The sequence below is a fragment of the Saccopteryx leptura genome, chromosome 2 (genome assembly GCF_036850995.1).
Source record: "Saccopteryx leptura isolate mSacLep1 chromosome 2, mSacLep1_pri_phased_curated, whole genome shotgun sequence".
NCBI classification, from domain to species: Eukaryota; Metazoa; Chordata; class Mammalia; order Chiroptera; family Emballonuridae; genus Saccopteryx; species Saccopteryx leptura.
Window position 1 is genome coordinate 208,006,520 of NC_089504.1, and position 72,089 is coordinate 208,078,608.

Consider the following 72,089-nt stretch of genomic DNA (forward strand, 5'->3'; position numbering starts at 1 on the left):
GGTCCTTTACATTCTTTGTTATGTTTATTCCTAGGTATTTTATTTTTTTTGTTGCAATCGTGAAGGGGATTATTTTTTTGAGTTCGTTTTCTAATATTTCATTGTTGGCATATAGAAAGGCTATGGACTTCTGTATGTTAATTTTGTATCCTGCGACCTTACTGTATTGGTTTTATTGTTTCTAATAATCTTTTTGTGGAGTCCTTCGGGTTTTCGATGTATAGGATCATATCATCAGCAAAAAGTGATACCTTTACTTCTTCTTTTCCGATATGGATGCCTTTTATTTCTTTGTCTTGTCTGATTGCTCTGGCCAGAACTTCTAGCACCACGTTAAATAAGAGTGGAGAGAGTGGACAACCCTGTCTTGTTCCTGATTTAAGGTAGAAAGTCCTCAGTTTTATGCCGTTTAAAATGATGTTGGCTGATGGTTTATCATATATGGCCTTTATCATGTTGAGATATTTTCCTTCTATACCCATTTTGTTGAGAGTCTTAAACATAAAATTGTGTTGTATTTTATCAAAAGCCTTTTCTGCATCTATTGATAAGATCATGTGGTTTTTGTTCTTTGTTTTGTTGATATGGTGTATTACGTTAACCGTTTTGCGTATGTTGAACCATCCTTGAGATTCTGGGATGAATCCCACTTGATCATGATGTATTATTTTTTTAATATGTTGTTGTATTCGGTTTGCCAGTATTTTGTTTAGAATTTTAGCATCTGTATTTATTAGAGATATTGGTCTGTAGTTTTCTTTCTTTGTGCCATCCTTGCCAGGTTTTGGTATGAGGGTTATGTTGGCCTCATAAAATGTGTTTGGAAGTATTGCTTCTTCTTCAATTTTTTGGAAGACTTTGAGTAGAATAGGAACCAAGTCTTCTTTGAATGTTTGATAGAATTCACTAGTATAACCGTCTGGGCCTGGACTTTTATTTTTGGGGAGGTTTTTAATAGTTTTTTCTATTTCCTCCCTGCTGATTGGTCTGTTTAGGCTTTCTGCTTCTTCATGACTCAGTCTAGGAAGGTTGTATTGTTCTAAGAATTTATCCATTTCTTCTAGATTGTTGTATTTGGTGGCATATAATTTTTCATAGTATTCTACAATAATTCTTTGTATATCTATGATGTCTGTGGTGATCTCTCCTCTTTCATTTTGGATTTTATTTATTTGAGTCCTGTGCCTTTTTTCCTTGGTGAGTCTTGCTAAGGGTTTGTCAATTTTGTTGATCTTTTCAAAGTACCAGCTCCTTGTTTTATTGATTTTTTCTATAGTTTTTCTGTTCTCTATTTCATTTATTTCTGCTCTGATTTTTATTATCTCCTTTCTTCGGCTGGTTTTGGGTTGTCTTTGTTCTTCTTTTTCTAGTTCCTTAAGGTGGGAAGTTAAGTGGTTTACTTCGGCTCTCTCTTGTTTGTTCATATATGCCTGAAGTGATATGAACTTCTCTCTTATCACTGCTTTTGCTGCATCCCATAGATTCTGATATGTCGTATTTTCATTTTCATTTGTCTGTATATATCTTTTGATCTCTGCGCTTATTTCTTCTTTGACCCATTCATTTTTTAGAAGTATGTTGTTTAGTTTCCACATTTTTGTGGGTTTTTCCCCCTCTTTTTTGCAGTTGAATTCTAGTTTCAAGGCTTTATGATCAGAAAATATGCTTGGTACAATTTCAATTTTTCTAAATTTGCTGATATTGTCTTTGTGGCCCAACATATGGTCAATTCTTGAGAATGTTCCATGTACACTAGAGAAAAATGTATACTCTGTCGCTTTGGGATGAAGTGTCCTGTAGATGTCTATCATATCCAGGTGTTCTAGTATTTCGTTTAAGGCCACTATATCTTTATTGATTCTCTGTTTGGATGACCGATCTAGAGCCATCAGCGGAGTATTGAGGTCTCCAAGTATGATTGTATTTTTGTTAGTTTTTGTTTTAAGGTCAATAAGTAGCTGTCTTATATATTTTGGTGCTCCTTGGTTTGGTGCATATATATTAAGGATTGTTATGTCTTCTTGATTCAGTGTCCCCTTAATCATTATGAAGTGACCATTTTTGTCTCTGAGTACTTTTTCTGTCTTGTAGTCAGCATTATCAGATATGAGTATTGCTACACCTGCTTTTTTTTGGGTGTTGTTTGCTTGGAGTATTGTTTTCCAGCCTTTCACTTTGAATTTGTTTTTATCCTTGTTGCTTAGATGTGTTTCTTGTAGGCAGCATATAGTTGGATTTTCTTTTTTAATCCATTCTGCTACTCTGTGTCTTTTTATTGGTAAGTTTAATCCATTTACATTTAGTGTAATTATTGACACTTGTGGGTTCCCTACTGCCATTTTATAAATTGCTTTCTGTTAGTTTTGTATCTAGTTTGATTCTTCTCTTTTGTTTTTCTATCATTTGTTTCTGTTTGTTTGTGTTCCATACTTCTTTCCTCTGTTGCTACCTTTTTTAAGTCATGTGTTTTTGTGGTGGCTTTTTCTAGGGTGGTTACCATTAAGTAATGAAAAGGGTACCTACCATATTCATTGTAGTACCCTATCTTATAAGTATTTCTGCACTTCATCGTCCTTTGCTACTGTTAATCTCCATTCTCTCCCCCCCCCTTTTTTTTTTTTCCTTTGTTGTCACAGTTTAAGTTTGGTTTTATTGTGTTCTTGGTGGAGCTGTTACTTGTGGTGTTGTTTTCTTTTGTTCTTTGAATCTGGTTGGAAAACCCCCTTTAGTATTTCCTGGAGTGGGGGCTTTCTGTTGATAAATTCTCTCATCTTTTCTGTATTTGTGAATGTTTTTATATCTCCTTCATACTTGAAGGATAGCTTTGATGGGTATAGTATTCTTGGCTGAAAGTTCCTCTCTTTCAGCGCTTTAAATATTGGGGTCCACTCTCTTCTAGCTTGTAGAGTTTCTGCTGAGAAATCTGATGATAATCTAATAGGCCTTACTTTATATGTTGTACTCTTCTTTTCCCTGGCTGCCTTGAGAATTTTTTCTTTGTCATTGGTTTGTGTCATCTTTATTATGATGTGCCTTGGAGTGGGTTTGTTGGGGTTAAGAAAACTCGGTGTTCTGTTTGCTTCTTGAATTTGAGGCTTTAGTTCTTTCCACAGGCTTGGGAAGTTCTCGTCTATTATTTGTTTGAGTATATTCTCCATTCCATTTTCTTTCTCTTCTCCCTCTGATATACCTATTATTCTTATGTTATTCTTTCTGATGGAGTCAGATAATTCCTGTAGGGCTTTCTCGTTTTTTATTATTTTTGAGTCTCTTTCTTCTTCTCTCTGTTGTGCCTCAAGTTGTTTGTCTTCTATTTCACTAATCCTATCTTCAATCTGGGCTGTTCTGCTAGCTAAGCTTGTTACCTTGTTTTTCAGCTCGTGAATTGAGTTTTTCATTTCTGTTTGATTTGTTTTTATAGTTTCAATTTCCTTGGTAATATATTCTTTGTGTTCATTGAGTTGTTTTCTGATCTCCCTATATTGCCTTTCTGTGTTTTCTTGTATATCTCTGAGTATTTTTAAGATTTCTATTTTAAATTCTCTGTCATTTAGCTCCAAGGCTTCCAATATGTTAAGTTTTTTTCCATAGATTTTTCCACATCTATTTGTGTTACCTCTCTTTCTTTTGTATCCATAATATTCAATTTCCACTTTCTTATGGGCATCTGAGGGTGGTCTTGTTGATAGCACTAATTAGAATTAATAAAGAGTAAAAAGTAGAAAAAAAAAAAAGGTAAAACACCCCACAAAAAAAAAGCAGTAATAATTTATTATTTCCCTCTTTTTTTCTTTCTTCTCTTTCCCTCCTCTCCCCTCCTCAGGGAAATATCGTGCCTATAATGGAGGGTCTGATTTGCGGTGAAGAGTTCAAGGGGCAAAAAAAAAAGGGGAGTAGGTACCTACTAAATGCAAAAAAAAAAAAAAAGGAAGAAAATCTTAGACAAGCATAAGATGATTTGCTTGTGGGTGATGGTCAACTAAGAGATATAATGAGAGGGATAAGAGGGAACCAGAAAAAAGGACAAAAAAAGGAATAATAAAGAAGAAAAAAATAAAAATAATAAGTAAAAATCTGTTGTATTAAGTGGAGCAGAGACTAAATACAATGGAGACCTTGGGTTGGGAGGACCCAAAATGCCACAAAAATAAACAAACAAGAAAAAAACAAAAACAAAAGCGAAAAAGAAAAATAAAGCCAAAAAAAAGCCTTGAGACACAAATTAACTAATTTGTTCATAATTGAGGATTAAATGGGAGGAAAGTAAAACGAGAAAAAAAAAAGAAAAAACGAATAGAAAGGAAAAAATAAGAAAAAGAGAAAAATGAAGGAAGAAATAAAAAAGGAAGAGAAAAAAACAAAATAAATCAAAACAAACAAACAAAAAAAAACAAAAGAGGAGAAAGTGAGAGTTAAGTGTTTTGGAGTATAATCTTAAAGGAGGGTGAGGATGAAGAAGAGAAATAAAATGTAACACTTATGGGTAGTGTAGTTCAAGAAAAGGGAAGCATAAGATGGGCAGAGAATATAAGGACCGAGGTGGAGGAAATAAAGGCAATAAGATAGAAGAAACAAACAACAACAACAACAACAACAACAAAAAAAAATTAGTGGAACAAGTTGTAAAGTCTGTGGATTTTTCTTGATTTTGAGATGTTAACTTCTTCCTTTTTCTTTTCTCTCCCTCTTCCTGGTCGGTGACTCTGTACCCCAGGCTCTGCCCCTGTGTCACACTTAGGTAGGGATTTGCAGTTGATGGGATTCTATGGCAATGTCATATAATTGGCTTTAGTCTTGCTGGTAGTCAAGGCTTGTTGGCGTTTTCAGGGTCCAACGATGAGAGAGTTTGCTTTCCTGGATTCTCTCTCCTAGTCCCCCCTTCCTGAATTAGCAGCCTGGTGATCCAGCTATAAGGCTGCCACTGCTTCTGCCTGGGGAGTAAGAGGCTCAAAGAGCTGGGAAATCCCCACTCTATCCCCACTCAGTGCAAGGCTTTGGGAAAGGCTCTGGCAGTCAGGGCCTCCAGTGTAATCAGGCGGGGGTGGGAGTCAATTGTTGTCAAGGTGACTGTTCAGCGCCTAGCATTCCGTTGGACCTCTCAACCCAGGCTTTCCACACTTTGTAGCCTGTTTTGGCTGGGAAGAAGAGGCACTAGTCTCTGCTTGCGACTAGTGTAGTATAGATCTTATTATCTGCCAAGTCCTTCTTGTTAGCGTTTATCCCTGAATATGGAGGCTCTATCAATCAGAAGTTGCCCCCGCCCCTTTAGCGAGAGGCACTAAAAAATATCACGCCTCTTGTCTTGGGTCGGTGAACTGAGAGAGATCTTATCAATTAGAACCGAGGGTGCGCAGATTTCACGGGTTAAGTTAATTTCAGTAATTGGGTCGCAGCTGTGCTCCCGAAGGTATTTCAGGCTGCCTGCGTGCGCCCCTCCCCCAATGCTTGATTGTTAGCTTGAATGGCTGGGTGAGGTGCCCCGCCCGCGGAGAGAATCTCCCAAGTAGGGAATACCGCCCTGGGGCCTCTCCCGCTCCCCATGCGCGGGCCGCTGGGAACGTCAGCGGCGCTCGCTCCGCAACCGAACCGGGTGCAGCCCGCGGTGGCTCGCGGCGGCTGCTCGCGGCGGCGGTGCTCGCTCTGCAACCGAACCGGGCACTGCTCGCGGCGGCTCGCGGCGGCGGCTCGCGGCTCCCGAGTATGGGCTGACTCACCACCACCACAGGCGCACTTCCTCGTGGCTTGAATGAACGTCCCTGCGGTAGCTTCCTACACACCCTCGTCTCCCAGATCCAAGTGATAACAGTCCCTTTGCTTTCAGTTTGTGTGGAACTCCGGAATGCTCCGAAGATAAATTTTCCTGTTTCTAGTTGATAAATTTGTTGTGATTTTGGGGAGATCTGTCGGACGCGCTGCTCACGGCGCCATTTCCGTGACGTCACTAATTAAACATATTTGAGACGTGCATTTTCTCTTTTCTTTCTTTTCCATTTAACCAGACTGAGCCACAGCAACGCATGGCCGGGTACAGCTGGTTAATTTATAAAACTACAGGGATTGTCTTGTTTTGGTTCTATTCAAGAATTGCTTAATGTAGGTCTTTGCTTTGATTCTAATGGCTATTCTATAACTTTCCATCACATTCTTTTGCAGATGATAGCCTGACTTGTTTCTGTGGCTTGTAAACAAATAATTCAAAAAAGACATAGACACTTATTATTATTTGTCATTGATCTAAGGACTGCTAAAAGAGTTGTCATCATAGTTCTGTATAAGCAATTTGCTTGGGTAAATCAATGCACCACTTTGCCTCCAGCATAAAATCAGATTAAAATGAAAGCTGGTGAGAAAGTAAAAGATTTTTTTTATCCTTTCTAATATTATGAAGATAAGCGAACAATTTTTTGTCAAATTATTATACAGTACAGTTTCTATAAATCTATTATTTTTATTGCTATGAATTATCTTGCAGACTACAATAAACTACAACTACAATTTGTGAGCTCTTGAAAGTTAAAAATAAATATCCTACAACTTTTGTACCTAACACCTTTTGCTCTCTCCTCAAGACTCTTACATTTCTTCACCTATTTTCATTCTTAGCAAGCAATCTTTTTTTTATTTGATTATATGAATAATAGTGAACAGAAGGGTATTACTATAAGCTCTTAATAGTCCATTTGCCCACCTACTCATGTCTTTCTCTGTATATTCTACTTGTTCTTCTGCTACTTTGACATGGTTATATACATTCTTTTGATTATATGTAAGATCTCAGACCATCTCATATCATTAACATGACTGCTATATTGATTTTTTCTTTATAGCTGCCGCATTAATTTACCACTCTTGATTTCTTTCCCAGTTGTAAGCATGTTTATATTTCTGTTGTTTTAAAAAATTTATTTTGCCCTGGCCGGTTGGCTCAGCGGTAGAGCGTCAGCCTGGCATGCGGGGGACCCGGGTTCGATTCCCGGCCAGGGCACATAGGAGAAAAGCCCATTTGCTTCTCCACCCCCCACCCCCTCCTTCCTCTCTGTCTCTCTCTTCCCCTCCCGCAGCCGAGGCTCCATTGGAGCAAAGATGGCCCAGGCGCTGGGGATGGCTCCTTGGCCTCTGCCCCAGGCGCTGGAGTGGCTCTGGTCATGGCAAAGTGACGCCCCGGAGGGGCAGAGCATCGCCCCCTGGTGGGCAGAGCGTAGCCCCTGGTGGGCGTGCCGGGTGGATCCCGGTCGGGAGCATGCGGGAGTCTATCTGACTGTCTCTCCCCATTTCCAGCTTCAGAAAAAAGAAAAAGAAAAAAACAAAAAAAAAACCAAAAAAAAATTATTTTATTTCTTCCTTTAATCACTAATCTATTTCATTACATCCTATTACAGAAAACAGTTTCTTTACTTGCTGTTCACCATTGCTTTACATCAATTCTTTCCTGAACCAACTCTCTTTAGGCTTTTGACCACCCACGCCACTGACGTCAATGATGTCATTAATGTCAATATCACCAATGACTATCTGTTTCTAATATTTACTGGTCAATTCTCCATCCTCTTCGTTTTTTAACTATTAGAAGAATTTAGCACATATAATCAGTCTCTTCTCATCTATGCATCTTCTTCCCTCACCTCATGAGAACCACTTCCTTTTTCAGTAATAAGTCTATTTAGTCTCTTATTTTTAGTTTCAACATATTGCTTTGACCTCACACTATTAGAAGTCTCCAAGGCTGAGTCCTTGGATCCTTTATCTTTCCATAAATACTATTTTTGTGATATCAACAAGCTTCATAGTTTTTAAATATAATTTATACCTAGATGACTCTCAAAGACATACTTCTTGTGTAGAACTATGTAGAAATAAGATTGGCACGTGCAGTTGCTTCTTTTCTAGATTACCAGTATGTTTCCTTTTCTTTCTTTCTTTTTTTACAGAGACAGAGAGAGAGTCAGAGAGAGGGATAGATAGGGATAGACAGACAGGAACGAAGAGAGATGAGAAGCATCAATTATCAGTTTTTCGTTGTGACACCTTAGTTGTTCATTGATTGCTTTCTCATATGTGCCTTGACCGTGGGCCTTCAGCAGACTGAGTAACCCCTTGCTCGAGTCAGAGACCTTGGGCTTAAGCTGGTGAGCTTTGCTTAAACCAGATGAGCCCGCGCTCAAGCTGGCAACCTTGGGGTCTCGAACCTGGGTCCTATGCATCCCATTCCAACACTCTATCCACTGCTCCACCACCTGGTCAGGTATGCAGTTGCTTCTTGTGCTTTTGTACCTGCATGTTTAATAGATGTATCAATCTAACAGATGTATCAAACAACAAAGCTGCAATATAAACTTTCTTCTTAAACCTTATTGTGCAGTCTTTCTTATTTTATTTAATACTAACTCTTCATTTTATTCTTACTCCTCAAAATTTCAGAAACAAATTGATTTTTTATCTTCTTCTCACATCTCATATTTTAGGTTAATGTTAGAATTAATCTAAACTTGTCCATATTTTCTTATTTCATCTGCTATAAACCAGGGCCAGAAAAGCAAAAGCTTTATATTAATTCAATATTTTCCTAACCAATCTTCCCACTTTCATCCATGTTCTTCTTCTCTTCTCAACAAAGTGACCATAGTAAAACTGTTAAATCATATATTGTGTCACAGGTTGGTAATCTTAGTAAGCAGATTCTATGGGATTCAATGTGTAGTATGATTATTAAGGGGTACTTTTCACATTCACACTTTTCAGTGGGAGAGTATAGAAGTAGAATGGGTAAAGAGGTAGGGTCAGATGTGAGGAAGAGCTTTGAACCTAAAAAAAATGGCTAGAGGGCCATTCCTAAGTGTTGTATCCTGAAAGAACACAAACTTGGGCAAGGAAGCTTTCTACTGCTATAGAAAACTCTGATGTATTTGAAAGGCAAAAACTGTCTGCTACCAGTACCCCATTAGCTGAGGCAACAAAAATTAATCAAGTACAATATGGTCTGCATATTACAGTGTTCACCACATCTGAACATGTTATATCCTTGCTAAAAACCATCCAACGATTTTTCATTTCTTTCAGAATTAAAGCCATAAGACTTACCATGGCTTTAAATAGTTTACAAAATCTTAGACCTGCCTTGAACCCTTTGTTATGGTTCACCAGGTCATTCATGTCATGCCAACTTTTATTATCCTCTGTGCCTCTTTTCAGATATGCCCAACACACTGTCTCCTCATGGACTGTGCAATTCTTCTTCCCTCTTCTTTGATTGAATTGCTCTTTCATTTTTTCATATTTTTATGACTTTACTCATTAATTATTATATTTATTAATATATTAATTATAATAATTATTCATTATTATATTTATTATATTTATATTAAAGATTATGGCCATCCCTCTTTAACTTTCTTTTTACCATGTATTCTCTACACACACAAACACAAACGCATTATTTTGTAATTGTCTTCTCATTATACTAGAGTATAAACTCTAGGAGGCCACGTGTTTATGTTTTGTTTTTATTTCCAATAACTACAACAGTGATCAGCACAATGACATCATGCACTGAACATATGCTAACTAAAAATACAACAAAAAAAACTATTAAAAATGATGTCCCGAGTTCGATTCCCAGCCTGGACACATAGAAGAAGCACCCATCTGCTTCTCCACTCTTCCCCCTCTCCTTCCTCTCTACCTCTCTCTTCCCCTCCCACAGCCAAGGCTGCATTGGAGCAAAGTTGGCCCAGATGCTGAGGATGGCTCCATGGCCTCTGCCTCAGGCACTATAATGGCTCCAGTTGCAACAGAGCAATGCCCCAGATGGGCAGAGCATCATCCCCTAATGGGCTTGCCGGGTGAATACTGGTCAGGTGTATGAGGGAGTCTGTCTCTCTGCCTTACCACTTCTCACTTCAGAAAAATATACACACAAGGAAAACAAAAAAACAACTAGTCTAAAATATCATGAATAGAAAATAAATAGAAACATCAAATGATATTTTCAATCTCCCTTGCAGAAGCTCATCCTTTCCACCAGTTCATTTATATGAATTAGTATGTTTGATATATTAATACTTGATTGCTTTTGCAATTTTATTAGAAAATACCATCATAAAATTAATTCATTGAACAACATTTTTTTTGTATTTTTTTGAAGTGAGAAGCGAGGAGGCAGAGAGACAAACTCCCTCATGTGCCCAACCAGGATCCACCCAGCAAGCCCATTAGGGGAAATGCTCTGCCCATCTGGGCCATTGCTCTGTTGCAACTGGAGTCATTCTAGTGCCTGAGGCAGAGGCCATGGATTCATCCTCAGTACCCGGGCCAACTTTGCTCCAATGGATCCTTGGTTGCAGGAGGGGAAGAGAAAGATAGAGAGAAAGGAGAGGGGGAAGAGCAGAGAAGCAGATGATTGCTTCTCTTGTGTGGCCTGGCCAGGAATAAAACCCAGAACTTCCACACACTGAGATAACACTCTAGCACTCAGCCAGCTGGCCAGGGCTCATTGAACAATAGTTTTAAATTATTACTATGAGCAAATTACTTCATAAGACATTGGAATTAAGGGATATTATTACCTATCATGGTGTCTTTAGCATCAATAATAGTATTTGTAATAAGTGGCAGGAAATGATATCTCATGAGTTAATAATACTGAGAAGTTTATTAACAGAGGCCTTGGTTGACAGATACATGGATGCAGAGATAAATGAAGAAAGAGATGGATGAGTAAATAGATTGATAGATAATGATAGAAAGGAAATAGAAAAATATGTGTGGCTAAAAGATTTTTTATCTGAGTTTTCACAATAAATAATTATATTTTCATGCTTCTCCAAAGTGGATAGAATAGTAAACAGTTCATTCTTTGAAAATGAATGAATAATGGATAGACAATGAAGACATATTATAAAGATTCTTATAAAGCTATAAACTTCTAATTCTGTATTAAATACTGACCAAATGTATATTTAGATTATGCAATATGCATTTCTAACTATAAAATCTATAAAACTTTACAAAATAATCTTAAGTTTGCTGTAGCTAAGCTTTTTAAAACAGAGCAAAGCAAGAAACTTGCAGGATGTAAAAAACCTCTCTGTCTCTCTCCAACTAAAATCAGAGACCCTAGTGCTAAAACACTCAGGAAAACAATAATATAGCTATCATTCATATATGTGGCAGTTTCTTTTTGAAGTAACTAGAATATGTTGAGCTCACTTCTTATGACAAATTGCTATGTAATGGCTCTTGCATCTCTGGTTATTGGTAAAGAAAATTGTGTAGTTCTATTCTGAAAAGGTAAGTACTATATATGGTGATTTAAGAATGGCCTTGTAGGTGAACAAAGAGACCTGGATAACCATGCTCAAGGACAATCATCAAAATGACTCTAATTCCATAGGCTATATACTAAATTACTATTATTTATATGCATTTTAATTGACTTTGGAAAAGCCAAGATAACCAAAATCTCCATTAGAAATAAAATAATTTTTTTTTATTGTTTTCTTTGCCTTATGGCTAAAAGTTGCCGAGGAATAAGGCAGAAGCACACAGCTACAGAAAAGATTTAAGTTGTAGTGATTAAGAACAATGGATCTAGAGAAAGATGTCCTGTTCTAAATCCTGGTTACATCCCTACCTGGTGTGAATTTTGAAAAATAAATTAGCATCTTTTTTATCTCATATTCCTCCCCTGTGATATATGCATAATAATTATATCTAACACTGTGAGATGTCAGGAAGATTAAAGATATTAATGAAAGTAAATTGCATCACAGTTTTAAGTAATTTATAAGTATTCATCATCAAATATTTATGCTCCAAATGTAAGATACCTTAGGGATAAAAAAGATTCTTCTCAGTGAAGTAGAGGTCTTCAAGGAAATGTGACAGATCCCATGGATGATCGTGTTCCAGTTCTAGAGACAAGGTGGCAATTTGAGAGGCATTCGTGCAGATAAGAGTTAGAGGACATAACAGAGAAAATGACTCACTCTTCGCTGGAACTGAAAGAGGAGGGGAAAACATGAGAATTTCAAGATGCTTCCAAACATTCTGCGTGATGGATATTAACAGAGATGACAACGAGCAAGGTAAATGTTGTGACATAAGGTTGGAGAAGTAAGCAGGAGGCCAGCCCAGAGCGTAGCAGTGCTGGATTTTGCTTCTTTTTCTCTCCACTAACAACTCATCTGTCTCAGAGCCAGTCACATGAGTCTTCTTTAGTAAAATTGACATTTCTGAGCTTATTTCTTGCCCTTAGGCATTAGTATTTGCTGTTTCCACTTCCTACAAGTCCTTTCCTCAAGTCCTGGAGTGTGTACTTCTGGTCAGTCAGGTCTCAGCTCCAACTCTGTCTCTAACTGTGGCTGTGTTTGACCTCATCACCTAATGCTGCCTTTGTCACTATCATCCTATCCTGCTGGATTTTATTCTTTGAAGTTGTCGCTATTTGAACTTTTAAAAAATAACTAGAAAAATGTATAACATAGGAAATTATTAGTTTATGTTAAGGGATTTATTCTTGCAGTACCACAGGATGCCTCATACCATGGTAAATTTGGAGCAGGCTGTGAAGTAAAGCAACAAGGCTCATGATATGTATGTATGTTTATGCATATATATATATATATATGAACAAATGTAGAGTTTTACTCTGTATGATAGGAATGTTACAAACTCTCTGAATGTATATGTTATATGGTTTGAAGAAATAGTGTATCATCTATATACTTGCCAAAATTTTGGATGCATTCCCAGAAGAAACCTTGATTCAAAACCACCTAGCTAAGTTCCACCCTAATTACTGCCCATAGATTTATTGTTATAAACCACTAAGTGTTTAGGTTATTTATTACACAGCTATAGAAAACTAATCCAGGTTGAAAAACAGATGGCCATTTCAATTCTTTCAGATGACTAAACAATGGTCTGATATATTAAATTATTTAATATCATAAAACTAATTTTTATAGAACTTGGATTTGAGCAGAGACACATTTCCTGAAATAAAAATCTTTACAAATATGCAATTAGAGAAAATGACCTTTGAAAAGACATTATGTTGCATTAATTACATCCTTCTTAGGTTCCCTATAGTCATGAAATATTAAGGGTTATCTAAAAAGATTCTCTATTTTCCCTAATTCTTCACTTTGGCATTTAAGAATTAACTAGCCCTAGATAGTTTTCTCCATAAAAACAGTTAATCACATAACTAATTCTAATATTTACATGCCCAGCAACTCCTTACTGATTATCATGAATCTGCATTCATGGTTTAGAAGAAGATAGATAAAGTACTACATCATCATTTTAAATGTAGCAGAGCATTGTGAAAGAAATAGGGTTTGAGGAGCCAAAATTGCAGAGAGGTGAGTACATTTCTGAAGTTCACTAATAATGTAAGATAATTATCTTCTTTGGGGTCATTACCATAAAAGTGATGAAAATGTACAAATTTATTGTACATTAAAATATTGTACATTAAAAATAAAGCAACATTTTTGCAAAAAAACTGAAGCCTAACTATTGTCCCATGGAGCTGGGACCCAGTTGAAAAGTAAAGCCTGTATAATGTAAATGCCTGATTCTCAGAGTGTAGAAGTAGAATATGGTAGTCAAAGATTAAGGAATACATCAAACAAACAAAAAATAAGACAGCTACATATATTCAGATATTAGATTTGGAGATGAGCACAGACATTTTATTTTTTTTCTCCCATTACTTTCATTTCTCTGTATATATCATTCCTTAATTTGATTTCTAGCCTGCCATGAAATTACAGGTAGGAAGGGATTTCAGGATGCTAATCTTCTCTTAGCCTAGTGCAAAGTTACAGATAAAAGGTTGCTAATGGAGCAGGAAAAGTAAGTTGTATACATTGCTTACTTCAATGCTGAGTAAAGTACCTTCAAAAAAACATGAGTTGAGTAAACATAAGCAGTGTATCTGACTATAGACTATGGACCCTCTCCTGGGTAGTTGTATTCTTACAAAAGTCCAGGGTTTATTTATTTATATTATTTTATTGTGACAGAGACAGAGAGAGGGACAGATAGGGACAAACAGACAGGAAAGGAGAGAGATGAGAAGCATCAATTCTTCATTGTGGTACCTTAGTTGTTCATTGATTGCTTTCTCATATGTGCCTTGACCGGGAGCTACAGCAGAGGAAGTAAACCCTTGCTCAAGCCAGCGACTTTGGGTTTCAAGCTAGTGACCTTTGGGTTCAAGCCAGCGACCATGAGGTCATGTCTATGATCCCACGCTCAAGCCAGCAACCTTGCACTTAAACCAGTGACCTCAGGGTCTCAAACCTAGGTCCTCTGCATCTCAGTCCGATGCTCTATCCACTGCGTCACTGCCTGGTCAGGCCCAGGGTTTATTTTTGATATATCATGTCAATTTGGTACAATATCAGTAAAGCAAATAAGGATTAACAGTTTTGGAAATCAATGATTTCTCTGAAAATATACTGCATTTACATATATTAAACATATTTGTGTATGTGAAAGTATATTACGCATATACATATTTTTGTATAAACACTATATAACTGAATATAGCCATCATATTTTCATTTATGGGTACACACCACCACATCATGTGTGTTCCCAATAACCATAAAAAACAAAGTTTGATTTCAATATAATGGTGATTATATTTAGCCATTTTTAACATTTTTATTGTTAAAGAGGATGTTTTTAATGACATTTTGTATGCACTATTATTTTAATTAGTCCTGAAATTAATTGATCCAAAAAATAAGTCTCTGCTTAAAATCAATTATTTTTCCCAGGAAAAGGAAATAAAAATAGTAACAATAATAGCTCAAAAATAATGTTATACTCAAAATCGAAAGAAGTTAAAAACAAGTCAAACATAAAACAGTTACTACAACAAAATTTAGCTGATTTGTTCTCCTCAATGAAACATAATCCCTGATATGCTTTAAATGTGTTTAGAATTGTCTCTTTTTATGTAAAATGTTAATATTAATTTATTCATGAGATTGAATACATCTTCCAAATATAGTATGAGCAGTGAACACTTACTTCATGTTTTACATATAGTGTGTGATATTAAAGGTTATTTAATATGCCCATGAACGGTATTTTTTCCTCTTCAAAACCTCTCCATCTACAACTTTCCTTTTCCAAACTTAGCTGACATTGTCACTGCCAACAGGAAAGGGAGGATACACCTGAAAGTTAAGTTTCTATTGTTTAGGTTTCAAGAGGTCCAGGACTTGACATACACAGTAGATTTGGGGAAAAAATGAAGAAGTTTAGTTTTTCTGCAACGAATATATTTTCAACACACACACACACACACACACACTCACACACTCACTCACAGTAGTCTGAGGTGAGTGAGGAGTTCTGAATGTAAGTCTAGATAGCTTTCAGGAGTTAGCCTGCAGATAGGCCAGGGCCCTTTCACACAGGCCTTCCAGTGCCCATTGGGGCAGTCCTAAACATCTAATGAAATGAGAAAATGCTTAAACATGTGACAGGCTAATTTGAGTTCCATTTTATTTGAGAAAGTTAAAAAAATTCTTTTTGTTTATGGAATATATGGTTCAGATACATATTGTCTTGATTTGCTGCATTTGTTTTAGGGTATGAGGGGTTTATTTTTTATGATAACTTCTTTGGAGGTTTGAGATTGTAATAGTCCTAATTTTTATTTATTTCATTATTTATGTGTTTAATCTTAGTAGTACAGTCATTTTTAATGTTTTCTATCAGTTACCTTAAAGAAAACTGTTTTCCATCCTAACTTTTTTAAAAAATATGTTCTAGTTTGTTGATATCCAATAGATCAAATGCTTCACACTTTTATGCTTTATGTCCATATCACTCATCATGTATCTTGGTATTTTTGTGCCATAACTTTTATTTTAAAGTCAGGTGGACCCTACACCTACATTCCAATGAATAAATGTGTGCAGAGAAGCAGTGTTTTTACTATAATGAAGTGAATCAGAAAGTTCATTTCCTCCTAACAATCCTTATTTTAAATGCTGCTATTGATTTAGTTACTTAAAGGCTTTTGCTTTACAGGATAGCTATGGATATTGAGCCTCAATTAAAATGTTTTCAATTTATTTTCTACCTAGAATATTCTGCTTATAACAGCACAATTATAAGGGTTATGCCAGGAAATTTTTCATCATCTATAAGTACTAGACCACAAAAATACATTAAATGTCTTGCTAGATTAAGAAGCAACATGCTTCATTGATTGTCATTATGTCAGGAAAGTGAGTGAGAGAATTTTAAGAGTTTTTGGAACAAAAATTAATCTGCCCTTTATTGCTTGAATTTTAAAACCATTGGCATGACTCCATCTTACCTATAGGGTTTTATGTAGCCCTAAAAGTAAATGTTATTGGGGAAAAAATTAAAGACAGTGAGATATAATGTAAACAACAAAAAGATATCATAGAAGATAAAGTTCCTACATTTAGTGGGTTTATAAACTCAGCAAGTCACTTGATGTCTTTGGGTTTATAAGATCTTTGAGTATCAGGTTATTAAGTGTAGAGATCATGAATACACCTTGCAGACTGGAGAAGCAATAGAATCAACTGAATAAGTTCAATTCTCTGAGTCTCAAGGTTATTAGTGCTCATCGTTAGACAAAGTACACTTGAAAGTACTTTGTACTTTAATGTTGAGCAAGTATTCACCTTCAAAGACTACCTAGAACTTAAATATTCTGAGGTTTCTTTAAAAAAGTATTTTAAGTTTTTTGATATTTGATGAAGGAATTGTGATACTTAGGTCACTAGACTTTTCTGCCACTCATCGAGTCAGTGTTAAATGAGCAAAGCAATTGATCTTGCTGGAAGACATCTTCAAGCCCAAGTAATTTCTATCAACTTGCTTAATTATTGCAGCTGAGAAAAGTTTCTAAAAATAAAATAATCTTTTTATTTTTTAGTGTTAAAGTGTCCTAATAATCACCTTATCTTAGAATAATATACCTTGCTCTGTTCTATGGGAAATAGTTTTCTTAACATCTTATGTATGTAATTTTCTCTAAGATAATTTCTAAATGTCATAATTAAATGTATGTGCTTTGCTATTTTGAGGAAAGCATTGTTACTTCTTAAGTGATAATGCATTTCTTTTTTTTTGACAGCTCTTTTACAGTTTGCTTAATGCATAGGCATGTCTTTTCTAATTCACCTACAAATAGAAATCATAAAGTAGCCTCTGTGAAAATATTCCTGTATTTTATATATAAAATGGAAAATTGGCATATCTAAATATATCTTATTTTAGTAAGAATATATATTATCCCACATAAAAGTTTTAAGTTCCCACTTATATAAACACCTGTTCTGGCTGTTGTTTCCAGTTTAATGAGTTTGGGGAGGTTTATATCTCTGAACTGAGAGTAGTTTTATCATTTTGACATTTAATTTTGTTTCTCTTTTATAAATGTCTTGTAAAAAGGGAATCGTTTAGAATGTTTTGTTATCTATCAACATCTGTCTCAGTAACCTACTATAATAAAATGTACATACTTCTTAAATCACAGATTGATTTAATCTTTCAGGTAAAGTTCTTAATATTTCAAGTTTTCAGGGAATTATTAATGTAATATGTCAATTTTACAGATTAATTACTTTTAAAAACTTAATTATATGCATAATTAGAGATAGAAATAAAATTTTTTTGGTATTAACATATACAAGGTGGAGCAAAAGTAGGTTTACAGTTGTGAGCATGCAAAACAGATTATTCTTTTATTATTACTATTAATTATTGTGTTAATTTCCATACATATAACTATAAACCTAATTTTGCCCCACCTTGTATATAATTAATACACACAAAAGTCCTGGACCCACACAGAGAAATGATTTGGAGACTTAAATCAATGTTAGTGGAGATTCTTCCTTTTGGAAAATAAAAGTGGATTTGGTCATAATTCTTGCAGTGATTAGTTTGATCAGGATCAATCTGTAAAATTCAATGAGACATTTAAAAAGATGAGATTATCAGGCTAACTTCTTTTCCAGGTAAGGGTCTCAAACAAAAATCATAACCTATAAAATACATTCAACTTTTAAAAAAAATACACTTTGTTTATTACTTTTAGAGAGAGGAGAGAAAAAGAGAGAGAAAGATAAGGCAATGGGCAGGGGGAGTGGGAAGCATCAACTTATAGTAGTGACTTCTCATATGTGCCTTGACCAGGCAGGTCTGAGGTTTCAAACTAGCGATCTCAGAGTTCTAGGTTGAAGCCACCAGAGATCAGATGACATTCAGCATTTATTGAGCCAGTCCTCCATAATGGGCTAAACTGCCTGCATTCAGACTTATTTATATGAGAATCTGATTGGAAGTGAGCAAATTGAGAAAGAAAGCTCTAATTTTTGGCTAAGTCACAGTGCATCTACATTTCAGGAGCAGCTGTGGTTTGAGTTCTGGGCAAAGAAGAGGCATCTACCAGGCCAGCAGCATCAGCCATAGCTGCGGTGCCTCTCTTGCTCAGTGAGATAATGGCACTCAGATGCTTCCTTCCTGGGCAATTGTTATTCTCCATCGTGTTGTTGAACTTGGAGGCTGGTTCTCTGGCCCAATAAACAATTTCATGGGCTGCTTTTTATTTCTTTTTTAATGAACCATTTTTCTGCTTGATTAGCAGAGTCGCTGCTTTTGGCCACAACTAAAACATGAAACACTGAGAGATATGGGAGAAATGAGCATTGAACAATAGATATGTAATGTACTGTCAGGTGTTTAAATAAGTTTTGAAAAATAAATCAGGAAAAAGAAAGTGATGAGGACTACCATTTAAATACAGTTGTCAGGGCAGGCCAGACCTAGAAATTTTCATTCGTGTTTCTAGATAGTTCAGTCCGAAATAAGAAGGCAGTATTTCGGCCCTGGCCGGTGGGCTCAGTGGTAGAGCGTCGGCTTGGCGTGCAGAAGTCTCAGGTTCGATTCCCAGCCAGGGCACACAGGAGAAGCGCCCATCTGCTTCTCCACCCCTCCCCCTCTCCTTCCTCTCTGTCTCTCTCTTCCCCTCCCGCAGCCGAGGCTCCATTGGAGCAAAGATGACCCGGGCACTGGGGATGGCTCCTTAGCCTCTGCCCCAGGCACTAGAGTGGCTTTGGTCGCAACAGAGCGATGCCCAGGAAGGGCAGAGCATTGCCCCCTGGTGGGCAGAGCGTCTCGCCCTTGGTGGGTGTGCCGGGTGGATCCCGGTCGGGCGCATGCGGGAGTCTGTCTGACTGTCTCTCCCTGTTTCCAGCTTCAGAAAAATACAAAAAAAAAAAAAAAAAAAAAGGCAGTATTTCAAAAGATTTGATTAAAGTTTGGAGATGAGCCTTAAAAAGTTTTGAGAAAATTATTTCTATATCCAACTAACAGAAGTGGAAAGGCCCTGAAGTAGAAATACACTTTGCTATGCATGAGAGGGTACATATTGTTCAGAATATATTTTAAATGATAAAAACATATTGAAAATAATAATAATATTACATATATTAAATGTAATATTAATCTTCTGGCCAATTAAAAAATCACACTATTCTATGCAATAGATATTTCTTCTGAATAATAACAAAAGTAGAAAAATTTAAAAGGATCAGTACCATCCCTGGCCAAGTGTGTCAGTGGATACAGTGTGAACCTTGCATGCTAGAGATCACAGGTTCAATCCCCAGTGAGGGCATGTAGGATAAGCAATTAGTGAGTACACAACTAAATGGAACTAAGTGAAAAAACAAGTTAATGTTTCTCTATCTCTCCTCCAACACTCTCTTTTTCTTCCTCACTCTCTCAAATAAATAAAAAATTAAAAAAAATTTTTGTACCACATTTAATGTAAAATTTATGTACGACATATACATCTTTAACTTGGTTTTGATTATATAATAGTATTTGCTAATATTTTTATTTCTGAAACTAATTATGTTTCAGGCCTGATTTAGTCATAGATTTATATAATGCAATGGTCATGCTAAATATTAAAACGCAAACTTATGCATTCCTTTTCAATCATCCAAAATATACTTTAACAATGTTTTTAAAAGCAATATTACCAGTGTTACAATGAAAAGTGACTCAAGATATTTTATTTTATAAGTCAAAAGATATTATCTTGAAATATTGCTAGTAGAAAAACAGCCCACTGAATGTGAAAGCATATTCAACAGTGATACATCTGATAAGGGGTTAATATCCAAAATGTAAAAAGAACTTATACAATGCAACACCAAAAACACAATCAAATTATAAAATGGGCCACAGACCTGAATAGACACATCTCCAGAGAGGACACACCAATGATCAATAGATATATGAAAAGATACTCCAAGTCTTTTTTAAAAATTTTTATTAATTTTAATGGAGTGACATCAATAAATCAGGGTACATATGTTCAAAGAAAACATGTCCAGGTTATCCTGTCATTCAATTATGTTGCATACCCATCACCCAAAGTCAGATTGTCCTCCGTCACGTTCTATCTAGTTTTCTTTGTGCCCCTTCCCCTCACCCACTCCCCCACCCCATAAATACCACACTCTTGTCCATGTTTCTTAGTCTCGTTTTTATGTTCCACTTGTATATGGAATCAAGCAGTTCTTAGTTTTTTCTAATTCATTTATTTCACTCTGTATAATGTTATCAAGATCCCACCATTTTGTTGCAAATGATCCGATGTCATCATTTCTTATGGCTGAGTAGTATTCCATAGTGTATATGGACCACATCTTCTTTATCCAGTCATCAATTGAAGGGCTTTTTGGTTGTATCCATGTCTTGGCCACTGTGAACAATGCTGCAATGAACATGAGGCTACATGCCTCTTTATGTATCAACGTTTCTGAGTTTTGGGGGTATATACCCAGTAGAGGGATTGCTGGGTCATAAGGTAGTTCTATTATCAGTTTTTTGAGGAACAACCATACTTTCTTCCATGATGGTTGTACTACTTTACATTCCCACCAACAGTGAATGAGGGCTCCCCTTTTCTCTACAGCCTTTCCAACGTTTGCTATCACCTGTTTTGTTGATAATAGCTAATCTAACAGGTGTGAGGTGGTATCTCATTGCATTTTTGATTTGCATTTCTCTAATAACTAATGAAGATGAGCATCTTTTCATATATCTGTTGGCCATTTGTATTTCTTCCTGGGAGAAGTGTCTGTTCATGTCCTCTTCCCATTTTTATATTGGATTGTTTGTTGTTGAGTTTTACGAGTTCTTTCTATATTTTGTATATCTGAGCTGTTTTTTGAAAATATCATTTCCCATTTAGTTGGCTGTTTGTTTATTTTGTTGTCAGTTTCTCTTGCTGAGCAAAAACTTCTTAGTCTGATGTAGTCCCATTCATTTATTTTTGCCTTCACTTCCCTTCCTTTTGGAGTCAAATTCATAAAATGCTCTTTAAAACCCAGGTCCATGAGTTTAGTACCTATGTCTTCTTCTATGTATTTTATTGTTTCAGGTCTTACATTTAGGTCTTTGATCCATTTTGAACTAATATTAGTACAATGGGACAATCTGTAGTTGAGTTTCATTCTTTTGCATGTGGCTTTCCAGTTTTCCCAGCACCATTTGTTGAAGAGGTTTTTTTTTCTCCATTGTGTGTTGTTGGTTTTTTTTATCAAAAATTATTTGACCATATATATGTGGTTTTATTTCTGGACTTTCTATTCTGTACCATTGGTATGAGTGTCTATTTTTCTGCCAATACCATGCTGTTTTGATTGTAGTGGCCCTATAATATAGTTTGAAATCAGGTATTGTAATGTCCCCAGCTTCATTCTTTTTTCTTAGGATTGCTTTGGCTATTTGGGGTTTTTTATAGTTCCATATAAATCTGATGATTTTTTGTTCCATTTCTTTAAAAAATGTCATTGGAATTTTGATGGGAATTGCATTATATTTGTATATTGCTTTGAGTAATATGGCCATCTTGATTATATTTATTCTTCCTATTCAAGAACAAGGAATATTTTTCCATCTCATTGTATCTTTTTCAATTTCCCTTAACAATGCTTTGTAGTTTTCATTATATAGGTCCTTTACATTCTTTGTTATGCTTATTCCTAGGTATTTTTGTTGTTGTTGTTGCAATCGTGAAGGGAATTATTTTTTTGAGTTTGTTTTCTAATGTTTCATTGTTGGCATATAAAACGGCTATGGACTTTTGTATATTAATTTTGTATCCTGCGACCTTACTGTATTGGCTTATTGTTTCTAGTAATCTTTTTGTGAAGTCTTTGGGTTTTTCGATGTATAGGATCATATCATCTGCAAAAAGTGATGCCTTCACTTCTTCTTATTCTGATATGGATGCCTTTTGTTTCTTTATCTTGTCTGATTGCTCAGACTAGAATTTCTAGCACCACATTACATAAGAGTGGAGAGAGGTCAACCATGTCTTGTTCCTGATTTAAGGAAGAAAACCTTCAGTTTTATGCCATTTAATATGATGTTAGCTGATGGTTTATCATGTATGGCCTTTATCATGTTGAGATATTTTCCTTCTATACACATTTTGTTGAGAGTCTTAAACATAAAATTGTGCTGTATTTTATCGAATGGCTTTTCTGCATCTATTGATAAGATCATGTGGTTTTTGTTCTTTGCTTTGTTGATATGGTGTATTATGTTAACCATATTACGTATGTTGAACCATCCTTGAGATTCTGGGATGACTCTCACTTAATCATGATGTATTATTTTTTTAATATGTTGTTTATTTGATTTGCTAGTATTTTGTTTAGTATTTTAGCTTCTGTATTCATTAGAGAAATTGGTCTGTAATTTTCTTTTTTTGTGCAATCCTTGCCAGGTTTCGGTATGAGGGTTATGTTGGCCTCATAAAATGTGTTTGGAAGTATTGCTTCTTCTTCAATTTTTTGGAAGACTTTGAGTAGAAAAGGAACCAAGTCTTCTTTGAATGTTTGACAGAATTCATTTGTATAACCGTCTAAGCCTGGACTTTTATTTTTGGGGAGGTTTTTAATGGTTTTTTCTATTTCTTCTATACTAATTGTTCTGTTTAGGCTTTCTGCTTCTTCTTGACTCAGTCTAGGAAGGTTGGGTTGTTCTACGAACTTATCCATTTCTTCTAGATTATTAAATTTAGTCGCATATAGTGTTTTGTATTAATCTACAATAATTTTTTGTGTATCTATGATATCTGTAGTGATTTCTCCTCTTTCATTTTGGATTTGTTTATATGAGTCCATTCTCTTTTTTCTGTGGTGAGTCTTGCTAAGGGTTAGCCAATTTTGTTGATCTTTTCAAAGAACCAGCTCCTTGTTCTATTAATTTTTTCTATAGTTTTTCTGTTCTCTATTTTATTTATTTCTGCTCTGATTTTTACCATCTCCTTTTTTTGGCTGGTTTTGGGTTGTCTTAGTTCTTTTTTTAGTTCTTGAAGGTATGAAGTTAAGTGGTTTACTTGGGCTCTCTCTTGTTTGTTCACATAGGTCTGAAATGATATGAACTTTCCTCTTATTACTGCTTTTGCTGCATCCCAGAGATTCTGCTATGTCGTATTGTCATTTGCATTTGTCTGTATATATCTTTTGATCTCTGCACTTATTTCTTCTTTGACCCATTCATTTTTTAAAAGTATGTTGTTTAGTTTCCACATTTTTGTGGGATTTTTTTCCTCTTTTTTGCAGTTGAATTCTAGTTTCAAGGCTTTATGATCAAAAAATATGCTTGGTACAATTTCAATTTTTCTGTATTTGCTGATGTTATTTTTTTGGCCCAACATATGGTCAATTCTTGAGAATGTTTCATGTACACTAGAGAAAAATGTATACTCTTTTGCTTTGGGATGAAATGTCATGTAGATGTCTATCATATCCAGGTACTTTAGTGTTTTGTTTAAGGCCAATATATCTATATTGATTTTTTGATTAGGTGAACAATCTAGAGCCATCAGTGGTGTATTGAGGTCTCCAAGTATGATTGTATTTTTGTCAGTTTTTGTTTTAAGGTCAATAAGTAGCTGTCTTATATATTTTGGTGCTCCTTGGTTTGGTACATATATATTAAGAATTGTTATGTCTTCTTGATTTAGTGTCTCCTTAATCATTATAAAATGACCATTTTTGTCTCTGAGTACTTTTGCTGTCTTGTAGTCAGCATTATTAGATATGAGTATTGTTATGCCTGCTTTTTTTTGGGGGGGGGGGTGTTATTTGCTTGGATTATTGTTTTCCAGCCTTTCACTTTGAATTTTTTTTTATCCTTGTTGCTTAGATGTGTTTCTTGTAGGCAGCATAGAGTTGAATTTTCTTTTTTAATCCATTCTGCTACTCTATGTCTTTTTATTGGTGAGTTTAATACATTTACATTTAGTGTCATTATTGACACTTGTGGGTTTCGTATTGCCATTTTATAAATTGCTTTCTGTTAGTTTTGTATCTAGTTTGGTTCTTCTCTTTTGTTTTTCTATCATTTGTTTTTGTTTGGTTGTATTCCATACTTCTTTCATTTGTTGCAATCTTTTTTAAGTCATGTGCTTCTGTGGTGGTTTTTTTCAGGGGTGGTTACCATTAAGTAATGAAAAGGGTACCTACCATGTTCTTTGTAGTACACTATCTTATGAGGGCTTCTGCATTCTATCCTCTTTTACTACTTTTAATCTCCATCCTCTCCCCCCCCCCCTTTTTTTGTTTTTATTGTCACAGTTTGAATTTGATTTTATTGTGTTCTTGGTGGAGCTTTTACTTGCAGTTTTGTTTGTTTTGTTTTTTGTGTCTGGTTGGAAAGCCATCTTAAGTATTTCTTGGAGTGGGGGTTTTCTGATGATAAATTCCCTTATCTTTTCTGTAACTGTGATGTTTTTATTTCTCCTTCATATTTTAAGGATAGTTTTGATGAGTATAGTATTCTTGGCTGAAAGTTCCTCTCTTTCAGGACTTTAAATATTGGGGTCCACTTTCTTTCATCTTGTAGAGTTTCTGCTGAGAAATCCGATGATATTCTAATAGGCTTTCTTTATATGTTGTATTCTTCTTATCCTTGGCTGCCTTGAGAATTTTTTCTTTGTCATTGTTAGTGTCAATTTCATTATGTACTTTGGAGTAGGTTTGTTGGGGTTAAGAAAACTCGGTGTTCTGTTTGCTTCTTGAATTTGAGGCTTTAGTTCTTTCCACAGGCTTGGGAAGTTCTCATCTATTATTTGTTTGAATATGTTCTCCATTCCATTTTCTCTCTTCTCCCTCTGATATACTTACTATTTCTTATGTTACTTTTTTTGATGGAGTCAGACAATTTCTGTAGGGCTTTCTCATTTTTTTAAAATTTTTGAGTCTCTTCCTTCTTCTCTCTGTTGTGCCTCAAGTTGCTTGTGTTCTATTTCACTAATCCTACCTTCTATCTGGTCTGTTCTATTAGTTAAGCTTATTACCTCATTTTTTAGTTGATGAATTGAGTTTTTTATCTCTGTTTGATTGTTTTTATAGTTTCAATTTTCTTGGTAATATATTCTTTGTGTTTGTTGAGTTGTTTTCTGAGCTCCCTAAATTGCCTTTCTTTGTTTTCTTGTATATCTCTGAATATTTTTATGATTTCTATTTTAAATTTTCTGTCACTTAGTTCCAAGGTTTCCAATAAATTAATTTTTTTCTCCATAGATTTTTTTCTCATCTATCTGTGCTACATCTCTGTCTTTTGTGTTCATGATATTTGATTTTATTTTCCTTAATGGAATCTGAGGGTGGTTTTGTTAATAGTACTAATGAGAATTAATAAAGAATAAAAACTAAAGAAATGGAAAAAAAAAGAAAATTTATTATTTCCTTTTTTTTCTCCTCTCTTCTCCCCTCCTCTTTGAGTAAAAATTGTGATGAACAGTGAATTATATTGTGCTAAATGGAACAAAAACTACCTATAATGGAGGGCCTCAGTTGAGGAGAAGTGATAAAAGGGGCAAAAAAAGAGGTAGGGACCCACAAAATGCAAAAATGGAAAAAAGTTTGGTGAAGAATGAAATGATTTGCTTGTAAGTGATGGTCGACTAAGAGGTATAATGAGAGGGATAGGAGGGAAATGGGAAAAAGGGAAAAAAAATTACTATTGTATTAAGTGGAGCAAAAACTAGATAGAAGGGAGAGCCAGGGTTTGGAGGAATGCTAATTAGTTAAAAAGCAAAGTAAAACACACCCAAAGAACCACAAAGAAAAAATTTGAGTCCCAAATAAAATAATTTGTTTGTATTGAGGATTAAGTGAGAGGAAAAGTAAAGGAGAAAGGAAGAAACTAATATAGAGGGACGAAAAAAGAGAGGAAAAAATTAAAAGAAGAAAAAAAAAGAACAAAGAGAGAGTGAGAGAGAGAGAGAGAGAGTTAACGGTTTTGGAGTGCAACCCTCATAGAAAGAAAGGAAGAAGAAAAGAAAGAAAATGGAAACTCTAACACTTATGAGTAGTGTAGTTCAAGAAGAGGAAAGAATAAGATGGTTAGAGAATAAAAAGACCAAAGTGGCAGAAGAAGAAAATAATCAAAACAAGAAGATAAAAAAAAAAAAAAATGGGAAAGGATATAAAGTCTGTGGATTTTTTTTTATTTTGAGAGGCTATCTTCTCTCTTTTTCTTTCCTCTCCTTCTTCCTGGTCAGTGACTCTGTATGGTTTGGCCCCTGTGGCACACTTAGGTCGAGATTTGCAGTTGATAAGTCTCTATGGCGATGTCATATATTAGGCTTCTCTCTCGTTTGTAGTCGAGGCTTGTTAGCATTTGTAGGTTCCAACAATGAGAGAGTCTGTTTTCCCAGAGACTCTCTCCTAGTCTCTCTTTCCTGAATTAGCAGCCTGATGATCCAGTTATGGGGTTGCTGCTGCCTCTGCCTTGAGAGTAAGAGGCTCAAAGAGCTGACCAATCCCCACTCAGCACAGGGCTCTGGGAAAGGCTCTGTCAGTCAGAGCCACCAGGATAATCAGGCAGGGCTGGAAGCCAATTGCTCTCAAGGTGCCTTTCTATGTGCCTCCAGGCATGTCTATTATGCCTCAGCACTCTGTGGGACCACTGTCCCCAGGCTTTTTGCACTTTGTAACCTCTTTTGGCTGGGTAGAAGATGCCCTAGTTGCTATTTGCAAAACAGGAGGTCTTACAAGCTGCCAAATCCTTCTTTTTAATGTATAGCCCTGAGTTTGAAAGCTCTGCTAATCACAAGTTACCCCCACCCCTATGTGCATAGCAAGAGGCACTAAAAAATATCACGCCTCTTGTCTTAGATCGCTGATCTGAGAGAGATCTTGTCAGTTAGAGCCACATAGGTCAGTTGGGAGGTGAGCAGACTGTGGGTTAAGCTAATTTCAGTGATTGGATCCGCAGATCTGCTCCTGAGTAAGACTGCAAGCTGCTTGCATGGCCCTCCTCCTAACATTTTCATTTTTTTTTCCTTCCCAGGGATGTTAGCTTGAATGGCTGGGTGAGGTGCCCCGCCCACTTGAAGAAGTTCGGGGCATAGGGAAGTTCACTTTCGTGCACTCCCCATGCGCTGCTGTTCAGGGTACAGGGACCAGAGCGAGACTCTAGTCACAGCCCACGCAGAGGCCTCTGACCCTTCTCCTCTGTCCAGGAACACAAGCGCCCACTCCCGGGGCACTAGGAGGAACCTCTTGCACACTATCACACTCACCGACCAGGATATCGGGGCTAATAGTGGCCGCCACTTGCCCGTCTTTGTCAGGGTCCAGCGCGGGCATTAGTTCACATTGGCTGAGTTGCTGCAGGCACACTCTTTCCTCAGCTTGGATGTCTGTGCCACCGCCCAGCTCCCTCCAAACCCTTAACCCTCTATCTCAGTTCCAAGTGAAAGCAGCCCTTGCTTATATTAATGAGGAAGGTGGAGTGTTCCTTTCTCCATCTTATTTCCTTTGGGGTTGATTATATATTTAGTCAACTTTTCGCTCGATCATACCTTTATGTTCAGTATGTGGGACTTCTAGATGCTCCAAGGATAGATTTTTCTGTCACTGGTTGAAGAACTTTTTGAAATTTTGGGGAGATTTATCGGTATTGCTCCTCATGGCGCCATTTCTCTGACGTCACTCTCCAAATCTTTAATCGTCAGAGAAATGCAAATTAAAACCATAATGAGATATCACCTCATATCTGTCAAATGATTGTCATCAATAAATCAACAAGCAACAAATGTTGGCAAGAATGTGGAGAAAAGATAACCCTCATACACTGTTGGTGAAAATGCACATTGGTTCGGCCACTGTGGAAAGCAGTATGGTGTTACCTCAAAAATTAAAAATAGAACTGCCTTATGGCTCAGCAATTCCACTTCTTGGATTATATTAAAAGAAATCTGATACACTAATTCAAAAGACTATATGCATTTCTATGTTCATTACAGCATTCTTCACAATAGCCAAGATTTGGAAGCAGCCCAAGTGCTAATCCAGTAGATGAGAGAACAAAAAAGCTGTGGTAAATTTACACAATGAAATATTAATCAGCTGTAAAAAACAGAAAATTTTTACCTTTTGCGACAGCATCAGTGGACATGTAGAATATTATGTTAAGTTAAATAAGCAAGTCTGAGAAAGACAGGTAGTGTATGATTTCACTTATATGTGGACTCTAATGAACAAAATAAACTAACAAACAAAATAGAAACAGATTCATAGATAGAGAGAATAGACTGACAGTTGTCAGAGGGGCGAGAGTTGGGGAGACTGGGGGGAAAAGTTGAAGGGTTTAAGCAAAAAAATAAAACCCACAGTCACAGACAACAATATGGTGATTACCAATGGAAATGGTAAGAGAAGTAGAAAAGAGAATTGAGGTGATAGACACAAAATAAAATATACAGATAATGTATGATAGAATAGTCCACCTGATATTCATAAACATTTACTAACCAATGTCACCTCAATAAATTCAATACAATTTTTTAAAATAATAAAATTATTTCTCTATAAAATGAGATAATTTTTAATGATGGTCAGTCAATTAAATGTCTTGTGACCATTTGAAGAATTAAGAATCTCATTGATCTTTCTCTCATGTTTATGTATAAATTAATGATTCTGTTTTTTATATTCCTCTCTCTTTTTTTGTCTTTGTTGTATTATATACACATGACCAATAATATGTGTGATTTAGCTACATAAAACAAAAATCAGTAAAATTTTTACTTTATGCATACCTAACATCAGGTAATACCATTTCCATCCAACTATAAGCTTAATAAGCTCCATTATTTAAAGAAAAAAAATGAAGCATCAAAACATAAGTCATGTTTATTATCATTCATGTTGCATTCAGTTAAAAAATATACTCTGTTTTAAATACTTCAATATGCATTGCCCAATATTTCTCCCTGAGAAGAAAATTATAATGCTTATTCAGTTCTTGGCACACCTTGTTTCCTAAAACTGATCTAAGAAAAAGAATTATAGTAGCAGTGCATTTATTTGACAAGCTAATTGAAATTGCACAATAAGTCAGTCTGATTTCCAAGGACAGAAAAGTTAATGGAATGTGCTTCTCTATACTTGTATAATAGCTGAGTTTTCTTTACTGAAATAATGGTGATTTCCTCTATTAGTAGTTACATTATTCAAGCAGCAAAGATATATTTGAAAGGAAAATGTAATCATTATAAAATACACTTATTTTAGAACATACAATTCACAAACTTTCTCTGAACACATAATGTCATGTCCTTGTCAAATAATACAAAACACAAAGTTTTTATTTTCCCTGTTAAAAACTGTTATGATTTCAACTTCAATGTATATAGTGGGACAACACAATTAGAGAGCATTTTAGAAAAGTGGTAGTTAGTCTATTACCTTGCTGCCATAAGTCAGGAACATGAGATTTTTTAAAAATGGAATTTAGCTTTACTTAAAAATAAATGCAAAGTATGTCAATTATAAATTTTCCATATGAGGATAATGTTTAAAAATTTGACGGCCAAAAGTGAAGTTCATTTGAGAAATAAATCTGAGTTTGGAAAAGACAATATCTTATCAAAGGCCTCACTCTAACCTTTTTTATGTAGAAATAAGAAAAGATTCAACTTAAAAAAGTTGAGAGTGCAAAATACAATCATTTCTATAATAAACAATAATATTTAATGTAAGTTTTTAAGTGTTTTGTATCTTTGAATTACATCACTGGGATTTAGATAAACATTTTATAATACTATTTACTATTTTCACATTACCAAAATAATATAGGTTCAATCATATTGTTATCACTTCAACAAACATTTATTAGTCTCTACTGTGTGGCAGGCACTTTTGTAGACCTTGAGGGTTTATCAATGGACAAAATAAAAAAAATGTTTCTTCTCCTGTAACTTTTTTTTTTAAGTAAAAGGAGAGGAGATAGTGAGACAGACTCCTGCATACACCCAACTGGATCTACCCAGGAACCCTTGTCTGGGGCCAACACTCGAGTACCGAGCTATTTTTAGCACCTGAGGCTGATGCACCTCAGCATCTGAGGCCACACTGGAACCAACTGAGCCACTGGCTGTGGAAGAGGAAAAGGAGACGGGAAAGAGGAGGTGGGGAGAAGCAGATGATGGCTTCTCCTGTGTGCCCTGTCCAAGAATTGATCCTGAAATGTCCATACGCTGGGCCAATGCTCTATCCACTGAACCACCTGCAGTGCCTTCTCTTGTAACTTGAAAAGAGATATTTATTAAGAAAAATAAGCATATTAAATATAAATAAGGCAGTGGTAACTGCTAAAGAGAATAAATAAGGGAGAAAGGAGCATATGATTGATCAGAGCTGGGGAAGGAATGGTTAGATAGACACAAAGTTCCATAATGATGACTTCAGAAAATAACAGAAATTGTTAGGAGAATATCTTTCAAAATCTTCCACTAGGTTCTATTCATGGTATATTTATTTTTAATCAAATCCCTTAAGTATTTGATTTTTATTATATATAACTATAGACACAAGACACTTTACAAAATTAAAATCATACTGAACATACAGCAATTTTTGGAGATTTTTATTGTAAATTATATTTTCCAGCATTTCATTTTCTAAATTCATCTTTAAATATTTTTTCAAATAATAAACCTTTCTTTTTTATTTCTTTATGATTAAAAATGTTTATGTTTATTAGTTCATATGCTATTTTTAGTAAAATCTTCACCTTTGAAATGATTCTTTTTTATTTATTTAAGCCAGAGAAAGAGAGACAGGCAGACAGACAGAGAGGGACAGACAGACAGGAAGGAAGAGAAATGAGAAGAATCAACTTGCAATTGTGCGGCATCTTAGTTGTTCATTGATTGCTTCTCATATGTGCCTTAAATGGGGGGCTCCATCTGAGCCAGTGATCCATGCTCAAGCCAGCAAACTTGAGTTGAAGCCAGCAACCACTGAGTCATGTCTATGATCACACATGCAAGCCAGTGACCCTGATCTAAAGTAAATGAGCCCATAATCAAGCTGGCGACTTCAGAGTTTCAAACCTGGGTCCTCAGCCTCTCTGGTCAATGCTCTATCCACTGCACTACCACCTGGTCAGTTGATTCTTTTTTTTTTTTTAATAAATTTTTATTAATGTTAATGGGATGACATTAATAAATCAGGGTACATATATTCAAAGAAAACATGTCTAGGTTATTTGTCATTAAATTATGTTGCATACCCCTCGCCCAGAGTCAGACTGTCCTCCGTCACCCTCTATCTAGTTTTCTCTGTGCCCCTCCCCTTCCCCCTAACTCTCTCCCTCCCTCCCTCCTGCGTCCTCCCTCCCCCCACCCCTGGTAACCACCACACTCTTGTCCATGTCTCTTAGTCTCGTTTTTATGTTCCACCAATGTATAGAATCATGTAGTTCTTGTTTTTTCTGATTTACTTATTTCACTTCGTATAATGTTATCAAGATCCCACCATTTTGCTGTAAATGATCTGATGTCATCATTTCTTATGGCTGAGTAGTATTCCATAGTGTATATGTGCCACATCTTCTTTATCTAGTCTTCTATTGAAGGGCTTTTTGGTTGTTTCCATGTCTTGGCCACTGTGAACAGTGCTGCAATGAACATGGGGCTACATGTGTCTTTACGTATCAATGTTTCTGAAGTTTTGGGGTATATACCCAGTAGAGGGATTGCTGGGTCATAAGGTAGTTCTATTTGCAGTTTCTTGAGGAACCACCATACTTTCCTCCATAATGGTTGCACTACTTTACAGTCCCACCAACAGTGGATGAGAGTTCCCTTTTCTCTGCAGCCTCTCCAACATTTGCTATTACCCGTCTTGAGGATAATAGCTAATCTAACAGGGGTGAGGTGGTATCTTATTGTAGTTTTGATTTGCATTTCTCTAATAACTAATGAAGCTGAGCATCTTTTCATATATCTGTTGGCCATTTGTATTTCTTCCTGGGAGAAGTGTCTGTCCATGTCCTCTTCCCATTTTTTATTGGATTGTTTGTTTGTTTGTTGTTGAGTTTTATGAGTTCTTTGTAAATTTTGGATATTAGGCCCTTATCTGAGCTGTTGTTTGAAAATATCATTTCCCATTTAGTTGGCTGTCTGTTTATTTTGATATCAGTTTCTCTTGCTGAGCAAAAACTTTTTATTCTGATGTAGTCCCATTCATTTATCTTTGCCTTCACTTCTCTTGCCATTGGAGTCAAGTTCATAAAATGTTCTTTAAAACCCAGGTCCATGAGTTTAGTACCTATGTCTTCTTCTATGTACTTTATTGTTTCAGGTCTTATATTTAGGTCTTTGATCCATTTTGAATTAATTTTAGTACACGGGGACAGGCTGTAGTCGAGTTTCATTCTTTTGCATGTGGCTTTCCAGTTTTCCCAACACCATTTGTTGAAGAGGCTTTCTTTTCTCCATTATGTGTTGTTGGCCCCTTTATCAAAGATTATTTGACCATATATATGTGGTTTTATTTCTGGGTTTTCTGTTCTGTTCCATTAGTCTGAGTGTCTATTTTTCTGCCAATACCATGCTGTTTTGATTATTGTGGCCCTATAATATTCAGTTGATTCTTTTAATTTTTTCCCAGAGTGTTTTTCTCTTAATTTCTGCTTTTTAAAAACTGACATATATATTTTTTAATCTTCTCTTTAACACGTTTAGTAATATAATATTATAGTTTTAACCTGTTTAATGATCATACCTCTAAGCTATGCTTTTATTATTTTATAAGAATGTTATCTTTATATTTATTTCCTTCTTTTAAATATTAATTGTAAACGATGTCAGAGTAATGGCGGGGTAGGAAGCGATACCGATAAATCTCCCTCAAAACTCAACAAGATCTTCAACCAGAAACAGAAAAACCTATCCTTGGAGCCTCCAGATGTTTTGCAATACACCCGAAGGTATGATCGAGCGAAAAATTGGCTAAATATATAACCAAACCCCAAAGAAAATAGGGAGTAAGAAATGCTCTGCCTTCCTCCCTAACCTAAACAGGGTGGCTTTCACTGGAAACTGAGAATATAGAAACTAAGGCGGGCAAAGGGGGTGAATAGATCCAGGCCACGGCACAAAAGGCCGAACCAGGCTGTGGCACGGAGATCTAAGCCGAGAAAAAACTGTTCCTGTGACAACCCGGGCAATACAGCTAACACTCGCGCCAAACCCAGACAAAGAAAGACAAGCGGGGCAGCCATTTTACCCAATCTTCTGGTCAGCGCACGCAGATAGTGGGCAAGAGATTCCTTTCAAAGCCCCAGGAGTGTGCACTCGTGTTGTACCACAGAGGGGCAGAGTCAGGGGCCTTTGTGTGGGCCTAAAGCGGAATCCCAGGCTGCCCTAGCGCCTTGAAAAAGCAGCACACGGGGACGGAGTGAGAGCCAATTCCAATGCTGGAACTTTTCCATGTGGGAGAGGGGTTTCACTCAGAGGGCGAGACTTCCAGTCTGACATCTCGGTCTGCGCACGCAGATAGTGAGCAAGAGATTCCTCCGAGTGCCTCGGCAGTGCCTGCCCGTGTTATCCCACAGAGGGGCAGAGTCAGGGGCTTTGTGTGGGCCTAAAGCGGAATTTCAGGCCACCCCTGCGCCTTGAAAAAGCCACACACAGGGACAGAGCGAGAGCCAATTCTAACGCTGAAACTTTTCAGTGCGGGCGGGGGGTTTCACTCAGAGGGCAAGACTTTGGTCTGACATCCTGGTCTGTGTGCACAGATAGTGAGCAAGAGATTCCTTCGAGTGCCTCGGCAGTGCCTGCCCGTGTTATCCCACAGAGGGGCAGAGTCAGGGGCCTTTCTGTGGGTCAAAAGCAGAATCTCAGGCTACCCCAGTGCCTTGAAAAAGCCGCACACGGGGACGGAGCAAGAGCCAATTCCAACACTGAAACTTTCCAGTGCGGGAAAGGGGGTTTCACTCAGAGGGCGAGACTTCCGGTCTGACATCCTGGTCTGTGCGTGCAGATAGTGAACGAGAGTTTCCTCCAAGCGCCCCGGGAGTGAGTGCCCGCCCGTGCTACCGGACAGAGTGGCAGGGCCAGAGGTCTTTGAGTGGGCGGAAGCCCCGCCTGATTATGCTAGCAGCTCTGATTGACTGAGCCATACCCAGAGCCCTGTGCTGAGTGGGAATAGAATGGGGAGTGGCCAGCTCTTTGAGCCTCTTACTATCCAGGCAGAGGCAGCAGCAACCCCATAGCTGGATTATCAGGCTACTAATTGAGGAAGGAAAGACTAGGAGAGAGGCTCTAGGAACACGGACTCTCTAACTGTCAGAGCCTATAAATGCTAATGAGCCTCAACTGCCAACGTGATTAAAGCACAATACATGACATCGCCATAGAGACTTATCAACTGCAAACCTCTACCTGAGCGTGCCAAAGGGGCAGAACCCGGGGTACAGAGTCACCAACCAGGAAGAGGGAGAGAAAAGAAAAAGCAAGAGGATAACCTCTCAAAATCAAGAATAATCCTCAGACTTTATAACCTATCCCATTTTATTATATTTGTTCGTTTGTTTCTCTTATCTTCATTCTTGCTTTTTTTTTTTTTTTTTCTTTTTCCTCCTCCAATTTGGTCGTTTAATTCTCTGCCAGTCTTACTCTCTCCTCTCTTTGAACTACACTACCCATAAGTGTTACATCTCCCATTATCTTTTCTTTCCTCTTCCTTTCTCTCTATGAGGGTTGCACTCCAAAACCCTTAACTCTCTCTCTCTCTCTCCTCTTTTTTCTTTTTTCTTCTTTTAGGGTTCCCTCTTTTTTTTCTCTCTCTCTCTTTCTTTTCTCCCTCTATATTAGTTTCTTCCTTTCTCCTTTACATCTCTTCTCATTCAAACCTCAATAACGAACAAATTATCTGGGACTCAAACTTATGTTTGTGGCATTTTGGGGGGGTTTTACTTCACCTTTATAACTCACTAGCAGTGCCCCCATCCCTGGCTCTCCATTTTATCAAGCTCTTGTTTCACTAAATATAATAGTAATTTTTTAATTTGTCCCCCCATTTTCCTGCTTCTCTCTTATTCTTCTCATCATAACTCTTAGTCAACCAAGAGTTATGCAAATTATTTTATTCTTGATCCAAATTTTTTCATTATTTTCTTTTTGTGGGTCCATAACACCCCTTTTTTATTATTATTTTATTTTGATTTTTTTGCCCTTTATTACTTTTCCCCAATTCAGGCCCTCCATTACAGGCATTGTTTGTTCTATTAAATATAATATAATTCACAGTTCACCACAAGATTTTCTCAAGAAAGAGGGGAGAGGAGAGGAGAGGAAAAAAGGAGGGAGGGAATCATTTCCTTTTTTTTTTAATGTTTTTAAAATTTTTTTATTATTTTATTTTTTTTATTCATTATTAATTAAAAAAACAACTTTTTTGATTTTTTATTTTTTTAACTTTTTATTATTTATTAAATCTGATTAATACTATCAACAAAACCACCCTCAGATGCCATTAAGGAAGAGAAAATCAAATATCATGGATATAAAAGAAAGAGAGGTAACACAGATAGATGAGGAAAAATCTATGGAGAAAAAAATTAATATATTGGAAACCTTGGAGCTAAATGAAAGAGATTTCAAGATAGAAATCCTAAAAATACTCAGAGATATACAAGAAAACACAGAAAGGCAATTTAGGGAGCTCAGAAAACAACTCAATGAACACAAATAATATATGTCCAAGGAAATTGAAACTATAAAAACAAATCAAACAGAGATGAAAAACTCAATTCACAAGCTGAAAAACAAGGTAACAAGCTTAGCTAATAGAATAGGCCAGATAGAAGAGAGGATTAGTGAAATAGAAGACAAGCAACTTGAGGCACAACAGAGAGAGAAAGAAAGAGACTCAAAAATTTTTAAAAAATTAGATAACCCTACAAGAATTATCTGACTCCATCAGAAAGAATAATATAAGAATAATAGGTATATCAGAGGGAGAAGAGAGAGAAAATGGAATGGAGAACATACTCAAACAAATAATAGATGAGAACTTCCCAAACCTGTGGAAAGAACTAAAGCCTCAAGTTCAAGAAGCAAACAGAACTCCGAGTTTTCTTAACCCCAACAAACCTACTCCAAGGCACATCATAATGAAATTGGCAAAAACCAATGGCAAAGAAAAAATTCTCAAGGCAGCCAGGGAAAAGAAGAATACAACATATAAAGGAAGGCCCATTAGATTATCATCAGATTTCTCAGCAGAAACTCTACAAGCTAGAAGAGAGTGGACCCAATATTTAAAGTCCTGAAAGAGAGGAACTTTCAGCCATGAATACTATACCCATCAAAGCTATCCATCAAACATGAAGGAGAAATAAAAACATTCACAGATACAGAAAAGATGAGGAAATTTATCATCAGAAAACCCCCACTCCAGGAATTACTATAGGGGGTTCTCCAATCAGATACAAAGAAAAAAAAAACAAAGCCACAAGTAAAAGCTCCAAGAAGAACACAATAAAACCAAATTTAAACTGTAACAACAATAAAAAGAAAGGGGGGAGATGATGGAGATTAACAGTAGCAAAGGACGATGGAGTGCAAAAGTACTCACAAAATAGTGCGCTACAATGAACAGGGTAGGAACCCTTTTCATTACTCAAAGGTAACCACCATTGAAAAAAACCACCACAGAAGCACATGAGATAAAAAAGTTAGCAACAGAGGAAAAATGTATGGAATACAACCAAATAAAAACAAAGATAGAAAAACGAAAGAGAAGGATCAAACAAGACATAAAACTAACAGAAAGCAATCTATAAAATGGCAATAGGGAACTCACAAGTGTCAATAATTACACTAAATGTAAACGGATTAAACTCACCAATAAAAAGACACAGAGTAGCAAAATAGATTAAAAAAGAAAATCCAAATGTATGCTGCCTACAGAAAACTCATCTAAGTAACAAGGATAAAAATAAATTCAAAGTGAAAGGCTGCAAAACAATAATCCAAGCAAATAACATCCAAAAAAAAGCAGGCATAGCAATACTCATATATGATAATGCTGACTACAAGACAACAAAAGTACTCAGAGACAAAAATGGCCATTTCATAATGGCTAAGGGGACACTCAATCAAGAAGACATAACAATTCTTAATATATATGCACCAAACTAAGGAGCACCAAAATTTATATGACAGCTACTTATTGACCTTAAAACAAAAACTGACAAAAATACAATCATACTTGGAGACCTCAATATACCACTGACGGCTCTAGATTGGTCATCCAAACAGAGAATCAACAAAGATATAGTGGCCTTAAACAAAACACTGGAGCACCTGGATATGAGAGACATCTACAGGACATTTCATCCCAAAGTGACTGAGTATACATTTTTCTCCAGTATACATGGATCATTCTCAAGAATTGACCATATGTTGGGCCACAAAAACAACATCAGCAAATTTAGAAAAATCGAAGTTGTACCAAGCATATTTTCTGATCATAAAGCCTTGAAACTAGAATTCAACTGCAAAAAAGAGGAAAAAAATCCCACAAAAATGTGGAGACTAAACAGCATACTTTTAAAAAATGAATGGGTCAAAAAAGAAATAAGTGCAGAGATTAAAAGATATATACAGACTAATGAAAATGACAATATGACATATCAGAATCTATGGGATACAGCAAAAGCAGTGATAAGAGGGAAGTTCATATCACTTCAGGCATATATGAACAAACAAGAGAGAGCCCAAGTGAACCACTTAACTTCACACCTTAAGGATCTAGAAAAAGAAGAACAAAGACAACCCAAAACCAGCCGAAGAAAGGAGATAATAAAAATCAGAGCAGAAATAAATGAAATAGAGAACAGTAAAACTATAGAAAAAATTAATAGAACAAAGAGCTGGTTCTTTGAAAAGATCAACAAAATTGACAAACCCTTGGCAAGACTTACCAAGGAAAAAAGAGAAAGAACTCATATAAACAAAATCCAAAATGAAAGAGGAGAAATCACCACGGACACCGTAGATATACAAAGAATTATTGTAGAATACTACGAAAAACTATATGCTACTGAATTCAACAATCTAGAAGATATGGATAAATTCCTAGAACAATACAACCTTCCTAGACTGAGTCAAGAAGAAGCAGAAAGCCTAAACAGACCTATCAGTAAAGAAGAAATAGAAAAAACCATTAAAAACCTCCCCATAAATAAATGTCCAGGCCCAGACGACTATACCAGTGAACTTTATCATACATTCAATGAAGACTTGGTTCCTATTCTCCTCAAAGTCTTCCAAAAAATTGAAGAAGAAGCAATACTTCCAAACACATTTTATGAGGCCAACATAACCCTCATACCAAAACCAGGCAAGGATGCCACAAAAAAGAAAACTACAGACCAATATCTCTAATGAATACAGATGCTAAAATACTAAACAAAATACTAGCAAATCGAATACAACAACATATTAAAAAAAGAATACATCATGATCAAGTGGGATTCATCCCAGAATCTCAAGGATGGTTCAACATACGTAAAACGGTTAACGTAATACACCATATCAACAAAACAAAGAACAAAAACCACATGATCTTATCAATAGACGCAGAAAAGGCTTTCGATAAAATACAACACAATTTTATGTTTAAGACTCTCAACAAAATGGGTATAGAAGGAAAATATCTCAACATGATAAAGACCATATATGATAAACCATCAGCTAACATCATATTAAATGGCACAAAACTGAAGGCTTTCCCTCTTAAATCAGGACCAAGACAGGGTTGTCCACTTTCTCCACTGTTATTTAATGTGGTACTAGAGGTTCTAGCCAGAGCAATCAGACAAGACAAAGAAATAAAAGGCATCCATATCGGAAAAGAAGAAGTAAAGGTATCACTTTTTGCAGATGATATGATCCTCTACATCGAAAACCCCAAAGAATCCACAAAAAGACTACTAGAAACAATAAGCCAATACAGTAAGGTCGCAGTATACAAAATTAACATACAGAAGTCCATAGCCTTTCTATATGCCAACAATGATACAACTGAGAACGAACTCAAAAGAATAATCCCCTTCACAATTGCAAAACAAAAATAAAATACTTAGGAATAAACATAACAAAGAATGTAAAGGACTTATATAATGAAAACTATAAACCATTGTTAAGAGAAATTGAGAAAGATATAATGAGATGGAAGAATATTCCTTGTTCTTAGTTAGGAAGAATAAATGTAATCAAGATGGCTATATTACCCAAAGCAATATACAAATTTAATGCAATTTCCATCAAAATTCCAATGACATTTTTTAACGAAATAGAGCAAAAAATCATTAGATTTATATGGAAGTATAAAAACCCCCGAATAGCCAAAGCAATCCTAAAGAAAAAGAATGAAGCTGGGGGCATTACAATACCTGACTTCAAACTCTATTATAGGGCCACGACAATCAAAACAGCATGGTATTGGCAGAAACGTAGACACTCAGACCAATGGAACAGAATAGAAAGTACAGAAAGAAAACCACATATATATAGTCAAATAATTTTTGATAAAGGGGCCAAGAACATACAATGGAGAAAAGAAAGCCTCTTCAATAAATGGTGCTGGGAAAACTGAAAAGCCACATGCAAAAGAATGAAACTGGACTACAGTTTGTCCCCCTGTACTAAAATTAACTCAAAATGGATCAAAGATCTAAACATAAGACCTGAAACAATAAAGTACATAGAAGAAGACATAGGCACTAAACTCATGGACCTGGGTTTTAAAGATCATTTTATGAATTTGACTCCATAGGCAAGAGAAGTGAAGGCAAAAATTAATGAATGGGACTACATCAGACTAAGACGTTTTTGCTCAGCAAGAGAAACTGAGAGCAAAATAAACAGAAAGCCAACTAAATGGGAAATGATATTTTCAAACAACAGCTCAGATAAGGGCCTAATATCCAAAATATACAAAGAACTCATAAAACTCAACAACAAACAAATAAACAATCCAATAAAAAAATGGGAAGAGGACATGAACAGAAACTTCTCCCAGGAGGAAGTACAAATGGCCAACAGATATTTGAAAAGATGCTCATCTTTGTTAGTTATTAGAGAAATGCAAATCAAAACTGCAATGAGATACCACCTCACACCTGTTAGATTAGCTATTATTAACAAGTCAGGTAATAGCAAATGTTGGAGAGGCTGTGGAGAAAAAGGAACCCTTATAACACTGTTGGTGGGAATGTAAAGTAGTACAACCATTATGGAAGAAAGTATGGTGGTTCCTCAAAAAACTGAAAATAGAACTACCTTATGACCCAGCAATTCCTCTACTGGGTATATACCCCAAAACTCAGAAACATTGATACGTAAAGACACATGCAGCCCCATGTTCATTGCAGCATTGTTCACAGTGGCCAGGACATGGAAACAACCAAAAAGCCCGTCAATAGATGACTGGATAAAGAAGATGTGGCACATATACACTATGGAATACTACTCAGCCTTAAGAAATGATGACATTGGATCATTTACAGCAAAATGGTGGGATCTTGATAACATTATACGAAGTGAAATATGTAAATCAGAAAAAAACAGGAACTGCATTATTCCATACGTAGGTGGGACATAAAAGTGAAACTAAGAGACATTGATAAGAGTGTGGTGGTTACGGGGGGGAAGGAGGAAAGGGAGAGGGAAAAGGGGAGGGGGAGGGGCACAAAGAAAACTATATAGAAGGTTACAGAGGACAATCTGACTTTGGTTGATGGGTATGCAACAAATTGAAAGACAAGATAACTTGGACTTGTTATCTTTGAATATATGTATCCTGATTTATTGATGTCACCCCATTAAAAAAATAAAATAAAATAAAAAAATTAATTGTGTATAAAAAATATCAAAGTGAAATCTTAGGAAAAGTTGATATTTAATAAAAGGAAATAAATTTGCTTTCTTCAATTCTAGAGTACAAAATAAAGTAGCCATTCTAACTTCAGAGTGCCAAGATATCCTGCATTTCTAGTTTTGTGAAAAGCTCAAAATATTACTTTAATTTTTTGAGCTTTCTTGAGCCTTTTTTACATTTTAGTTCCATTAACCATTTACTGCTCAATTTTTATCTTTTTTTTTCTTTAGAGCTATTCATCATGGAGGGTCTTTGTTCTGAAGAAAGCTTTGGCTTATAGAGAAGTCATGGGCTGAAGGGATATCTTTTTCCCTTCAGCCTTTACTATGAATTACTTGCAATCAGCTGTGAGTGTTTACACAGGTTCAGGAAACCACTGATTCCATTTCTATGACTGTAGATTAGTTTTATCTGTCCTAAAATTTAAACAATAGAATAAATTGAATATCTTTAATTTGTCTGGCTTGTTTATTTAGCATAATGATTTGAGATTCACCCATTGTTTGAAGACTATAGAATTCATTTGTAAAGACCTGAGCCCGTGTGAGAAGGACATTCTAGGAAGGCATTCCTCAAACTGGACTCCCACTTCTCACACACTGCTACAGAACTAACTGCATACTCTATAACAGAGGTGGTCAACCTTTTTATACCTACCGCCCACTTTTGTATCTCTGTTAGTAGTAAAATTTTCTAACCACCCACCGGTTCCACAGTAATGGTGATTTATAAAGTAGGGAAGTAACTTTACTTTATAAAATTTATAAAGCAGAGTTACAGCAAGTTAAAACATATAATAATAATTACTTACCAAGTACTTTATGTCAGATTTTTCTAAGTTTGGCAGAATAAATCTTTATAAAACAACTTACTATAGTTAAATCTTTTTATTTATACTTTGGTTGCTCTGCTACCTCCCACCATGAAAGCTGGAATGCCCACTAGTGGGCAGTAGGGACCAGGTTGACTACCACTGCTCTATAATGACTCACTAACCTTCCCAAGATATATAAACTAGCCACATAGCCAAGACTATTACTGCAGGATTTGGATGCATTTTTAGGCTCCCTACCTTCTCAGGTTGCTGACAATTTGAATAAAAGACACTGTTATATCACTCAGATCCATCTCTGTGATTGATTAGCAGCAATGGGCAATTTGAACCCAAGTTTGTTCCAATAACACATTCACCTGTTGATGGACATATGGGCCAATTCAAGCTTTAAGCATTTATTAAAAATCTGGTATAATTATTTTTGTATAAATAGAGACATAAATATTAATTTCTCTTAGATAAATATAAAACTAAATTTTGGGGTAATTTAAGAAATTATAATTAATTTACTTGATAATATCAAAACATTATTCAAGGTAATTTTAACATTTTTAATCCAACTAGCAATATATGAATATTTTTGTTATTTGGCATTGTTTTAGAACCTTTGAGTTTTTTCTGACTTTGTTTATATCATTTGATTTTTGTATTTTTGAGTTGAAGGTGTTCTCTATTCTGGATATAGGTCTTTATCAAATACAGATATGTCAATTATTTTTTCTTGAACTGCAACTGTCTATTCATCAAAGGGTTTAAGAAGAAGAAATGTTTTTCATTTTAATAAACTACAGCTTAACACAATCAATGAACAACTAAAGTGCCACAAGGAAGAATTGATGCTTCTCATCTCTCTCCCTTCCTCTGTCTGTCCCTATCTGTCCCTCTCTCTGACTCTCTCTGTCTCTCTGTCTCTGTTACAAAAAAATAAATAAAATAAAAGATAAATAAAGTACGGTTTAACATTTTTTCAATTCTGTGTTTACTTTGTGTGTGTGTATGTGATAATAGATAAAAAATTTTATTAATTCAAAGGTATGAAATTTTTATGTTTTCCTTTATAAGTTTTATTCTTTATTTAATTTTTATTGATTATGGAATGAAAGGAAAAAAAGAGAGAGAGAGAGAAGATCTATTTGTTGCTCCCCTGATTTATGCATTAATTATGAACCCTGACTGGGGATGGAACCCACAACCATGGTGTATCAGGACTACCCTCCAACCAATCATGCTATCCAGATGGGGCTTTTATTTTATTTTTATTTATATAGGTATTAATTTTTTAGTATTTTTAAAATGTCAATACATTTTGAGTTAAATTTTGCACATGATGTTAACTAAGGATTAAAAATGTTTTCTCTTCTGTGCAGACATATAATTGTTTTAGGATAATTTGTTGAAAAACATATACTTTGCCCAATGAATTTCTTCATTACCTTTGTCAAAAAATAAATGACAAAGTTCCCTTTCAGGTGAACTAGTTGTCTATCATTACATCAATATCACACTTTTTGAATTAAATTTATTGGGTTAACCTTAGTTAATGTCATTATATAAGATTCATGTTTACAATTCTATAACAAATCATCTGAATATTGCACCTGTGCTCACCACCCACAGCTAGTGGTCTTTCTATCAACATATATTTGACCTTCACTACTCTTCATCTTCCCCCTACATTTCTTCCCAACTGGTAACCACCATACTGTTGCCTGCATCTATTACGGAAGTTAAAGCCAAAATATGTGAATGGGGACTACATTAAATTAAAAAGCATCTGCTGATCAAAAGAAACCATCAGTCAAACAAAAATTCAACCTGTCAAGTGGGAGAACATATTTGCAAATGATACCTCTGATAAGGGCTAATATCCAAATTATGTTAAGAACTCATACAGCTCAACAATGAAAGAAGAAACAGTTCATTTGAAAAATGGGAAGAGAACTTGAATAGATATGTTTTCCAAAAAGACACAAATGGCTGACAGATATAGAAAAGATGCTCAAATTTGCCATCTATAAAGGAAATGCAAATCAACTCTAAAATGAGAGACTACCTCACACCTGTTACAATGACTATTTTCAATAGGACAATAAATATAAAGTGCTGGAGAGAAAAAGAACCCTTATTCACTGCTGGTGGAATTGTAATTGGTATAGCCATGGTGGAAAACAATTTGGAAGTTCCTCAGAAAATTAGGAATTAACCTACCATATAATGTAGCAACCCCTCTTCTAAGTGTCTACCTGATAAGTTGAAAACATTTGTTCATAAAGATATTTGTATTATCCCCTATAGAGAAAACAGCTGTGGTTAGGTTTGTTTACTTGTTTTTCAGCTGCAAGCACTTAGTTTTATTCTTTATTTATTTATATTTTTTTATTGATTATAGAATGAGAGAGAAAAAGAGAGAGAGAGAGAGAAAAGATCTATTTGTTGCTCCCCTTATTTATGCATTCATTATGAATCCTGACCAGTTCTAACTTACTGCACTAGCATGAACAGGTGGCAGAAAGACACGTGTGTGTTTGTGTGTAGACTCTATAAGGCTACAGATACTTTCCATCAGCACGGATCACAAGTCTACCACTATTAAGGGGTGGTTTTCCCATTTGCTTGCCTGCCACCGGGAGAAGAGGTTTTCCCCTGCCTCTTCACTCGCCGTCTCTGTGAAAATACAATTAACAGGAATGACACAATGACTTGCAGGTCGGTAGTTGTTCTGTGGTCTGCCTGAATCCAATGTGAACTTGCCTGGCCTCAAAGTGGCACTACATGTCTATATTGATTGCAGCATTTTCACAGTAGCCAAGACATAAAAACACCTATGTTCCACACTTTGTCTTTTATAAAGATTTATTCTAAATCTTCAAATAGGTTGTATAGACTTCCAGTTTTTAGTTACATAGGCAAGGAGCTCTGTAGTTCTCACTCTGACCCAACTAACTAGTAAAAAAGCTGAATGAATGGAAATATAAACAATTCTCTTAGATCTATAAGACAGGAAAAGACACTGGGCAAACCTCTGCCTCCAGGACTGGAGAGACAGAGAATACAAGGAGTCAGGATTTGCAAAGCAGAACATGGGAATTAGGAACCACTGTGGCAGGAAAACCTGGACTGGAACTCATGAACTGCTGAAGGCTCAGTGCGAACAAGTACAAGAGTTAAAAATCCAGGAATGAGGAAGCCCCATGATACTGTGACATTAACCTGTAGGAGCTCAACCAGGTGTGTTCATAGCAAGTATCAGAGAAAAATTCCCTCCTACTTCCAGGAGATGGGGTAAGGAACCATTTTCAAATATCCTAGTGCATTCTGATTTTCTTAACAAGACCTGCATGCTTTCAGGAGAAATTAGTTAACCAGAGCCTATTCTTCTGGAATTCTAGCTGAGACTAACTTACTGCTCTAGCTATCCTGTTCCATCTAAGGGGAGAGAAAAAAAACCAAAAGCTGAGAAACATCTGTGAACCTTACTATCTAGGACAGGGGCTCACTGAAACACTTAGACCTAATTTTAGGACTGTAGAAGGCTTTCTCTCCCCCCCAAAGTCCACCAAATAAGAGACCCATTTGCAGACAGTTCTTTTACCTATTGCACCATGTCCAGCTATCAAAAGAAAAAAAAATCAGAAGATGCACTAAAATGCAAAAAAAAAATAAAAAAAAAAAATTTCACAGTTTGGAGCAAGTGTCAGAACCCAGCTCAGATTGGCAGGATTGCTGGAAATGTTAGACAAGGAATTTAAAACAACCATAAGTAATATAAAAGGGCGTTAATAGATAAAGTAGATAGCATGAAAGTAGACAGGTGAAAGCTAAGAAACAACCAAAACTAAATGCTAGAGATCAAAAAATAAAGAATGTGTTCGATGGATTTATGAATAGACTTGACAAGGCTGAGTAAAGATTCTCTGAATATTGACATCTCAATTCTCCAACTTAATTATTTTTAAAATTTCCTGTAGCTAATTAAGATACTCTAATTTCTATATAATCTTTAAAATCATCTTATCAATTTTAAAAATGTCTGCTGTATTTTAATTAGGGCATTGTGACAGGAGATCATTTGTAAATAATAACAGCAATATTATTTTTCAATCAATGAACATTATGTATCTCTTCATTCTTGCATCAGTATATTACAATTTTTGACATAATATATCTTTAATTGATTTTGTTACAGTTTTTCTTAATTCATACTTTAATATTATTTTATTTTTATTTATCTATTTATTTATTTTACAGAGACAGCGAGATCAGAGCGAGGGATAGATAGGGACAGACAGAAATAGAGAGAGATGAGAAGCATCAATCATCAGTTTTTCGTTGCGACACCTTAGTTTTTCATTGATTGCTTTCTAATATGTGCCTTGACTATGGGCCTTCAGCAGACCCAGTAACCCCTTGCTCAAGTCAGTGACCTTGGGTCCAAGCTGGTGAGCTTTTTATTTTTTTGCTCACACCAGATAAGCCTGCGCTCAAGCTGGTGACCTTGGGGTCTTGAATCAGGGTCTTCTGCATCCCAGTCCGACACTCTATCCACTGCGCCACCACCTGGTCAAGCACTTTAACATTATTTTAAATAGTGTATATTTAGTTTATCTCTAAATGTTCATTGCTGGTGTTTAAAAACCAAGTTGATATATTTTTTTTTTTTTTTTTGTGTGTGTGTGTGTGTGTGTGTGTGTGTGACAGAGACAGAGGAAGGGACAGAGACAGATAGGGACAGACAGGCAGGAAAGGAGAGATGAGAAGCATCAATTCTTTGTTTTGGCACCTTAGTTTTTCATTGATTGCTTTGTCATATGTGACTTAACAGGGGGCAACAGGAGACTGAGTGACCCCTTGCTCAAGCCAGATGAGCCCGTGTTCAAGCTGGCAACCTCAGGGTTTCGAACCTGCATCCTCTGCATCCCAGTTCGATGCCTTATTCACTGTACCACAACTTAGGCAAGTTGCTGTATTCTTATAGTAACTTTTTATCCCATGAAGTTTCTACTTATTTGTTTCAGTGGTCATTCACGTATTCCTTACTATTACCTATGCACATAAAATTTATATTCTACAAATGTGTTTAATCTAAAATAGATCTGGTTTACTAATTGTTTACATTTTATCTGTTTTTTCCTTTTTCTTTGCCCCCACATTTTTGCTAAAAATTAATATTTTATATTGCATTTTTGCTCTTTATTTACATATAAGCTATAACTTTTTTTTGTCTTATGCTATCCTAGTCTACATTTGAAGGTACTAATTTTTTTATAATAAAATAAATCACACTTATGTTTTTTCCTATATTTTGCAATATATTCAGATATTCTGTATATATTACAAGCTGCATGATTAATTGGTATTTTTGTTTTAAACTCTAAAATGTTCCTCAGGTAAAATGACAATAAGGATTTTATATTTCTCCAAATATTTAAATTTTCTGTGTTTGTTATTTCATTATGAAGATCTGAACTTTTACCTGCAATGGTTTTCTTCTAGCCTATATATCATAGTTTAGACCCCTTGGATAGGTATGCTGTAGAGTAATTCATTGAATTAATTTTTGTCTAAAATGTCTTTAACTTTTGTATAGATAGACAGCTTCTCTGAAGTCTAGATTGATAGTGTCCTTCTTTTCCTTTAGCACATTATGAAGTATTCCATTTTTCTACTTTGCATGTTTTTGATGATAAATCTTGTCCCAGTAGAGCCCGAGCTCTACGTCAATCAGGCATCCCTGATTCAACTTCTTCGTGCAGTGGGACACTCCTGCTTAACAGCAGGGCTGGCAGCCTCTTCAAGACTACTCTTGAGGCAGCTATGAGATTTCTACTTATCAGTACCAAGACCAACTGCCACCAGAGGAAAGACAAGACCAGCGCCCAAGTTAGTTACAAGAATCACAGAGACAGTTTATTACTGAAAAATCCTATGCCATGCCTGGGTACAGCTAGACCCTGTCGGTGTGCTCCTCTAGGCTGTCCTTGGTCAGAGGGGTGTGGAGAGGGTCCACTTTTAACCTTGCATTGCAGCTGGGGGCCCCTCGGTTTTGGTACGCTTTCTGGCATATCCTTCTAACAGGTGTTAATCTACGAGATTATTACATCAAGCCACTTTTTAGGAGTTCCTCAGAGGGAGATTTTTTTTTTTATATTAATCTACCTAATTGTCACATCAAGTCACTTTTAGGGAGTTCCTCACAGGGAGCTCCTTTTATCTATATATAATTTTACACACACACTAATAACTAGGCCCTGCGCAGAGGGTATATAGTCTTGCCTATCATATCCCTATACACTAGATTACCTCCCACCCAGAGGGTGTAGCCTTATTCACTTGCCCTAATGGTTTTTAATATTATATCCTAACTTATTTCTATATATCTTCTATAGTTTTCTATATTTTTATATATTTAATTACTATAACATTATATTACCGTAATAAATCTGTACTGATATCATTGTTGCTTATGTATAATGTGTCCCTTTTTGTCTTACTATTGTTGATATTTCACCTTAACATTAAACTCAGTAGTATAATTATTATTTAATTTTGTGTGGGTTTATTTTGGGTGTTTATTTTACATTTGTTTCTTTGAACTCGCAAAAATTGTGGGCCATAATTTTTTTCATTAATTTGCCATGTTTAAAAACTTATATGAGATAGGAAACTAGTTCAGTATACAGGACAGATTAATGATATAAAGGGATACCAATATTTCCAATATTTGCAAAAAAATACAACTCAAATCAAGAAATTTTAACAATGAAATCTAAAAAACATAATTATTATTGATCTTATAAAAAATTAAAAGTATATATCAATTTACTGAAGAATATAATTGACTAAAATAAGGATTTTAAGTGAATGTGTTCTTATTTAATCAACTATATAAAATTAACAAATTTTAAGTTGTATTTCTTTAGAAGATACTGAATTATCATGAAAATAATACCAGAATGTTAACCATAGATTAGTGAAACATTATTGCTGAAAGCTAGAAATTAGAGTTATGCAAAAGAAACTGATAATACTTTTCCATTCATTTTTTAACTATTTCTTATGCTGGAAAAATAATGTATTTCTAAGATTCAAAATTATCTTTTCCAATTCAAAAGAGCATGTTTAAAGACAAGCTTTATTACTATATTAACACACAAAGTATATTTCAGTATTTTTTATGTATTTACAGTGATAAAATACAATATGCATCATGTGAAAACAAGGCTTCTATGGCAAACATGCATTTCTGGAAATCTTAAGAAATAAGTTTTTCTATAGAACTCTGTGCAAACTATACCTTACTTGGAAGATTTTTAGGAAGTCAAACATATTCATCTTGCCAATATTTTAATTTATTTTATATATGTCACTTATAAATAGAACAAACTTACTTTCTTGGTTTTAAAGATTTATAATATATATATTTACTTTTCAACAAAGAGAACCACATCTAAAAGTACTAAAATAAGAAAAAAATCTAAGACCAAAATATGTCAAGAAAACAACAAAGGATATTTAAATAAGGTTAACTTTTCTCAAAACTTTATGTGTGGCCCTGGCCAGTTGGCTCAGTGGTAGAGTGTCGGCCTGGCGTGCAGAGGTCCCGGGTTCGATTCCCAGCCAGGGCACACAGGAGAAGTGCCCATCTGCTTCCCCACCCCTCCCCCTCTCCTTCCTCTCTGTCTCTCTCTTCCCCTCCCGCAGCCGAGGCTCCATTGGAGCAAAGATGGCCCGGGCACTGGGGATGGCTCCTTGGCCTCTGCCCCAGGCACTAGAGTGGCTCTGGTCGCGACAGAGCAACGCCCCGGAGGGGTAGAGCATCTCCCCCTGGTGGGCAGAGCGTCGCCCCCTGGTGGGCATGCCGGGTGGATCCCGGTCGGGCGCATGCGGGAGTCTGTTTGACTGTCTATCCTCGTTTCCAGCTTCAGAAAAATACAAAAAAACAAAACAAAACAAAAAAACTTTATGTGTATGGCAGAGAGCCCCTCGTCCTGGGAAACAGGGTATGGCCAGAAAGGGGACTGCCACCCCCCCCCACCCCGCCTGTCATACAACGCACATTCTTGGGGAACCTGGTGCTAAACCATTCATAGATGACCTGCTTCTGGGTCAGGGTTTCGTAGGTAGCTCCCTCGCTGCAATCTATTGAAAGTCAGCCCTCGACACATGGGTTTGAGAAAAGACAAAAAAAAAAAAAATTATGTGTATGAATGCTGTCTCTCAGACTTAAACAAGGTAACATATCTATTCAGGTGATTATATGACTATAACTCAAAAAGTTTTGAAGGACATCAGTAATATAACAAAATAAATATCATAAATATATTTTACTAAACTTGTAAAATATATTTTACTCTCAAAATAAATGTTATTTGGTCATGTTAACTTTTATGAAAACAATATTTAGGACATTATACAATAATCTAAATGATTTCTTATTTAAAAAAGCTTTAAGGCTAATCTATATTTAAAATAATAAATTAGATATTTTGCTCTTAAAAGTATCACACTTCTTGTATTTAAGAACAAATTAAATTGGAAGTGTTTTTTCTATCCATTACAAAAGCAACCTTCCATTATGAAATATGTAATCTAAATAATTTATTTAGACAACCATGTTTATCATACTTTCTGCTGTACAATTTATATGTAGCATATTATTTCATCTACATGATGACTATAAGAATTTAGAAGTATTTTAAACTGATTAAACATTTCTTTTCTGCATTGGGTTGTCTAATGTATTTTTTGAAAAATCAGAGTGTTATATTTTGTACCACAGTTTCAGACTTGATAGCCGTAACAAGAAACCCTAGAAATTGGGTTTCTAGCAAGTATCCTCCGAGAGTTTCTAATGCAGGCAGTGATGAACAGGTCACATTTTGAAATTTACATATAATAAAAAAACTATCTCAGTGTTGTGGTTTTGTTGAAAAATAATATAATTTTATTAACTTAACAAATTTTATTTTAAAAAGTACAGTAATAATATTTAATTTAAAGAGCCAAACCCTGGAAGATAGATGATATTGAACAATTAACTTGTTGCTTATTAACTGTGTCTTATTTATTTACATAAATTAAATATATCATTTATAAATTTTAGAAAGTATTTCTGATACACTTAAAACAACATAGAGAAATTAAAAATGATCTTTTCCCACCCTAGCTAATAGCAAATAAGAAAACAGGAATCCCAATCTGACAGCTGCCAGGAAATGAATTCAATCAACAATTTAAAAGAATTTAAACATAAGCCAATCACCAGTTGAGCCTCTCATGAGAGTGCAGCCCTAAGCACTTGGATATAGTCCGGTGAGAGGACCCAAAAGTCATTCTTAGACTACTGATCCATAGAAACTGTGAAGTAATACAGTACATAGATAATGTTTCTTTTTTTTTTTTTTTTTTTTTTTTTTTTTTTTTGTATTTTTTCTGAAGCTGGAAACGGGGAGAGAAAGTCAGACAGACTCCCGCATGTGCCCGACCGGGATCCACCCAGCACGCCCACCAGGGGCCACACTCTGCCCACCAGGGGGCGATGCTCTGCCCCTCCGGGGGGTCGCTCTGCTGCAACCAGAGCCACTCTAGTGCCTGGGGCAGAAGCCAAGGAGCCATCCCCAGCGTCCGGGCCATCTTTGCTCCAATGGAGCCTTAGCTGTGGGAGGGGAAGAGAGAGACAGAGAGGAAGGAGGGGGTGGGGGTGGAGAAGCAAATGGGCGCTTCTCCTATGTGCCCTGGCCGGGAATCGAACCCGGGTCCCCCGCACGCCAGGCCGACGCTCTACCGCTGAGCCAAATGGCCAGGGCCATAGATACTGTTTCAAACTGCTAAATTGTTGTGATTTTTATACAACATAGAAAACTAATATGCAAATCTATACCTTTGTCTCTTTTAGCTGGTCTGTTCTCCAGTAGTTTGGCTTAGCTACCAACATAGTCTGTGAAGCTTCACAACACAAAACTAGAAAGACCCACTGTCTTCCAATATCTGTGTCATTACCAGTAGAAGTCTCTTATTAGCTTTATTTACAGAAGGTGCCCAAATCCAAACTAATCACTATATCCAAAAAGATAGACCACTCTGAATGGCTGATTTGGTTTTTCTACTCACCACTCTTATGGGAGGCTCAGCCATGTGAATAAATCAGCAGGCAGTGAAGGGGAATTTCCCTTAATGAAAAAGTGCTGGGTTTATAAGATAAGGAAATTATTTTCAGTAATGATCAATGTAAAGTGAAAATACATGTGCACTAAGTAAAGTGAGCCCTTCAATTAGTTTTATTAGAATTGAGATGTGATCAATAGTAAAGGTGATTTATTGCTTTAGGTGGACTGAAGGAGACATATTTCATTGTATTGTGTCATGCAAATGTATCCATATGTTTTATATTTATATTTTATTTTATTTTCAATTTATGATAATATAGGAATGCGTGACATGTTTTTTACAGCTGCTTCCAACTATAGACATTTGTGAAACTATACTAAACTGACAATGCAATGACACATTTGCCATTCAGTTTTTTTTTTTATTTTCACTCAAGAATTTTAAATGAGACCTGATATATCAATATTTAAAGAACAACTTTTTTTTTTTTAATGTGAGAGGAGGGGAGATAGAGAGACAGACTCCCACATATGCCTCAAATGGGATCCACCTGACAATCCCCATCTGGGGCCGATGCTCAAATCAACCAAGCTATTTTCAGTGCCCGTAGCCATTTTCAAACCAATTGAGCCACCGGCTGCATGAAAGGATGAGAGAGAGAAGGGGTAGAGGGAGGGGAAGAGAAGCAGATGGTCACTTCACATATGTACCCTAACCAGGGATTGAATTTGGGATGTCCACACACCAGGCTGATGTTCTATCCACTCACTGAGCCAACTGGCCAGGACTCTTTTATAACTTTTAACATATTTTTAAAGAGTTTTTACATATATTAAATGGTAGCCAGTTATTTTTCTTTTGTTATGATCTTGCTTGGAATAAATATTATAGATAGTACTCAAAGTTTGTAACATCTTCAGGCATCCCCAAACTACGGTCCGCGGGCCGCATGTGGCCACTTGAAACCATTTATACAGCTCCCACCGCACTTCGGAAAGGGGCACCTCTTTCTCTGATGGTCAGTGAGAGGAGCACTGTATGTGGCAGCCCCCCAACGGTCTGAGGGACGGTGAACTGGCCCCCTGTGTAAAAAGTTTGGGGTCCCCTGCGAGTGTGTCCGTAAAGTCCTGGTGCACTTTTGACCGGTCACAAGAAAGCAACAAAATATGATAGAAATGTGAAATCTGCACCAAATAAAAGGAAAGCCCTCCCAGTTTCTGGAGGATGATGTGGCAGCATGTGCGCATGTGCAGATGATGATGTAACACCGTGTACACAGCCGAGCAGCCTATGACCATGCCAGTTGAGATGTGGATGGTACAGAGGAAAAGTTCAGTATGGCTTGCATTTCGTGACCGAAGTGCAACATGAATATTGGTCCGTTTATAACGAAGCACCACCACATAGGAATAACATTACTTGGTGGGATAAGCAGTTGAAGGAAACTGGCAGTTTGGTCAAGAAACCCCGTTCTGGTAGGCCATCAGTCAGTGACGAGTCTGTAGAGGCTATACTGGATAGCTACCCAAGAAGCCCTAAAAAATCCGTGTGTGAGCCCACATAGAACTGCACTGAATAGGTATGAAACTGGGAGAGTTTTTCTTTTATTTGATGCAGATTTCATATTTCTATCATCTTTTGTTGCTTTCCTGTGACCGGTCAAAAGTGCACCGTGACTTTACGGACACACTGTATTATTATTTGTCACAGTCCAGCCACGGTGAGTCTATTATGGGGTCTTTGAACAAGAAAAGGTATGGAATTGAAATAAATGATAGGGACTTAAAGATATATACATACAGATGGGTTCAGGAGGAGGCCACAGCAAATAGTCTCTTATTGTTCCTTAGCCATAACATCCCTGCTCCCAGAAACACATCCGCTTTTATTTATAGAAAAAATATGGTCCATCAGCAAATCAATTAAGTTTCCAAGGCAACCCAAAGACAACCCCGACCATACTACCCAAATCTACTTTGCACTAATAAGAAACTAGCTTCCAGCCTCCTCCAGAAAACATGGGTGAGACAAATAAGAATCAGGTGTAGCTCTTTGTTAACTAGGCTAATGAGGTGGGGTTTGGGCCCAGCACCTCTGTCCAGATTGCAAAAATATTCTGTTTATTTATTCGGTCCCCAACAATTATTGTTTGTTACCAATTCCTTTGTAGATTCTCTATATTACTGAATTTTTTTCTTTGTTATTGTTTTTACTCCAGTGAATCTTTAAAAGAGATTAGGATGGTGAGAAGTGGGGAGGTAGAGAGACAGACTGTCTCATGTGCCGGACTGGGATCCACCAGTCAAGCCCACCAGGGAGCAGTGCTCTGACCATTTAGGGCCTTGCTCGTTTGCAACCGGAGCCATTCTAGAACCTGAGGCGGAGGCCAGGAAGCCATCCTCAGTGCCTGGGCCAACTTTGCTCCAATGGAGCCTTGGCTGCAGGAGAAGAAGAGAGAGATAGAGAGAAAGGAGAGGGGGAAGGCTAGGGAAGCAGATGGGCGCTTCTATGTGCCCTGGCTAGGACTTAGGATGGAATATTGAAGATTTAGTTCTTTGTGTGAGACCACAGGCTTATTCTATTTTCAAACATATATATCAGTAAAGTTTCTGCTTAATATGACCAAATTTTCCCATATGAACTAATTTCTCCTATCTATGAGTAATTCATTTCTTTGACTTTTATTTCATGAACACCTTCTTATGGGAAATAAAAGGGCTCATTAATTTTATTAGACTCAACTAATTGCATAACTGCCTTATGAGTTTCAGAAACCAGTTGATAACTGCTTTGTATGACTTTTTTTATTAGTTTGCTAGGGCTACCATAACAACATTACACAATTGGGCAACTTAAACACAAAGATATATTGCTTTGCAGTTTTGGAGGCTAGAAGTCTGAGGCAGGTTTGTCAAGGTGTCAAGGTGTCAGTAGAGCTGGTATCTCCCTGAGGCCTCTCTCAATTGCTTGTAGATTGCTATGGTCTCTCTATGTCCCCTGTGGTCTTTTTTCTGCATGTCCAACGCCCTGTTCTCTTTGTGTCCAAATTTCTTTTTGGTATAAAGACACCTGTCAGATTGGATTTGGGCCAACCCGAGCAAGTCCAATTTATTTAACTTAATTCCCCTTTTAAAGGCCTGATCTCTCCAGCATATGTTTAATAAATTTGAGTTAACACAATTCAGCTCATATGACCTTTCAAGTAACATTTTCACTGTGATTTAATTATAAGATTTTTGTCAATTTTTTAAATCTCCAAATATGAGAAAATAAAACAAATTAGAATTTTAGAGTTGGATGATAAATTAAGGAATCTCAAACCTAATCCATGACTTTAAATTTTGTGTGCTGAGGACCTTAATGTTAAATATTTATCTAAGTTAAAAGAAAAAGATAATTAGAACAGAGAATATAATGCAGACTACTATGATCTAAAGAATATCTTTTTTTTTGTTTTCCATGTGATAGAATCATATGCAAATAATATATTCTACTCCAGGGCATAGCACATTATCTCATTTCTTATAATCCTATAACTAGATTAATTTTTTTAAAAAATCATAGTTTGATTTATAGAACACATAATTTTGAGCAGATCAAAAAAAGTAATAATTGGCCCTGGCCGGTTGGCTCAGCGGTAGAGTGTCGGCCTAGCGTGCGGAGGGAGGACCCGGGTTTGATTCCCGGCCAGGGCACATAGGAGAAGCGCCCATTTGCTCCTCCACCCCTCCGCCACGCCTTCCTCTCTGTCTCTCTCTTCCCCTCCCGCAGCCAAGGCTTCATTGGAGCAAAGATGGCCCGGGCGCTGGGGATGGCTCCTTGGTCTCTGCCCCAGGCGCTAGAGTGGCTCTGGTCGCAACATGGCGACACCCAGGATGGTCGCAACATGGCAACGCCCAGGTTGGACAGAGCATCGCCCCCTGGTGGGCAGAGCGTCACCCCATGGTGGGCGTGCCAGGTGGATCCCGGTCGGGCGCATGCGGGAGTCTGTCTGACTGTCTCTCCCTGTTTCCAGCTTCAGAAAAATGCAAAAAAAAAAAAAAAAAAGTAATAAATTTTCATGTGGCTTATTTCTGAGTAATTGGAGTTTATAATAACATTAACATGGAAAGGCCTTGGAATAATATATACATTAGAAATTTATGCCATATGGAAAATACATAAATTCTCAAAATATTTTTAAATAAGTCTATAAAGAGAAATCTTATAAATTTGACATTAGTGTATCAGTTTCCTTATACTGTAACAATTGGATAACTTAAAACAACAGAGATTTATTCTCTCACAGTTCTAAAAGCTAGAAGTCTAGAATCAAGGTTTATGCAGAGTCACCCTCCCTCTGAAGCTTAGGGAAGAATCTTTCTTTGCTTCTTCCTAGCTATGATAGTTACTAGCAATCCTTGACATTCTTTGGTGTGTAGATGCATTACTCTAGACTCTGACTCTGCTATCACATGATAAGCCTCCTCTATACCTGTCTGTATTAACACATAACTTTCTAATAAGCCAAGAACATATATTACATTTGATATAAGGATATTAGACAAGAACAGTGACTTACAAGTCCTTAAATTTATGCCTCACCCTAAATCAATATGACTTCATCTTAATATTTTCAAAGATCTTATTTCTAAACAAGGTCACATGATATTTTGGGTGGACATAAATTTGGGGGTATGCTTCATACTAGAGCACTTGGTATCACATCTTTTGAGGCAAAACAGCAACACAATAATGCATTTTATAACAATTACTTTTAATTTTTTTTCCATACAAGCAATCATTATTTCATGAGTTCAAGATCTGTAACCCTCACTCATAATACCCTTATAGCTTTCCCTCAATTTGAAAGTCTTTACAGAAGATACAAGACAGAAAAAAAGATACAAGATAGTAAGCTTATTCTTAAATTGTAGGAAATAAAATGCTTAACTTGAAAGCCAGTAGTTTTTAAATAGGATTAATAGTATAATTACATTTGAGAAATGGAGAGAATATAATTCTAAAATATTGTATAAACTGAGATTGTCTTTTAGACAGTAACAGCATTGCTGACAGTTTCTGCAAACAAAAAATTAATAATTTAGCTCCTCTGTCTTTTTTGGCATGAAGTGATTCTTTATATTTTTATATTATATTTCAGGAATTCCACTTTGCCTTGGATATTTTCAGAAAGTAATGAGAAATGTCATTTAAAGATGTTTGAAGAGCTAGAGATCAGAGAGCAAAAAGCCCTTTGATCTTTCTTTGAGTAAAGGAGATATCGAATTGACAAGTGTTACTGTAAAATACAATAGCAATATTATCAAATAAGAAATTATATATTGGCATGATGCTCAATAGTAAAAATAGAATTTATTATCATAAAACTAATAACAATTCAAGCTCTACAGGAAAGCTAAAATCAAATGGATGATACAGCATTTTAAGTCACAGAAGAATATAACCTCTCTTCTCCATTGCTTTAAAGTTGTGCTAAAATATTCATGAAATAACTTTTTTAAATTGAAATAATCGGCCCTGGCCGGTTGGCTCAGTGGTAAAGCATCGGCCTGGCGTGCGGAAGTCCTGGTTCGATTGCCGGCCAGGGCACACAGGAGAAGCACCCATCTGCTTCTCCACTCCTCCCCCTCTCCTTCCTCTCTGTCTCTCTTTTCCCCTCCCGCAGCCAAGGCTCCACTGGAGCAAAATTTGCCTGGGCGCTGAGGATGGCTCTGTGGCCTCTGCCTCAGGCACTAGAATGGCTCTGATTGTGGCAGAGCAACACCCCCAGATGGACAGGGCATCGCCCCCTGGTGGGCATGCCGGGTGGATCTTGGTTGGGCGCGTGCGGAAGTCTGTCTGACTGCCTCCCTGTTTCCAGCTTTGGAAAAATACAAAAAAAAAAAAAAAAAGAAATAATTAATAATATTTATCTAGTTTTGCCACAGTCATTTGACATTAATTGATAAGAGTATTGGAACAACAATGATATTTAATCAAAAATTGTCTGTATCTCTTAATAGTTCCCAATGTAACAATAGCCAAGAAGATGAGCAGTATTTCAAAATAAATCTGCAGTGATAATCTAAGTCTCTAATTTCACTTCCTTGTATTTCAAAGTAATTTATTCTTTAGAACTAGGGACACATCTAGGTGTTCTATTCAAACTTCACATTGTTCTTTTAGCCTGCTATTTCATAAATCAGCTTAGATTCATTCCTTCAGCACATATCCTTTAAGCTTTTACTAGGTTCTAAGTGAGTATTCTCAATACTTCTCTCAGAGATACCTGAGAGAAGACAGACAAAAATCTCTGCCTCATGGAAACTATGTTTTTGTACTGGGGGCAGACAATAAAACAAGAAACAAATTGTATACTGTTATGGAGACTTGAAGACATTTAAAAAATTGATTCTGGAATTGGGAATTAGATGCACCACATGAGTTACTTAAAATTCCAATATGGAAAGGTCTCACTGAGAAGATGAAATTTGATCAAAGATGGGACAAAGATAAAAGAATAAGCTATGGAGATGTCTGTGGAAGAGCATTACAGCTAATGGCACTAACCAGAGTAGGAGCTCTGAGTAGCCACAATGTGGTATGAAGCATTGTAGGGATGATGATAATGGATGAGGTCAGAGAGATAAGAAGGGGATAAGTCATGGAGACGTATTCATAATCATCTAATTAATGGCAAATTATGAATATTTTAGGGTGCCATGAATCATGCTACCTTTTAGTAACAGCTATTTTCCCATCAAATATAATGAATGTATTCATGTTCAGATAATTATATATACAAATATGCTAGTACAGAAAATAAAGTGATGTTTAGCATATTGACAAAATATGACAAATTGGAAAAATAAAGATGAATGAGTCCATGAGCCAAGGATACATATTTATACATATACACTGCTCACAAAAATTAGGAGATCAACAAAGACTCAGATATCCCAGTGCTTTCAGCTTTTTGTATAGTGCATTTTCACCAATGAAGTAAAAGTTGGCTTTGCATCTCATTTACGTAATCAAACAACTTTCTTTGACTTGTTTGTTTTTCTGATGTTCTTGTTTAATAAAAATATCAAATGCTTTATTTATTGCTTCATATTCATTTTGAAATATCCCCTAATTTTTGTGAGCAGTTATATATTTGCACTCTAAGCAAAAAAGTTTGTTATGGCATCAATAGAAAGTTAATATACAATTTATAAATTCTATGCCACAGAAGGAGATATAATTTTTACTACTCTGAACAATAAATCCTGAAGGAAGATACTATCTCTGTCTTCTATGTCTGTTAGCTATGCAAACTTAAAAAGATGTCAAAGGTGCAGAACACTAGCAAAATTTGGAGAATAGTCTTCCAAAGAGAAAATTTCCAATTATTGTCTCGAAAGTGCCATCTGGTTTCTTCTTATTGCTTATAGCAAGATGTGAGAGGAGTAGGATAAAAGAAAGAAAGGATTATTAAAATATTAACACCTGATGACTTTCAAAATTCTCAGGCTTTGCAGATGACAAAGATTCTTAAGAAAGATCAACTCCAAGATGCTGTTAAGGCAACAAAAGCCAAAGATAAAGCAGAAGATGTAAATGACAGTCCTTTGTTGAGATCTCAGAAATATCAAAGTTTATGCCAGACAAAACACACTCTAAAATGATAAAACACATATCTTATATAGCTCTTCAGCCAAACATTAAAGCAGGGGTCTCAAACTCGCAGCCTGCGGGCTGCATGCGGCCCACCGAACAATTTTGTGCGGCCCACAGACTAATCCACGAAGTTCAAAATATTTTGGATAAAATTAAGTAAGCCTAGGGGCCTACTTGTATTTTTCATTTCTCTAGCATCTTGCTCTGCGGCCCACAAGCTGAGATGAGTTTGAGACTCCTGCATTAAAGGTTTTAATGATTAAAGGTTTTAAAAAGCTCAAAGTCAATGTCCCTCAACCTTCTTAGATAAAATGCATTAGGAAGGGCCTATTTCCAAGAAATTATAAATGTGGCTTTTATGTAACAGGATGAACCTTAATAAGGCTTACCACTTTTAAAAGGAATTCTGTTTTTATTTATATATTTTTTCACTTAATAATTTTATTTTTTTTTAATGGGGTGACATCAGTAAATCAGGATACATATATTCAAAGATAACATGTCCAGGTTATCTTGTCGTTCCATTATGTTGCATACCCATCACCCAGAATCATATTGTCCTCTGTCACCTTCTATCTAGTTTTCTTTGTGCCCCTCCCCCTCCCCCTTTCTCTCTCCCACTCCCCCCTCTACCCGTAACCACCACATTCTTATCAATGTCTCTTACTCTCACTTTTATGTCCCACCTACATATGGAATAACACAGTTCCTGGTTTTTTTTTATTTACTTATTTCACTCCGTATAATGTTATCAAGATCCCACCATTTTGCTGTAAATGATCCGATGTCATCATTTCTTATGGCTGAGTAGTATTCCATAGTGTATATGTGCCACATCTTCTTTATCCAGTCATCTATTGACAGGCTTTTTGGTTTTTTCCATGTCCTGGCCACTGTAAACAATGCTACAATGAATATGGGGCTGCATGTGTCTTTACGTATCAATGTTTCTGAGTTTTGGGGGTATATACCCAGTAGAGGGATTGCTGGGTCATAAGGTAGTTCTATTTTCAGTTTTTTGAGGAACCACCAAACTTTCTTCCATAATACTATCTCTGTCTTCTATGTCTGTTAGCTATGCAAACTTAAAAAGATGTCAAAGGTGCAGAACACTAGCAAAATTTGGAGAATAGTCTTCCAAAGAGAAAATTTCCAATTATTGTCTCGAAAGTGCCATCTGGTTACTACTTTACATTCCCACCAACAGTGTTATGAGGGTTTCTTTTTCTCCACAGCCTCTCCAACATTTGCTATTACATGTCTTGTTAATAATAGCTAATCTAACAGGTGTGAGGTGGTATCTCATTGCAGTTTTGATTTGCATTTCTCTAATAACTAAAGAAGATGAGCATCTTTTCATATATCTGTTGGCCATTTGTATTTCTTCCTGGGAGAAGTGTCTGTTCATGTCCTCTTCCCATTTTTTTATTGGATTGTTTATTTGTTTGTTGTTGAGTTTTATGAGTTCTTTGTATATTTTGGATATTAGGCCCTTATCTGAGCTGTTGTTTGAAAATATCATTTCCCATTTAGTTGGTTTTCTGTTTATTTTGTTATTAGTTTCTCTTGCTGAGCAAAAACTTCTTAGTCTGATGTAGTCCCATTCATTAATTTTTGCCTTCACTTCTCTTGCCTGTGGAGTCAAATTCATAAAATGCTCTTTAAAACCCAGGTCCATGAGTTCAGTACCTATGTCTTCTTCTATGTACTTAATTGTTTCAGATCTTATGTTTAGATCTTTGATCCATTGTGAGTTAATTTTAGTACAGGGGGACAAACTGTAGTCCAGTTTCATTCTTTTGCATGTGGCTTTCCAGTTTTCCCAGCACCATTTATTGAAGAGGCTTTCTTTTCTCCATTGTGTGTTGTTGGTGCCTTTATCAAAAATTATTTGACTATATATATGTGGTTTTATTTCTGGGTTTTCTATTCTGTTCCATTGGTCTGAGTGCTACTTTTCTCCAATACCATGCTGTTTTGATTGTCGTGGCCCTATAATATAGTTTGAAGTCAGGTATTGTAATCCCCCCAGCATCATTCTTTTTCTTTAGGATGGCTTTGGCTATTCGGGGTTTTTTATAGTTCCATATAAATCTGATGATTTTTTGCTCCATTTCTTTAAAAAATGTCATTGGAATTTTGATGGGAATTGCATTAAATCTTTATATTGCTTAGGGTAATATGGCCATCTTGATTATATTTATTCTTCCTAACCAAGAACAAAAAATATTCTTCCATCTCATTATATCTTTTTTAATTTCCCTTAACAATGGTTTATAGTTTTCATTATATAAGTCCTTTACATTCTTTGTTATGTTTATTCCTAGGTATTTTATATTTTTTGTTGCAATCATGAAGGGGATTATTCTTTTGAGTTCGTTCTCAGTTGTTTCATTGTTGGCAAAAAGAAAGGCTATGGACTTGTGTATGTTAATTTTGTATCCTGCAACCTTACTGTATTGGCTTATTGTTTCTAGTAGTCTTTTTGTGGATTCTTTGGGGTTTTCGATGTATAGGATCATATCATCTGCAAAAAATGATACCTTTACTTCTTCTTTTCCGATATAGATGTCTTTTATTTCTTTGTCTTGTCTGATTGCTCTTACTAGAACCTCTAGCACCACATTAAATAAGAGTGGAGAGAGTGGACAACCCTGTCTTGTTCCTGATTTAAGGTGGAAAGCCTTCAGTTTTGTGCCATTTAATATTATGTTAGCTGATGGTTTATCACATATGGCCTTTATCATGTTGAGATATTTTCCTTCTATACCCATTTTGTTGAGAGTCTTAAACATAAAATTGTGTTGTATTTTATTGAAAGCTTTTTCTGCATCTATTGATAAGATCATGTGGTTTTTGTTCTTTGTTTTGTTGATATGGTGTATTACGTTAACCGTTTTATGTATGTTAAACCTTCCTTGAGAATCTGGGATAAATCCCACTTGATCATGATGTATTATTTTTTTTAATATGTTGTTGTATTCGATTTGCTAGTATTTTGTTTAGTATTTTAGCATCTGTATTCATTAGAGATATTGGTCTGTAGTTTTCTTTTTTGTGGCATCCTTGCCTGGTTTTGGTATGAGGGTTATGTTGGCCTCATAAAATGTGTTTGGAAGTATTGCTTCTTCTTCAATTTTTTGGAAGACTTCCAGTAGAATAGGAACCAAGTCTTCTTTGAATGTTTGATAAAATTCACTGGTATAGCCGTCTGGGCCTGGACTTTTATTTTTGGGGAGATTTTTAATGGTTTTCTCTACTTCTTCTCTACTAAGAGGTCTGTTTAGGCTTTCTACTTCTTCTTGGCTCAGTCTAGGAAGGTTGTATTGTTCTAGGAATTTATCCATTTCTTCTAGGTTGTTGAATTTAGTGGCATAAAGTTTTTCATAGTATTCTACAATAATTCTTTGTATATCTATGGTGTCCGTGGTGATTTCTCCTCTTTCGTTTTGGATTTTGTTTATATGATTTCTTTCTCTTTTTTCCTTGGTAAGTCTTGCCAAGGGTTTGTCAATTTTGTTAATCTTTCCAAAGAACCAGCTCTTTGTTCTATTAATTTTTTCTATAGTTTTACTGTTCTCTATTTCATTTATTTCTGCTCTGATTTTCATTATCTCCTTTCTTTGGCTGGTTTTGGGTTGTCTTTGTTCTTCTTTTTCTAGTTCCTTAAGGTGTGAAGTTAAGTGGTTCACTTGGGCTCTCCCTTATTTGTTCATATAGGCCTGAAGTGATATGAACTACCCTCTTATCACTGCTTTTGCTGCATCCCAGAGATTCTGATATGTCGTATCGTCATTTTCATTTGTATATATCTTTTGATCTCTGTACTTATTGTTTCCTTGACCCATTTATTTTTTAAAAGTATGTTGTTTAGTTTCCACATTTTTTTGGACTTTTTCCTCTTTTTTGCAGATGAATTCTAGTTTCAAGGCTTTATGATCAGAAAATATGCTTGGTACAACGTCGATTTTTCTGAATTTGCTGATGTTGTTTTTGTGGCCCAACATATGGTCAATTATTGAGAATGATCCATGTACATTGGAGAAAAATGTATACTCTGTCACTTTGGGATGAAATGTCCTGTAGATGTCTATCATATCCAGGTACTTTAGTGTTTTGTTTAAGGCCACTATATCTTTGTTGATTCTCTGTTTGGATGACTGATCTAGAGCTATCAGCGGTGTATTGAGGTCTCCAAATATGATTGTATTTTTGTCAGTTTTTGTTTTAAGGTCAAAAAGTAGCTGTCTTATATATTTTAGTGCTCCTTGGTTTGGTGCATATATATTAAGAATTGTTATGTCTTCTTGATTCAGTGTCCCCTTAGCCATTATGAAATGGCCATTTTTGTCTCTGAGTACTTTTGTTGTCTTGTAGTCAGCATTATCAGATATGAGTATTGCTATGACTGCTTTTTTTTTTGGATGTTAGTTCCTTGGAGTATTGTTTTCCAGCCTTTCACTTTGTATTTATTTTTATCCTTGTTACTTAGATGAGTTTCTTGTAGGAAGCATACAGTTGGATTTTCTTTTTTGATCCATTCTGCTACTCTGTGCCTTTTTATTGGTGAGTTTAATCCATTTACATTTAGTTTAATTATTGACACTTGTGAGTTCCCTATTGCCACTTTATATATTGCTTTCTGTTAGTTTTGTGTCTTGTTTGATCCTTCTCTTTCGTTTTTCTATCTTTTGTTTTTATTTGGTTGTGTTCCATACATCTTTCCTCTGTTGCTATCTTTTTTAAATCGTGTGCTTCTGTTATGGTTTTTTCAATGGTGGTTTCCATTAAGTAATGAAAAGATTTCCTACCCTGTTCATTGTAGTGCACAATTTTATGAGTACTTTTGCACTCCATAGTCCTTTGCTACTGTTAATCTCCATCCTCTTTCCCCATTTCTTTTTGTTGTTTTCACAGTTTAAATTTGTTGGGTTTTTTTGTTGTTCTTCTTGGAGCTTTTATGTGTGGCTTCATTTTTTTTTTCTTTGTATCTGATTGGAAAACCCCCTTTAGTAATTCCTGGAGTGGGGTTTTTCTGATGATAAATTCCCTCATCTTTTCTGTATCTGTGAATGTTTTTATTTCTCCTTCATATTTGAAGGATAGCTTCTGATGGGTATAGTATTCATGGCTGAAATTTTCTCTCTTTAGGCCTTTAAATATTGGGGTCCACTCTCTTCTAGCTTGTAGAGTTTCTGTTGAGAAATCTGATGATAATCTAATGGGCCTTCCTTTATATGTTGTATTCTTCTTTTCCCTGGCTGCCTTGAGAATTTTTTCTTTGCCTTTGGTTTGTGCCAATTTCATTATGATGTGCCTTGGAGTAGGTTTTTTGGGGTTAAGAAAACTCAAAGTTCTGTTTGCTTCTAGAATTTGAGGCTTTAGTTCTTTCCATAGGCGTGGTAAGTTCTCATCTATTATTTGTTTGAGTATGTTCTCCATTCCATTTTCTCTCTCTTCTCCCTCTGATATACCTATTATTCTTATGTTATTCTTTTTGATGGAGTCAGATAATTCTTGTAGGGCTATCTCATTTTTTTTTAATTTTTGAGTCTCTTTCTTATTCTCTCTGTTGTGCCTCAAGTTGCTTGTCTTCTATTTCACTAATCCTCTCTTCTATCTGGCCTGTTCTATTAGCTAAGCTCGTTACCTCATTTTTCAGCTCGTGAATTGAGTTTTTTATCTCTGTTTGATTTGTTTTTATAATTTTAATTTCCTTGGAAATATACTCTTTGTGTTCATTGAGTTGTTTTCTCAGCTTCCTAAATTTATTTTCTGTGTTTTCTTGTATATCTCTGAGTATTTTTAGGATTTCTATTTTAAATTCTCTGTCGTTTAACTCCAAGGTTTCCAATATATTAAATTTTTTCTCCATAGATTTTTCCTCATCTATCTGTCTTACCTCTTTCTTTTGTATCCATGATATTCGATTATCTCTTCTTTAATGGCATCTGAAGGTGGTTTTATTGATATTTTTGATGAGATTTAATAAAGAATAAAAAGTTAAAAAAATTAAAATAAAAAATCGAAAAGAGGTTTTTTAAAAAAATTAATAATTAAATAAAGAAAAATAAAATTAAAATTAAAAAAAGGAAATTATTTCTCCCCCTCTTTTTTCCTTTCCTCTCCTCTCCCCTCTTTCTTGAGAAAATCTTGTGGTGAACTGTGAATTATATTGTACTAAATAGAACAAACAATGCCTGTAATGGAGGGCCTGAATTGGGGAGAAGTAATAAAGGGGCAAAAGAAAAAAAAAGGGGGGGTATGGATCTACAAAAAGCAAAGAAGGAAAAAATTTGGGTCAAGAATAAAATGATTTGCTTTTAGGTGTTGGTTGACTAAGAGTTATGATGAGAGGAATAAGAGGGAAACAGGAAAAAGGGGAGGAAAATTTAAAAATTACTATTGTATTTAGTAAAACAAGAACTAGATAAAATGGAGAGCCAGGGATTGGAGCACTGCTAGTGAGTTAAAAAGGTGAAGTAAAAAATCCCCAAAATGCCACAAACATAAGTTTGAATCCAAGATAAGATAATTTGTTTGTTATTGAGGTTTGAATGAGAGGAGACATAAAGGAGAAAGGAAGAAACTAATATAGAGGGAGAACAGAAAAAGAGAGAGAGAGAAAAAAAGAGGGAACCCTAAAAGAAGAAAAAAGAAAAAAGAGGAGAGAGAGAGAGAGAGAGTTAAGGGTTTTGGAGTGCAACCCTCATAGAGAGAAAGGAAGAGGAAAGAAAAGATAATGGGAGATGTAACACTTATGGGTAGTGTAGTTCAAAGAGAGGAGAGAGTAAGACCGGCAGAGAATTAAATGACCAAATTGGAGGAGGAAAAAGAAAAAAAAAAAAAGCAAGAATGAAGATAAGAGAAACAAACGAACAAATATAATAAAATGGGATAGGTTATAGAGTCTGAGGATTATTCTTGATTTTGAGAGGTTATCTTCTTGCTTTTTCTTTTCTCTCCCTCTTCCTGGTCGGTGAGTCTGTACCCCGGGTCTACCCCTTTGGCACGCTCAGGTAGAGGTTTTCAGTTGATAAGTCTCTATGACGATGTCATGTATTGGGCTTCAGTCTCGTTGGCAGTCAAGGCTTATTAGCATTTATAGGCTCCGACAGTGAGAGAGTCCGTGTTCCTGGAGCCTCTCTTCTAGTCTTTCCTTCCACAATTAGAAGCCTGATAATCCAGCTATGGGGTTGCTGCTGCCTCTGCCTGGATAGTAAGAAGCTCAAAGAGCTGGCCACTCCCCATTCTATTCCCACTCAGCACAGGGCTCTGGGTAAGGCTCAGTCAGTCAGAGCTGCTAGCATAATCAGGCGGGGCTTCCGCCCACTCAAAGACCTCTGACTCTGCCCCTCTGTGGGATAACACAGGCACCCAGTCCTCAGGTGCTTGGAGGAATCTCTTGCCCACTCTCCGTGTGCACCAACCAGGATATCAGGCCGGCCACCTCACACTTTGAGTGAAACCCCCACCCACATGGAAAAGTTCCAGTGTTGGAATTGACTCTTGCTCCCGTCCCCGTGCGTGGCTTTTTCAGGGCACTGGGGCGGCCCGAGATTGCACTTTTGGCCCACACAAAGGCCCCTGACTCTGCCCCTCTGTGGGGTAACATGAGCGCCCACTCCTGAGGTGTTCGAAGGAATCTCTTGCCCACTCTCCATGTACACCGACCAGGATATCAGGCCGGCCGCCTCACCCTCTGAGTGAAACCCCCGCCCGCACGGAAAAGTTCCAGCATTGGAATTGGCTCTCGCTTCCTCCCCATGCGTGGCTTTTTCAGGGCACTGGGGTTGCCTGGAGATTCTGCTTTTGGCCCACACAAAGACCCCTGACTCTGCCCCTCTGTGGGATAACACGGGCGCCCACTGCTGAGGTGCTTGGAGGAATCTTTCTCCCACTATCTGCATGCACCGACCAGAAGATCAGGGCAAATGGCTGCCCCGCTTGTCTTTCTTTGTCTGGGTTTGGCACGAATGTTAGCTTGTATTGCCTGGGTTGCCACAGTCACAGTTTTTCCTCAGCTTAGATCTCCATGCAAATGCCTGGTTCGGCCGTTTGTACCGTCGCCTGGATCTATTCACCCCCTTTGCCCGCCTTAGTTTCTATACTCTCAGTTCCCAGTGAAAGGAGCCTTATTTAGTTTAGTGAGGAAGGTGGAGCATTTCTTACTCCCTATTTCCCTAGGGGTTTGATTATATATTTAGCCAATTTTTCGCTAGACCATACCTTTGGGTGTATTGCGAAACATCTGGAGGCTCCAAGGATAGGTTTTTCTGTTTCTGGTTGAATATCTTGTTGAGTTTTTGGGGAGATTTATTGGTATCGCTTCCTACCGCGCCATTACTCTGATGTCATCCTCCTAAAAAGACTTCTGTTTTTAGAAACATTACCAGTGTTGACTGAAAAGGTTAGAGAAAATTCAAAATAAAAAGATGTCATTTGACTCAAAATTCTATTGCTGGTAAACAGACCAAACAGCAATACATACTGTATATCTTTTATGCAAAAGGAAAGAGGTAACAGAGTAGAAGCAAGAGCCTAGAACAATTACATATTTGTCAACCTTGAAACCTAATATGAGAATTGACAGTACTCACCTAGCTGGATTTTATATATTTTTTTTTTTTGCTGGATTTTATATATATAATACAAAAATATATATATATTTTTTGTATTTTTCTGAAGCTGGAAATGGGGAGGCAGACAGACTTCCGCATGCGCCCGACCAGGATCCACCCAGCACGCCCACCAGGGGGCGATGCTCTGCCCATCTGGGGCGTCACTCTGTTGTGACCAGAGCCACTCTAGTGCCTGGGGCAGAGGCCAAGGAGCCATGCCCAGCGCCTGGGCCATCTTTTGCTCCAATGGAGCCTCGACTGCGGGAGGGGAAGAGACAGATAGAGAGGAAGGAGAGGGGGAGGGGTGGAGAAGCAGATGCGCACCTCTCCTGTGTGCCCTGGCCGGGAATCGAACCCAGGACTTCCGCACGCCAGGCTGACACTCTATCACTGAGCCAACCAGCCAGGGCCTAGATGGATTTTATATTTTAATTAAAAATTTATTTATTTATTTTTTTGTGACAGAGACAAAGAGAGAGAGATAGAGAGAGTGACAGGTAGGGACAGAGAGGCATAAAGGGAGAGATAAGAAGAACCAATTCATTGTTGCAACTCCTTAGTTGTTCATTGATTGCCCTCTCATATGTGCCTTGACCAGGGGGCCACAACAGAGTGAGTGACCCCTTAGTGACATTTGGGCTCAAGCCAGTGACCATGGGGTCATGTCTATGATTCTACGCTCTAATGAGCAGCACCACGTTCAAGCTGGTGAGCCTGCGCTCAATGTGGCAACCTTGGGTTTTTGAACCTGGGTCGTCTGCATCCGAGTTCAATGCTCTATCCACTGCACCACTGCCTGGTCAGTCCCTGGCTGGATTTTAGAATTGATTTGGACCAATGTCTACTTTTTCTTTCTATTTTCTCCCTTTTTGAAGATGTTATCTGTGCCAATTTCACTATTATAAACAGGATGTACTGGTGGTAGATAATTTTAATTTCATAAGTGAGGTACTTTATTTGTGTGGTTGTAGTTAAGAAACCATATCCAAGAAGCATCATCGTAATTGGACATGATTCAAATAAAAGTATCTGAATTCAACTGTAATGTAAGCCTTTAGTGGAGTCCTTATGAGGAAGGGAGATGTTTTGCTTGTGAGAAGAATATAAATCATTGGGGACCAGACAAGACTGTGGTAGCCAGCTTCCAACATGCCCTCCAGTAATCCCTGTCCCTTGAACTCTCAGCTTTATAAAGTCTAGGCCTACATTTTACCAGGGTTTGACAAAATGCTGAATAGCATGTAGCAGAATTTTGCTTGCTCTTTCTCTCTTGCTTCTGTCTCTCCCTGTCTATCTCCTGTCTCCCCACTTACCCCTTGCATCTCTCCTTGTCTCTTTATGGCAGAAATAAACTGTCATAATTTGAGCAGATGTATGAAGAACCCCATGCATTGAGTAGAGAACTGAAATCTCCAGGCAGAGCCCATTTATATTTGGAATAACTTTCAAGTTAAAAATAAAATTACCTATTCTGTCCAGGCAGTGATGCAGAGGATAAAGCATTGGCTTGGGATGCAGAGGACCCAGGCGAAACCACAAGGTCACAGGCTTGAGCTCAGGCTCATTTAGCTTGAGCACGGTTTCACCAGCTTGAACCTGGGGTTGCTATCTTGTGCTTGGGATCATGGACATGGCCCTGTGATCCAAAAGTCACTGGCTTGAAGCCCAAGGTTGCTGGTTTGAGCCCAAAGTTGTTGGTCTGAGCAAGGGGTCACTCACTATGCTCTAGCTCCTTGATCAAGGCACATATGAGAAAGCAATCAATGAACAACTAAAGGTGCTGCAACAAAAAATTGATGCTTCTCATCTCTCTCTCTTCCTGTCAGTCTATCCCTGTCTGTCCCTCTCTCTGTCTCTCTCTGTCTCTGTCACTCTCACTAAAAAAAAACCAAAAACAAACAAACAAACAAACAAAAAACCCAAACAAACCTAGAAACCTGTATTATAGACTTCCAATGTTATCTGGACACAATGCTACACTTCTTCCAATCTTGGGGGGGGGGGCATGTGAATACATTTCTGCTTCTTGGATTTAAACAGAGCTTTGTGTTGCCAATTGACTTTGCACAGAAACATAAAAGAAAGTCATTTCTGGCTTGAGGTTCACAAGGCCACAATGAGCTTTCTTTTATGTCCTTTCCCTTGTCATAGATTTCAGATAGTGTCTCCAGTGTTTCCAGGCTCACTGATTGGTATTAGGAAAAATTATAATTTTGTTACAGATCATTTTACTAATTTTCCAATTCCAGACCTTTTTTTTTTTTTTTTTTCAGAGATTGCAATTAACCACTACTTAGAGGAATCCAGGACAGGTACAGAGAATTTAAATTGGGTCCATGTCTACCTGAGTGGACACTTCTCCCACTAGCCCACTTTGGAGGTCAAATGTAGACAGATGCCATAAAACAGGTGAGTGATCCCTGCATCTTCTGCCCAAGGGTGTTTTTGATCATTGCAATATTCTCACACATTGTTCCTGTAGTTCTGCATGTGCAGAGATTTTATTTTTGTAGGAATGTCCCTTAACTAATGTGGTCTGTGAGCTAGTAAATAAAGAACACAGCTTTTTGCTTTATCACAGGATAAATCATTATTTATTCTAAGAATTATGTTAGTGGGATTGATTCTCAGTTGTCTTTAAGGACACCTGCCAACTATGAAATTCTTTATTGGCTTTTCTTTCTCCTTCCTTTCCTTTTCCTTCCTTCCTCCTTCCTCCCTCCCACCCTCCCTTCCTTCCTTCCAAGATTTTATTTATTGATTTTACAGAGAGGAGAGAATGAGAACAAGAGAGATAGAGACAGGCCCTGGCCGGTTGGCTCAGTGGTAGAGTGTCGGCCTGGCGTGCATGAGTCCCAGGTTCGATTCCTGGCCAGGGCACACAGGAGAAGCTCCCATCTGCTTCTCCACCCCTCCCCCTCTCCTTTCTCTCTGTCTCTGTCTTCCCCTTCTGCAGCCAAGGCTCCACAGGAGCAAAGTTTGCCCGCGCACTGAGGATGGCTCTGTGGCCTCTGCCTCAGGTGCAAGAATGGCTCTAATTGCGACAGAGCAACGCCCCAGATGGGCAGAGCATTGGCCCCTGGTGGGCATGTGGGGTGGATCCCGGTCGGGCTCATGCGGGATTCTGTCTGACTGCCTCCCCATTTCCAACTTCAGAAAAAATACCAAAAAAAAATTAAAAATTAAAAATTAGAGAGATAGAGACAAACAAGGGAAGAAGAGGGAAGGATCAATTTATAGTAGTTGCTTCTAGTATGCCTTAAAAGGGTAAGCCTGGGGTTTCAAATAAGTCACCTCAACATTCCAGGTCAGCACTTCATTCACTGAGCCACCACAGGTCAGGCTGGCTTTCCTTTTTTTTGTCTCCTCTTTCCACTTTTTTAAGTGATCACTCAAGTAAAATACTAACACACAAATCCATGTGTCACCTTCTTCATGTGGAAGAACCTAAACTTTAATGAAGACATGGTTTATAATTTCAATGATAACATACAGGTTTATTATCTGACAGCTTTGTTCTCTGGGCTTTATTTATTTTCTTTTTTTTAATATTTATTTATTTATTTATTTTTTAATTATAATTTT